The 72089-nt window shown below is 33.0% G+C and overlaps 1 protein-coding gene and 1 non-coding gene across 2 annotated transcripts; one reads left to right on the top strand and one right to left on the bottom strand.

Moving 5' to 3' along the window:
* Nucleotides 1-42862: 42862 nt before the first annotated feature.
* Nucleotides 42863-42968, bottom strand: LOC128036358 (small nucleolar RNA R71). Its single transcript, XR_008193155.1, has one exon. It is a non-coding gene; the product is annotated as a small nucleolar RNA R71 (small nucleolar RNA).
* A 9149-nt stretch (nucleotides 42969-52117) lies between these two features.
* On the top strand, nucleotides 52118-53809 carry LOC105771572 (transcription factor MYB35). The gene is made up of 3 exons (XM_012593002.2): nucleotides 52118-52269; nucleotides 52388-52517; nucleotides 52793-53809. The coding sequence occupies exons 1-3, from the start codon at nucleotides 52137-52139 to the stop codon at nucleotides 53691-53693; spliced, it is 1164 nt and encodes a 387-aa protein (XP_012448456.1). The 5' UTR covers nucleotides 52118-52136; the 3' UTR covers nucleotides 53694-53809.
* Nucleotides 53810-72089: the final 18280 nt, after the last annotated feature.

Below are 72089 nucleotides of genomic sequence, written 5' to 3'. Positions count from 1 at the left end.
ATCACCACCCGTTCGTGACAGTGTGCGATTTGATCACACCATTGTGTAAGTATTGTCGAATCACCACTATTTTCTTATTAAGGGTCGTTATTTATTCACTAGATCGATACTAACATGTATATATGATCAAACATAGTGACTCAAGAGATCAGATTCATCTCTTTCGACGTGGAATCAAGATCTATTCTATCAAGATCTAAGGTGTGGGGACTTAATTGCTAATAATCGATATTAATGATTAAATAATAATGAAGATATTTTTAAGTGTAATATTTATGGATATTGATTCTTGAAATATGTGTATATACGAATACAAGTGTGTTCATAGAGATTAGTAAAAAATCGATAAACGCGGGTAACAAGTAAGTAAATCCCGAAACTCTGAGATCTGTGATGTGATTGGTTTATTGGATGATTTTGCGATATATGTTAATATGTGATTTTCATTACTCATGTCATGTGATTTATGGCTTATAAAAAAATATGATATTCTGATTTATATGAAAATAATATATGTTACTAAATCTGATCTATGGATTTGCATGTTGAGCATGCCTTACTATGATATTTTGATTTGCATGGTAAATCATGCCATTGTGAAATTATGTGTAAATATATGAGATTTGATTCACTTGTTAAGCATGCCATATTATGATTTTCTGATTGCATGCAAAGCATGCTACTGAAAAATTTGTTCTGCTGCCATAACACATGCATGGGGTGGGAAAAATGTATGGAGGAAGTATCTAGTAGTAAATCTGCATTTTCTAGTGGCATGTCCACATTATTCTGTACCTGGCAGTAAAACTACACTATCTGGTGGTTCGACCACACTTATCTGATTTTGGCAGCACAACTGCACTATTTAGTGGCTAGTCCACAATTATTGGTGTGATATTGGATGGACGAGTTCCGAGGGAACTCTTATCGGTGTGTAGCAGAGTTGGGTAGGAACTGTTTTTAAAAACCTACAGTATTTTTTGAAAAGCATTGCATTGACATCATCATTACGCATTCTTCCATATTTGATTTTGTGATTGAATAATTTATATGCTATGATATGTTTAAATTAATGTTGGTATTAGTTTATTCTGTGAATATTATTATTGAAGACCCATACTGGGCTTTTTGAGCTCACCCCTTTAAATTTAATATTTCAGATAATAGAGATTAGGATGGGCTTGACTAAGGAGGTACTTTCAGTCATTATTCAGTTAACTCAATTGTTATTGGTATTTGATATTTTGGGGTTTGTTTACTTACTATAGACTTTAATTTTGGGACTTTGGTTTGGTTTTTGGTTTTGAGACTCGAATTTGATTTGGGAATTTTTTTTTGCATAATTTGGATTTAAAAACTATCATTTAAATGGTTTGTGAAAATAATAATTTATGATGGATTTTCATAATTATGACAAAACCGAAGCTCAATAAGGACGATTTTCATTACTCAATATTATGTTTTCAAAATTCGACATATCTATTTACGAGGCTACTTTTTTTATAAGTTGTATGATTAATTTACATTTCCAAAATAAATAATGAAATCTTTTATTTATAAATTTGTCCACTACGGTGTCTTAGATAAATTACAACATTCTCAATAAACAATCACAATACTTAAGTTTTTCCAAAGATAAGATATTAACTAAATTTGGTTTTACTTAAAATAACTATTAAAAAATCATTTTACACAGAAATTTTAAAGAGAAATCTTCTAAACGATTTACTGTGTCATTTTCATGGCCAATGTGATCTTCGAGATTAGGCCATAACATCTAGGCCGGGTCTAGGGGGTTACACATGCAACCATGTTCTTGAGCCACATGAGCTAAACTTTGTCACACGGTTTGGCGACACAGCCGTGTGACCCCAATTTCACACAACATCAAGTTGCGACATGGTTTACTCACAAGAACATGTGACCCATCTAGACGGTCTTAACCCTTACACACGGCCTCAGGACAAAGTTATGTGTCACTTGTTTTCATATTTTTCTCAATTTTTAAAATTAGTTTCAAATTGATCCAAAATGATTACTTGCTTAGTTTTAACCTTCTGTAAGCTTGATATTAACATGTAACTAATTGAAACACATGTTAATTTAGTTAATTATGATTTGTTTGGTATTTAATTGAAATTTTAAATTATAATTTACTTGTAATTATTTTGTATTTAGTTGTAGCATCGTATTGCATGGGTCGAACGATCAGACTGGGTGATGGGTGTTACATTTATTGGTATCAGAGCTATAGGTTTAGCCAATTCTTGAAATAAATCGAGCCCAAAATTAAGTCTAGAGGTACATGCCAAAGTTGAGTCGAGTCTGAGTTGACATTCGGATGCTTATTAGAATTGTTTATATTTTATAATTAAAAATGTCGGGAGAATCACATAATGAAGTTGATCATAAGATTCATAGTAGTGATTATTTCACTGGAAATGTAAATAGACCTGAGTCAGTAGCACCGAATGTTCATTCAGCTGGTGCACAACAACCTAACGTTGATAGAGGTAATATAACAAGGGTGATAGAGGGTTGCGCGCAGACCAAGATCGAGTTGCCAAGTCACGAGAAAACTCCTACGAGGCTCTAAACGAACAGATCTAAAACAAAATAGAAATTAAAAGATTAGAACTTTGAATTTCCAGATATGGAATAAAAATCCCCAAACCAGCAAAGAATGAAATTGAGAATAGGAATAAGTGTTAATAAAGGTTCTTGGGGAATCAAGAACATGTAATTGAACCCCAAAGAATACTCCAATATGTCGAATCTGAAAAGAAAGACACAAACAGCAAGTTAAATTTCCCTAAAATTCCAGCAATCAAAACAACCCAAATCTGAAAAGAAGAAATCGGCAAGAACAAGGAATTTAGGGATTTTGAACAAATTTAGCTGCCAAGAACAAAGGGGTGATCCGATCTTTAGTAAAGAAGAGGGCGAATCAGATTTGGAATGCTTTGGAACGCCTGAAACGCAACAAGAACAGCAAACAAAGTGATTAAATAAAATCGACACAAGCAGAATTTAAAAGAAAAAAATTGACAGCAAGAAATTAAAAGATAAGTCCTAAGAAGCCTTGAAATCCCGAAAGATATCACAACTCCCTTCAAATAGCTCTAATCTCCCCTCTAAAGGAATATCAATGGCAAGAAAAAGGCTGAAGATGGCTCCCACAATCAAAAGCTTGTTAAAACAACTTCTAAAAAAAACTCAAGAGAGAATTCTTGGAGAAAACTCAAGGAGAATTCGCACTTAAACAAATCAAATTTTAATATATTTGATAAGTGAATAACAAGGTGGTGGCCAAGCCTTTATATAGGCCTCTCAAGTGTTTTCCTAATCTAATTAGAAAACTAAAATAAAAAACTCCTAATTATTTTAATATTTAAATGGAAATTCGCCAAGGGCTTTTAATTGGGCTTCTTGGACTGAATATCTACATAAAAATTTAAACTAAGTATTTAAAAAATAAAACTTTACAAATTGGGCCACTTTGACAATTTGGCCTGATTTTCAAGTAAGTATGGTTTGTCTTCTTGTTTGGGCTTGGAATCATCTTATTGGGCCTTGCCTTCAAGAACTTGGGCTTGTATTCCATCTTCTACCGAAATTGGTTTGTTGATGCTCATAACGGAGATCCAATGCGTTTTGGCTGCAAGATTTGGCTTCTTGGACCAAGATTTCCAAGATTTGAAATCTTGATTTTCTTGATTCTTGAAATCACTCCAAACAGCAAGATTGGACCAAGATTCGGTTTCTTGATTTTCTTGAAAACAAGAAAGTAAATCTTGATTTTCTCTTTCTTTCATGTATGCATCTAAGGCCTTGCTAACAAACTCCTGAATGGTCTCATTTAGTTTGGAACGCATTTGTCGGGCCTTTGATCTCGTTATTGGGCCTTTTGGTAATTTGAGCCCATCACGTTCTTGGGCTTGGGTTCAGCCTTTGTGACTCGTATCATTCCTAGTCCCATTTAGTTTGGAACACATTTGTCGGGCCTTTGATCTCGTTATTGGGCCTTGTGGTAATTTGAGCCCATCACGTTCTTGGGCTTGGGTTGGGCCTTTGTGACTCGTATCAAAGGGTTAAGGTGATTCAAATTTACTTTGTGCTATAGCTGAAACTCCTCAAAGAGTGTCAGGAGTACTCCTACTGTTGTACCTCTCCTATTGTTCGACGGGCACTAATTAAACAACTACGAAGATATGGTGCACATGAGTTTTTGGGTTTGAAAGGGGTTGATCCCTCAGCTACTAAAGTTTAGTTGGAATCGACTAAATGTGTTTTGCAATAACTCGATTACACCACCCATGAATGTGTAATTTGTGTTGTTTCTTTACTACAAGGGGAAGCTCACACTTGGTGGAAGATGGTAACACGCCACGTACCTCATAAGCGAGTAGACTGGGAGTTCTTTCAGAAAGAATTTCAGAAGAAGTACGTAGGAGAGTTTTATATTGAAGATAAAAAATAAGAGTTTTTGCTATTGAAACAGAGTGATATGTCAGTGCCTGATTACAAATGTGAGTTTTTACGACTCATTAAATATACTATAAAAATTGTGCCATCTGGTGTTGAAAATTGCAAATGTTTCCTGCATGGCTTATGCGATGAACTCAGAGTACCGCTTGTATCACATTGAATTTCAAATTTTTCTAATTTATTAGAGCGAGTGAAAATGGTGGAGCAAGCTTTGGGTCTTGATAAGAAGGTTGAATCTACATGAGCTATTGGAAAACAGACATAAACTGTTAGTTCGCATCCGCAACCAAAGTGAACTAAGGATTCTCGTGGTAATTGGAGATTGACTTTTAAGTCTAATAGATCTGACAGAAATTGATATCGATAACCAATCATATCTGTGAGTAGTGTACGAGGTCCATCTCGAGATGTTGAGATATCGAATTACGAGCATTGTGGAAAGAATCATTGAGGTGAATCTTAGAAATTGACACAAGCCTACTTTTGTTGTGGATCGTTGGAGCATTTCACTTAAGACTGCTCGAGAAGTGTTAATGCTACTCTCGTTTCTGCTCAAAGTCCGCACCTGAAGCTAGGGGTTGTGGTATTAGTCGTGGTGGTTCTATTTCTAGAGGTTGTGGAAGAAAAGGGAGTGATGCTATTACTCATTAGTTAGAGGCTAGAGCCCCAGCTCGTGCATACGTCGTACGGACTCGTGAGGAGGGCGACGATATTGATATCATAACAAAAATCTTTTTATTATATTTTGCATCTGTTTATGCTTTGGTAGACCCTGATCTTCACATTCTTAAATTAATTCTGAATTGGTCAAATTAGGAGTTTAAAATCTGAGATGTCTAAAGTATCCATGGTTGTATCAAGTCCATTAGGACAATCTGTGTTGGTTGACTGAGTGCGTAGGCTGTGCCTATTAGAATTTTAGAATGTATATTTTCCTGTTGATTTGTTGAGTATGTCATTCGTTGATTTTAATTTGATTTTGGGCTTAGATTGGCTCCTTAAACACAGGGTGATTTTGGATTGCCCTAAAAAGAAGTTTGTGGTTTAAAGTGTCAACGGTAACTTGATTGAGGTGAATGGTGTCTGAACAAGTGGCTCAACTCGTATCATTTTAGCAATTCAAGCTAATAAACTGATACGGCCATGCCTCAAGTCCTACCTAGATCGAACAAGGAGCCGTTGGAGTTGCCCCAAGGTCCCATCACCCGATCACGAGCTAAACAATTCAATGAGGCTGTTTCGGCTTTAGTTGACAAAGTTTGGGGTGAGATCTTGGTTGGTCACATCGAGGAAGCTTGGACCAACTCGAAAAGCAATCCGTGCACTTTAATACGAAATGAATTAACTTCCATTTCACTCAATAAGCTCGAATTAGCTCAACTTCACTCAAACATTTTCAATTCAACTCAATATCAACTAGACATTAATTTAATAGTGAATATTTATTTAAGTCGATTTAATTAGTTTATTACGCTTTTTAATATGTTTGTTGCATGTTTTAATATATCAAGTTTTATTACATGATTTAAAGTTGCTTTAAAGTCTGCCGAATTTAATGAGTGATTTTAGTGTCATTGTTGACCGAATTAATGTGTCTTGTTTTTATTCTTAATTTAGTTCATTAAATACCACATTAATCTTAGTTCTTCCTATTTATGTAGGTTGGCGAATGTGGGGTTCATTTAGCAAGGTGAGCCGAATGTGGAGATTTATTTAGCTTGGTGCATGCACAATAGATTCAATGAACCTGAGATACATGCATCAAATTGGTGAGCTGAATTTGGCATTCCTAGGTGACTATTCGGTCAAGAGAGCTAATGTTTCCAACTCCAAAGCTGTCAATTAATCCTTTCACATTTGCTGGATGCATCTTGGCTTTTCGGTTCCATGTGTTCACACTCCATGACTCTTCAATGTTGAGCTTTCACACTTGAATTGGCTGCTCATTACCCTCTTAATTGCTGGTCACTTTTCAGCCAAAAGTTGCAACATAAATGAGCTAATTTATGCCCATTGGCCGAACCTAGCTATCCATGCATCATCCAAGTTTTTTCCAAGTCCAATGCTTCATCTAGAAGGTGTCTAATGGAGCTCAATGTTCAGCCGAATCTAGCTAGTTCATTTAAGTGATTCATTTGCTTAATTTTTAAGGAATGTAAGTGACCATTCGGCTAGCTTAGGTGTTGCTTATAAATAGCTGAAATTTTACTTTGTAAAGGACATTTTGACATTTTAAGTAACGAATTGCTGCCAAATTTGTGAGGCATTTTCTCTCAAATTTCGTTTGAGACCCGTAAGACTTATCTAGCTTCTAGTGGCGTCTTTTCGAGTCTTTCTTTCGAACTTATCACTCCCTAAACCCGAGTGTGGCATTCACCTTTGATACCTTTGGTTCATACTTTCCTAAGTATCGGGTCAAGGTCCTTATCAACCATTCCCAACTCATTTAGGTCCTATAAGTTTTGGGTCGACACTTTTCTTTAGTGTTGGTTCACTCTTAACCTTTTTGAACCATTACCATTTCGTACCAAATCCCTTACCATTTCGTACCAATTCCCAAATACCAAAACGTACCAAAACCAAATACCATTTCTTAATTAATCCTAAACCGAACTCGACCATTCTAGTCATACCATTTCGACTTAAACCAAATCCACAGCCAACTTTGCACGGACTTACTTTACTTCTTTGAACTCAAATATATTCTATCTTCTTCTTGTCTAATATACTTCTTTGTTTACGATCGGGAACTAAACTACTCGGGTTCAACTATTAAACCGAGGTCGTATCATAAACTCCTCAATTGAGGCTGTGAAGCTTTTCTAGCCTACTTTATTAAGTCAAATGCTAGAGATAGTCAGGTCGATAAGGTTCAAACTGTTTCTGAATTCTCTGATGTGTTTCCAAAGGAATTATTGAGATTACCACCAGATTGGGAGGTTGATTTCGCAATTGAGGTGTTTTCTATTATGGCTCCAATATCAAAATCCTTTTATCGTATGGCATCAACAGAGTTGAAGGAATTGAAAGTTTAGTTGCAAGAGTTACTAGACCACGACTTTATATGCTCTAGTATATTGCCCTAGTGAGCTCCAGTATTATTCGTAAAAAGGAAATATGGTTCAATGTAGCTTTGTTTAGATTACCAGGAAATAAATAAATTGAAAATCAAGAATTAGTACCCTCTACCTCATATCGATGACTTGTTTGATCAATTGAAAGAAGCTTTTGTCTTTTCCAAGATTGACCTGAGATCGGGTTACTACTAGTTGAAAGTAAAAGATAGCGATGTACCTAAAATGTCTTTCTGTACGCATTACGACCATTACAAATTCTTGGTGATGCCTTTCGGTTTGACAAATGCTCTGACACATTCATGGATCTCTTGAATCGTATTTTTCTGCCATATCTAGATAATTTTGTGCTAGTGTTCATCGACGATATCTTGATCTATTCAAAGTCTAAAATAGAGCACGAACAACATCTTCAGATAGTTTTGCAAGTGTTACAAGAAAATAGTTATATGGGAAGCTTATCAAGTGCAAATTCTAGTTATCTGAAGTCGTGGTTCTTGGGCATGCTATTTCAACTGATGGGATTATAGTTGATCCAAAAAAGATCGAAGCCATTGTTCAATGGAAATCACTAAGGAATGTGTTAGAAGTTTGTAGTTTTCTTGGTTTAGCTGGTTACTATCAAATATTTGTAAATGGGTTTTTGAAATTAGCTATGCCAATGAAGAAACTTTTGCAAAAGAATATTCATTTTGTTTGGAGCGACCAGTGCTGAGAAAGTTTTGAGAAATTGAAACAGATGTTGACTGAAGCACCAGTTCTAAGCTTGCCTAAATTGAGGAAAGACTTTGTGGTATATAGTGATGCTTCTTTAAATGGTCTGGGTTGCATTTTTTTGCAAGAAGGGAAGGTGATTGCGTATGCGCCTCACTAGCTAAAACTGCATGAATGCAACTATCTGACACACGATTTAGAGCTAGCCACTATGGGTTTTGCTCTAAAGATTTGGAGGCACTATCTATATGGGGAAAAGTTTCATATTTACTCCAATCATAAAAGTGTTAAATACCTCTTAACCCAAAAGGAATTTAATTTGAGACAGCTTCGCTGGGTTGAACTTTTGAAAGATTATGATTGCGTTATCGATTATCACCCTAGTAAAGCTAATGTCGTAGTTGACGCGTTGAGCAGAAAGATAGTAGTTGAGCTGTGGGAAATGTTCGCTCAACTCAGTGTTATTAGTGATGGAAGTTTGTTGGCTGAGTTGACAGTTAAACCAGTGTTGTTTGATCAAATCAAGGAAGCGCAGTTTGTTGATTCTAAATTGTCAGGAAAAGAGAAATGGTTTGGAATGGTTCAATAGAAAACTTTAGCATTGATGATTTTGATTGTCTGAGGTTCCATAATTGAATATGTGCTATAGATATTGCTGAATTAAAAGAATTAATACTTTGCGAAGCCCATGATAGCCCTTTTGCTTTGTACCTTGGTGGAACGAAATTTATCGTGACTTACGGGAATTTTATTGGTGGCCCGAAATGAAAAGGGAGATAGTCGAGTTTGTCGCTAAATGCTTAACTTGCCAATAGGTTAAGGCAGAACATCATGTTCCCATTGGATTATTTCAGCCTATTTCGATTCTCGAATGGAAATGGGAGCACATTATGATGGATTTTGTAATAGGATTATCGTTGTCTCTTAGCAAGAAAAATTTTGTTTGGGTGACAGTTGATCGACTTACGAAAAAGCCCACTTTATTGCAGTCAAAATTGATTGGTCAGTTTCGAAACTTGCAAAAGTTTACATTCAGGAAATTGTTAGATTACACAGTGTACCTATGTTAATTATCTCTAATTGGGATTCCCGATTCACTTCGAAATTCTGGAAACAAGTACATGAACCTCTAAGCACGAGACTTAAATTCAGCAAAACTTTTCACCCATAAACGGATGGACAATCTGAGCATGTTATTCAAATTTTGGAATATACGCTTCGAGCCTGTGTAATTGATTTTGAATCAGGTTGGGAACGTTATTTACCTTTAACCAAATTCGTGTAGAATAGCAATTTCCAGTCAAGTGTTCAAATGGCTCCATATGATGCATTGTATTGTCGTAGGTATTGAACACTTATTTGTTGGCCGGATTTGTGTGAAAGAAAATTTGTTGGTCCAGAATTGATTAAATAAATAGATGATATAGTTAAGGTGATCCAAGATAGATTGAAAGCAACCTCTGATAGACAAAAATCGTATGCAGACTTGAAACATTGAGACATCAATTTTGCTATGGGTGATAACGTATTTTTAAAGGTATCTCCATGGAAGAAAATTTGCGATTTGACAAAAAAGGGAAGTTGAGTCCTCATTTTATCGGATCTATTGAAATCACCAAAAGAGTGGGACCAGTTGCATACCAGTTGGCATTGCTGGTAGAGTTGCAGAAAATGCGTAATTTTTTTCATGCTTCGATGCTCAGGAGATATCGTTAAGATCCGTCTTACATTATTTTAACGGAAGAATTTGAAATTCAATCTGATTTGTCATATGATGTGGAACCGGTTGAAATTTTAGCTCTTGAAGTGAAAGAATTGCAAAATAAACATGTTCCACTCATGAAAGTTCTATAGCGTAGCCATAATTTTGAAGAAGCCACTTGAGAGTAGGAAGAGATGATGAGATCACAATATCCCCACATCTTTTCAGGTAAATTTTGGGGATGAAATTTTTTAAGAGGGCAGAGCTGTAACGACCCGAAAGTTAGTGTTGGAAAATGTGGTTTTAGAACCCTATTTTCATAAATTGCACTCATAAATATTTTTATTAAATATTTTTGCAAATTTATATTAGAAGTGAATTGAATTTTGGTTAGGTAATTTCGTTGAATTAATGCTTAAATTAAGTACAAGGACTAAATCGAGTAAGTTTCAAAAGTCGAGTTATAATTAAATCATAATGTAGAACTTAATTAAAGGACTTATAAGGTAATTTATCCTATGTAATATGGATACTAGATGGTAATATATAGGTTGCGTGTTAAAAAAAGATATAATTATAATAATTAATAAATAAAATAAAACATAATTAGTAATAAAATGAAGAAAATGGAAGAATTAAAATTTTTTTGCCCATTTTATCTTCATCAAAGCTGAAACCAAAGAAGCAAATAAACCTCAACGCACGACACAGGTTTTCCAAGTTTCAATCTCAATCCGGTTAGTTCAATTTAGTCATTTTCTTGTAAGTTTTATGTTTTTGGAATCACAGTAGTTCAAGCTATCTAGCCAATGTCCTATCTTCCGGTACTGTTAAATATTGAAAATGTTACCATTGTTGAATAGTTAAAGTTTTAGGGACCAATTTGATAGATTTTTAGGTTAAAACTGAAAAATGACTAAGTTGTAAAGTCAACTGTTGATTTTGTGTACTAAGACCAAATGGTGAAAATTTCAAAATTTTGGGGTAAAAATCAAAAATAAGGAGTTAAATAAGGAGTTATGTAAGTCAAAATTTTAGGGACTAAACTAAATAAATTACAAAATTCAATTTTATTAGTAATTGAATGTGAATGTAACAACCCGATTTTGGGCCTAGTCAAAACAGTGGTTTCGGGGCCACTAATCTGACAAGGAAAATTTAATATTCTTATATTTTTATGATCTACAGATGTACGGAGTGATTTCGTGGAAATTTTGTTCGAAAATTTTGACGTTTGAGCACTCAATTTAGTTGAAAGGACTAAATTGTAAAAAAGTGCAAAACTTGATTTCTAGAAGCTAGAGGTGTCTAATTGCTATGAAATTTTAAACTGGAGGTCCTTAAAAGGTAATTAGACCATTGGTTAATTTTTTGGACAAAAATGGACATGAAATAGGTGAAATATAATATTTTTAAGTTAAGGGCATTTTAGTAATTTAGTGATTAAATGATTAAAAAGCCAATTTTTGCTCATCTTCAACCCCTTGGCCGAATTTCACATGAGGAAGACATAGCTAGGGTTGTCAAGCTTCGAAACTCGATTGTAAGTCCATTTTAGCCCCGTTTTTAATGTTATTTACATTTTTGATATCCTCGTAGCTCGGTTTAGCTATTTCTACCATTATTTTGAGCTAGGGTTTGTGTTTAAAAATTTACCCATGGAAAACTTGCATGTGTTTTGATGTTTTGTGGTAGAATATGAAACTTTAAATTGTAATAAACAACTTTTACTAAGTGATTTTTAGTGAAGTTGCATAAAAGGACTTATTTGTAAAAGTTGTAAAATATGTGTAAAAAGAAAAAAATGTGATTTAGTGAAAATTGTGGGCTACTATAAGAGGGAATATGAATCGGCTAGGCTTGAGTAATGAGAAAAATGAGTACCTTTCGTTTTACGAGTCTAGGGGAAAAATTGTAAATATGTGAAAACTTAAGGGCAATAATAAAATTTTTGCCATAAGGTGTTTTTGGGGCTGAATTGAAAATGTGTGTATTAAATGAGTTAAATGTGTTATTATAGATCAAGAAAGACGAGGAATTGACCTTGACCGGGGAAAAGGAAAGGTTGTGGACTAAGACGCAAACATTTGATATTTTGGACCGAGGTAAGTTTGTATGTAAATAATGCATCGTTTTACTTACGCTTTCATATTTTGATATATTTTGTGAAATGTGGTTGAATATTTGATGTATTTGAGAAAATATCGACAAGTGAGAAATTTCCCGGTTGAACCTTAAGAATAGAATAGGATACAAGTGACATGTCACTAGGAACCTATGTGAAAACCATGTGAAATTGTGACTAAGTGAATCCGGGTGCTGGTCTTATAAATTCTACCAGTGATTGGGTAATCTGGCATGTGTTGCGGATACCTAACAGCTTGTGTGAGCAGCACTGAGTAGTTACGAATGACCGACAACTTGTGTGAGCAGACCCGCGAATGTGAATAGCTTGAGAACGAGCCTATGTGTGATAACTGATGTGAAGTAGCTTTGGCTACAAGTGTGGCACTATGTGCAATATTCTGGTGTATCCATTAATTTTCTGATGTGTTCAACAGGAAATGAGTAAGTGTAAATGATTGTGATTATGTGCTGAATGAGTGCAGGTACATGTGTATATATATATTCATGAGCAATGTGCTCGATATGTGATCAAATTTTGATAAGATTGATGTGGAGTAAGTATGACTATGAAGACTTGTAAATATTTGATAATGACCAGCTATTGGAATTACTAGCTACGGACATGCTTGGTGTTATGTGTGTGTAAATGAAAGTTAATACAAAGAAAACATGAAAGAGTGAAATTAGTAATAAAACAGTTTTGGATAGCAGCCATTGTATAACTTTGAAAAATCACCAAAAATTGTAAAAATCAACTTAGAGGTTGAATAAGATATAAAATTAAATCTTAATTAGTCTATTTTTACATAAAAGAAACAGTGTGAGCAAGAGAATTTCATATTATGAGATATTTTAATTTTTATGAGACAGGGTCAGAGTGATTTTGGAATCCCCTATTCTGACTTTGGAAAAACATTAAAAATTATATAAAAATAATTATGGGTTATAATTTATATGTTTAAAATAATTAATGAGTCTTTTTTTAATAGAAACAAACGAAAACATCATCCGAATCCTGTACAAGGAGCTAATTAATTTTTAGTGAAGAAGGGTCGAAACTGTTAGACAGCAGAACAGGGATGACTTTAAAGAATAAACTGTACTTATTGGCTAAATCATAAATTATGAAAATTTTATGATAAGAAGATATCAGATTCTAGTTTCAGAGAAATTAAGCAGATCTTAATTCAGAGTTCTATAGCTCAAGATATAAATAATTTAATGACTATGATTCGCATAAACAGCTTGATATGAACATGAGTGAATAGTGAAACTATGATCAAATATGATTGTATTATCTTGAGAACACATTATGAGGATTGATAAAATCATGTAAATAAATTGTTTAGTATTTACATACCAACTTACTAAGCTATATGCTTACTCCATTTTCTTTCCCTTGTCTTATAGTGTCACCAAGCTAGCTTGGGGTACAGAGATCGTCGGAGATCCATCCACACTATCAACACTCTTTTGGTATTTTGAAAGTAATATTATGAATTATGGCATGTATAGAGGACTTGATTATTTTTTTATCTGTCATAATTGATTTGGCCTAAAATGTTGGCCTATGTTATTTGATAGTTCATTTTGTATAAGGCCATTGATGTTGGCTATTATTGGTTAAGTTGTACGTTAATGATAATTCCATGTTGTGTGTTGAATAATTTGGTATAAGTGTTTAAATGTTTGGATGGAAAAAGGCTTGGTAAATAGCCTAACTTTCATCCACACGGCTAGCCACATGGCCATGTGCTCAGGGCATGTGCTCCTATTTTTCAAGAATTTTTTCAAAGTTTTCAAAAGTTATCGATTTGGTCCCGAACCACTTTCAAAGTATGTATTGGGTCTCGTAAACCCATATTAGGGACTTTATGATGAAATATGAAAATTTTTAATTTGGATAAAATTTCATGACTCGATTTTGTATGATTGCTTATGTTTCAGTCCGGTAATGCCTCGTACCTTGTCCTGGCGTCTGACACGGGTAAGGGGTGTTACAATGAAATTGTTTGTGTTTTGATGAAATGTGCTGTTTGTTTTAGTTCGTAGCTAACGTTGACTTGGATTCTTCGAAAAAGAAAGGAAAAGTCAAAGTCATCGACGAATAACTTGGAGTTTACGTTTGTGTTTCTATAATTTGAATTACTCATAAATTACTGTATTTGAATTGTGTTTGTATAGTAAGAATATAAAGCGAGCCCATTTGTGAAATTGAGTTGTATTTGAATTGGAAAAAATTGATTGGTGTTCTTGTGGATTTATTTGAGAAGATGTGAAAGATGTGTGTATTCATGTAAATGTGGAATTGAATGTATAATGAAATGTTTAATGTTATTATATGATTGCATAAATGAGTTAATGGTGTAATTGGTGTGAATCGGTACATGGATTGAGAATGAAATAAGTAATGGAAACCCTATTAACTATTTGGGCAGAGTAGGATATAGTTGGCATGCCATAGGATAGGAAGAATTCAGAGATTTCTTCAACTACAAGTCAATGAGGCACTGGCTGCCAATTTGCTTTAGATTTATATGATGAGGCACTGGGTGCCAAACTGGTGTGTTAGTTGGATCCGTGTATTCGTCTGAGTTCGACTTGTGTTAATTGGGATATAAAGGATGAAATGAATTATATGATTTTGCTATGGCAAAAAGAATAAGAAATGAATTTGGAAATGGAAAATGAAAGGTCAATTGTGTATTGAATTGGGAACATTAATATGTTATGTTTCATGAAATAATGAAATTGGATTTGGAGATGAAATGTGTCTTATATGAGTTGTATGATTATTAACTTGCAAAATGTGATAGACTTAAGTTGATATAAGAGAAATGATATGGTTTTGAGTACATGATTATGTGAAATAGCATATTTGGCTTGATGATTTGTATGTTATTTTAATTCTAAATTTATGCCCATTTATGTTTCATATTATACTTATTGTTTTGATTATAGAAATATCAATGAGTTATACTCAATGTACGGCTTTGTTTTCTGTGCGTAGGTTAGGTACTATTCGGTTCGTCCATTGATTCAGCATCCAGTGAGAATCCTGAACTCAAGCGCTGGTGATTCTCTTATTTTGGTTTTGGCATGTACCTAGGAAGTCTTTTGGTTATAGAGTTCATTTTGTATCTTAATGGTCTTGCTTATTATGTTTATAAGTGTATATGTATATATATATATGAATATATGAGAAGGTAATGGTATTTGATTAATGACTTGTTAGATTGCTTGAATTGTATGCTTAATATCCTTAGTGTTTAGAGAAATGTCTTGTTATGCTATATGTTTTTGGTTGATGCTTAGATGTGGAAGAATGTTTGATATGGTTTGATATATTTTATGTTGAAACATGAAATCGATTTAAAGGTTAGCTATGCTTAAGTAAATGATTGAGAAAATCTCATATAATGTTAATGAATTGGTATGCTTGAGCATATTCATTTTGGTTTTCTGAATTGTAAATTGAGGTGCCTTTGTGGGCATATTGGTGAGGCACTTAGGTTGAATGGTATATGGCATGTTTTGACATGATTTGGTGTGTTTCGAAATGGGTATTTATAGGTGCTATTGGTATGGCTTGGTAAAAAAGCACTGGTAGGTGAAAATGGCTTGATTTTGAAGTTATTTTAGGTGCACACAGCCAGATGGCCTATTTAATTGTACACGGTTTGGCCATACGGCCATATAACAGCCCATAATTTTTCTCATTTCACACAATTTATATTGAATTTTATTATTTCAACAGTTTAATCCCTAATCATTAAATTCATCAAAAATCACTTAACAAAATACTTATAAATAATAACTAATACTTCACATTCCTCACTTAACATCTAAAATCACAAGGATTCATCAATGGCAAACTTTAAAATCTTTAACAGTTTCAAAAACGAAGGTACGAGTTAGCTGGACCTAGTTACAACGAACTGAAAAACATAAAAATTACGAGAAAGATGTTCAAAATGGAATTACATGCAAGAACCTTTCAATGGTCGAACCTTGAAAGCATTCCATGGAGGTTTTTCTTTCTACATTCGGTGGAGAACCTTGTTAAAGAAGATGATAGTGATTTATTTTTATTTTACTTTAATTTTATTACTTATTATTAATTATTTTAACCTTTACACATGAGTAAAACAAAATTTTAAAAGCTCTATTGTCGTCCCACTAATTAAAAATGTATATTTACCATCTTAATCCTTCCACTTATATTCATTAAGCTATTTAATCATTCAAATCTAATAGTGATCAAGTTTTACATCGTGTATGATTTAGTCCTTTTAATTAATTAACTATCTAAACATTAAAATTTCTTCACTAAATTTTAATACAACCTTAATAACACTCCATATATATTTTAATAAATATTTATGGCTCAACTTATAGAAGTGAGGTCATGATACCTCATTTTCTAAATGCACTTGACTTTAAGGTCATACACTTCAACCTAATTATTCTTTCAAATAGTATAAATTACCAATTCAAAATTTATTTTAATACCATAATTGACTCATAAATATTAAATAATAACATGTACAAACTTACTCATCGAATTTGTGGCCCCGAAGCCACTGTTTCCGACACCATTGAAAAATAGGCTGTTACAACTCTCCCCCTTACGAAAATTTCATACTCGAAACTTCTCACCTGATAATAGCTATTCATAAAGAATGAGACGGATGAATGCAAAAGCAGGTTGTAAAGTTTTTCAAATTCGTGGATTTATCCTAGATTGTAGAAAAATGTAAACTGAAACGTGAAATAACAAAAATAGATTAGTTGTCACAAAGGAGAGTCAAACAAAATTAAAACAAAAGAAACATGAACCGGCTGGTAAAGAGTCCAAAAGAGAATGAATTAGGGCTTGGATAGTCCCGTTTAATCTTACTCGAATTTGCTTGGCCTTTAACCTTGTTATTGGGCCTTGAGGAAATTTGAGCCCATCACATTCATGAGCCTGATTTTGGGTCTTGAGACTCGCATCAGCTATTCAGATCAAGTTTTTCTTTCTCAACCTTAAAGGTAGTCCATATATAAAATCCATCAACTCAATCCCAATCATAACTCATACCAGTGCGTAATACTACAAACAGTACTTGATGCTTTCTCTTGACTTATAAACATAATAGGAATCTCAGAATAACTCTAAAATTTCACGTTCAAGTCCTGAATGTCATTATCTTTATCTCAAGCCATTATACATTTTTGTCGCTGTCTGATGCAAACCAAATAAACAATTCCATTAACTTCATACAAGATGTTCTATTAAGTCTTAGATTTGTTCAGTGGATCAATTTGAATTTTTCTCTTTGCATTTCAAAATTCTTTAAAGAATTAACGGTTTAACCCTCGACTTCATAATACTCAAACCATCATGATTCTTCTCTGGTTAAGGTTGAAGTAAATACTTGACTTGACTGAACAAATTTGATGTTTTCCTGTAATAGCTTCACCATTAGTAGTACAACTATCGAGAAATTCCTAATAAATCGCCTGTCGAATATGAATTAGTTAATTCTTAGTGTTTAGCTAAAATTCATAATTTTCATAACAGACTCTAAACTCATAAACATTCCATTTCATGAAAAGCTTCAAACAGTATCATTTTAAATAAAAGTGTAATAGCTGCTACTATCAAGACGATTTTAACCTGTAATAACATTTCCCGATTATCACTGATATGGTTGATATATCCCTATATCATGTCTTCTAAAATATGAATTTCCCATTCTGACTGCCCATCTGTTTACCCATGAATTCGCAAAATTTATTCCTAAATCTTGAGATGAACTTAAATACATACAACTCAACTAACTCTTCAAGTGAATAATCCATTCTATCTAAAACAAATGAGTCGATCTTGTCAACCTGGTAGTAACAATTCAAAATAATTCTTTCTCCTGGTCGTCAAGATAATCCAAACAAAGATACCAATCAAAATTCCCTCAGAATACCAATCAAAGATCATCACAAACTGTAATAACTCTTACAAAATATGACTACCTAAGTAATGAGAACTAATATACGAAGCTAAGCTCGATCTTGTACCATCTATACTTTTTTCGTTATCTATCCCCTTCATGAAAGCTAGAAATGGAATACATAATGAAACTATTTCAATTATTAGCATCGAAGCTTTGAACCATACTAGAGCCACAACCATCATATAAATTAGAAGGATTATTTTTCTCCTTCCACGAATACCTTCCCTTAGACGGACCACAGTGCTCTAATAAGATAAACGATGCAAAAGAGGAAAAACCCAATATAGTTCCAGCAACAACAAGTGCATCAACATGACCTCTATAAACCTAAGACCTCTATCTACATGCTCTCATGATCCAACCAAGAATTATAATCATAACAGATATAATTATCTCAAGCCAATATATATCCTTTACAGATGAACCATATTTGATAGAATAGACAATAAGAACAATAAGAAAGCAGAGATAAAGAAGTACAAGATGTAAAGCTCTATTGAATTTTTGAGAATATAATTCCTTTCTATACTATCAGAATATACAAATTATGAGCCTTCCGTACATACTCATCCATATCCAAACTATTTCTTTTGAAGACCATGCGGCATAATAAGAACATAATGATTTCTAAAGGAATTTATGATACCCCAAAAAAATCCAGAAGAAGAATATCGCTCAGGTGCACAAGAACCAGCTATGATATAAACAACATAAATTTCACATACATGAAGGAGAACAACAACCAGTAGAAGCAGAAAAATAACAACACATGAGTTTTTCCGTCAAATCTTCAACTAATATATAATTGACTAGAATGCCAAAAAAATAGAGCAATGCCGATCATCAATCAGTCAGACTAACAATACCTTTTCTTAATATCAAAACTATCCAACATCCCCACACAATAAGAACCACATCTAAAGATAAAACAACTACATATGTCGTTAAAGATAAAAAAAATACATAGAATATCCATATGAGATGATTATAAGATACTCGACCATAATGACTGCATTCAAATCTATTTATATTTCAAACACTACCCCATTGACTAATAAAGTCATGGATGATCTCATATCATTCTGTTCCATTAAAGTAATTAATTCAGAAGAAACCCTGGTTAACCCATTCTTTAGATACCATACTTGATAAAGTCGATTACCAGTGAATAACTTCTTCTTTAAACAGTGACGTTGCACATCCCAGATAGTCTTCAGAAAGATCTATTATTTCATCTATAAATCTCTATATTTGTCAACCAACTCGACTCTACCCTACATTATAACTCACTCAACCACTTAACTCTTCAGCTCCTCTTATGTAGACTTAATCATCATCAATCTTGTAAATATTTCGTTGTATAAGACTTTATGAATGTAAGGGTGAAGATCGTAAAGCCATTAAATTTGATTCTCATATATACATCAAACATAACGTTCATTATCAATATAACATTATAAACCTATATTCTAACCTTTATGAGTTTTTTATCATCATTAGTAACTTTTTAATTAGATACTTGAGTATCACTTTCAGCATTATCAGAATTAGCTCAGTTGGAAAACATCTCTGTCTATAAGTGAAACAAATCCCATTAGAGATAGAAGGCATCACACTATTATAGGTTATATAATGGCATGTATCTCTAGACTCCATACATGCTACGTTCAGTTCGAGAATAGACTAAACCGTAGCTCTGATAGCACTAAATGTAACACCCCTAACTTGTATCCATCGCTAGATTAGGGTTACGGAGCATTATCGTACAAACGAAACATTAAAACATACATTTCATACATTATTGAAAACATATCATAATACATCCATTCTTATACATATCATCCCTAAAACGAGCCCTTGAGGCCATAACAACACATTAGAAACAATTTGAGACTAAATTGGAAACATTTGGAAATTCTAAGAATAAGTTAGAAAAATTTATCTACAGGGGTCACAAGGCCATGTGGCCAAGCCATGTAACCTTCGAATTAGGGACACATGGTCATGTCCCAGCCCAAGTCCTTACCCGTGTAACTCTCTGAGTAGGGCCACACGACCGTGTCACACACTCATGTGTCACGCCGTGTAACTTTCAAAATAGCCCCACATTCCCGTGTGCCAGGCCTTGTGCTAGGTCGTGTACTAACTGACTTGCATGCAAAGGAACCTACATGAGACACATGGCTGTGTTGCCAGGCTGTGTGTCGCAAATGGCTGAGTCGTACGCCCGTGTCTCAAGTCGTGTGTACATAAATTTGCCCAAAACCAAGTCATTTTCAAAACCAATTCATGCATACACCTATAGACATTTTTGTGCGCATAATCAAGGCATCAAATCCATATCAAAACATACCAATAATGACCAAATTAAGCATTCTAAATCAACCAACCAATATGCCATTCAAGGCACCTCAAATGCAAATATCAACTTACCTAAACATGCATATTTGGTCACATTTTATTCACCAACTACTAGTTCAAATGATTTCGAAACATGCCATAACTTTACCATATTCAAACTACCTCAAAACATACTACATAAGCCATTCCAAAACATGCAACATGAAATAGCACAATGACACAAACCATCGAGGCATTAAGGGTACCAATCCAACCTAGTTTTCTAAAGCTTATTCATGCAAAAATACTATTAACATATACACCATAATATCATCACAAAGCACCCTATACATGCCATTATAAACCTTAACCAAATAATTCGGAACTACCAAATTGTCCACTGGATAGTGTGATAAATCTCCGCCAAACTTCCAACCAATTAAGCTTCCGATAATCTATAAAGTAAAGGAAAATAACTACGTAAGCAATGATCGCTTAGTAAGCTCGTATAAACATTAAATATAATATTCCATTTCAATAATAAACTTTATAGGATAAGAATAAACCTATACCAATGCCATAAGATCTATATAACCTATATAACCATCAACTTACCAATGAGTAAGTCCATCAACATCACATATAATTTCATTCATAACATAATAGGATTTTATAAGACATATTACATAATCATCAACCTTTTCATAAAATTACAAGTCATTCCATTTACTTACTTACCAATCCACTCAAAATGCTTAGCACAAGCCTAAACACATTATCAATTCACGAGTTAGTGTATTTATCCATGATATAGGTGAATTCATCCATAGCATAAGTAGATTTCTCATATATAAGTACATCATTTAACTCATCAGTCCTTTTATATCATCATATTACATCCCAATTATGAACTTACCATTTCATTCCCTTTTCTTACCTATTTCATTTGCATAGTATAATGCATAAGCATATAAATCAACCATAACCACAAGCTTGGCACAAGCCTATACATAATTATCAATACACAAGTTAGTGCATTTATACATAACTCATTTGAATTAACCATGTGATAAGTCATTTCCATATGAGATTACATAATTTGAATCATTTATCCTTTCCATGAACATATGAATAATACCATTTGGAAACTTACCATTTCAATCCTTTTTCTTGCCCGTTGAACCAACTAGAATATCATCGGATACTCGGGACAGCTCACATGAAGTGTGCTTAAACATATAACCGTAACCTTTCTTTTACATCATTGCTCACATGAGCTATGAAATGGGCCTACTCACATGAGCTGTGGCTCGGAATGTAAGCTACACGATGCTACTTACATGAGCTGTGAAGTATCCACAATAATTATAGGACCTCAGCCATCGGTACGACATTCAAGACCAGCACCCAAAACATGAAATCCCTAATGACATGTCAATTGTATCGTAAGAATTCCTAAGGTTCAACCGGGACTTGATAGTTGTCAATTCATCATAATGTGGATACATTCCCTTTATATATTGATTCATTTATATTAAAAACAACATAGCAAACATTTAATTTAAATAACATTATAATGATTATAGTTCATACGAACTTACTTGACTAAATTGCGCAATATTTAAGTTTAGGGGTTATTTGTTAATTTTCTCTTCTCCTCGATTTTCCACACGTTCTTGATCTAAATTAATAATTCCATTTAGTTCATTAATTCTAACAGAAAAAATAATTCATTTTATGCAATTAAATCTTTCTTGAAATTTTACAAAATTACCCCTAATATTTTACTTTTATACAATGTAGTCCCTAAGCCCAAAACATGCAAATTTACCATTTTTAGCTGAAATTCATGTTAGCTGGTTTTCCTTTAATCGTATGACAGCCCATATTTTTCCTTATTTCACACAATTTATTTTGAATTTTACTATTTCAATAGTTTAATCCTTAATCATTAAATTCATCAAAAATCACTTAACAAAATACTTATAAATAACACTAATACTTCAAATTCATCATTTAACATTTAAAATCACAAATATTCATTAATGGAAAATTTGAAAATCTTTAATAGTTTCAAAAATGAAGGTACGAGCTAGCTGGACCTAGTTGCAACGATCTTAAAAACATAAAAAATTACAAGAAATGAGTTCAAAACGGACTTATATGCAAGAACCTTTCAATGGCCGAACCTTGAAAATATTTCCATGGAGTTTTTTATTTCTACATTAAGTGGAGAACCTTGTTAAAGAAGATGATAGTGATTTATTTTTTATTTTACTTTAATTTTATTACTTATTATTAATTATTTTAACCTTTACACATGAATAAAAAAAATTAAAAACTCTCTTGTCGTCCCACTAATTAAAAAAGGTATATTTATCATATTAATCCTTCTACTTATATTCATTAAGCCATTTAATCATTCAGATCTAATAGTGATCAAGTTTTAAGTCCTTTACGATTTCGGCCTTTTTAATTAATTAACTATCTAAACATTAAAATTTCTTAACGAAACAGTAATACATCCTTAATAACACTCCGTAAATATTTATTAAAATGTTTACGGCTTGGTTTATAGAAGCGAGGTCCCAATACCTCATTTTCTAAAAGCACTTGACTTTAAGGTCAAGCCACTTGAACCTAATTATTCTTTCAAATAGTATAAATTACCAATTCAAAATTTATTTTAATACCATAATTGAGTCGTAAATATTAAATAATAACATTTACAAACTTACTTGTCAGATTTGTGGCCTCGAAACCACTATTTTCGACACCACTAAAAAATGAGTTATTACATACCATAATCCATGTAATGGGATATGGTTGATCAAGAAAGGATTTATCCCTCCTACATAATGGGAACAATATCTTAGGCCTCTTGAAGGAGTGAGACTAGAAATGCATGACCATGCTCGAATAAGTTGATATGAGATATCACAATTATTTGTTTATTGTAGTCTACTCTGAAAATTAAGAAATATGAGATTGGACAATACAAATGTGACTATTCCATAACTTGTGTCCAATGTAGATATTAAGGATAAAAGGATATAATACATGAAAAGATTATCACATTAAGGTTATGTGGAATCATGACTTCTTCTAACTTGGGTGGCAATGATGCATTGTTGGATGTCACTCATTGCATGTAACGTTAGAAATGTTCTAGTATTACTACCAACATTACAAGAGCCTACAAGGTCATACCTTATAGTTGAAACGAACATAATTCAAATACATTTGGTATTGTATTTCGTTGTCACATATATTAAATTAATTGTTGAATTAGTTTAATTTGATAGTTAAATATTTAACACATTATATTTACCAACTTGTTGTGCACAAATAGAGAACATAGATAAAATTAATATATGAATTTGATTCATACAAAATATTAATTGTATATATTTTATCGAATTTATTAATATAAATAGTTATATTAATTAATTTTGATCAAAATATAAAAGACATGAAAATTAATATTCTTTTGGAAAGAATATAATTCATTTTCTAACTTTCCATTTATCTTCTCTATTAATAAGGGAATAATCATAGTTTCCTTTTTAATATGTGATATCAAAGACGATAAAAAGGATGATAATCCCTTAGTGTGAAAAAGGTTACTAACTTAATAATTTAAAAGACCTAGCAACCATTTTTAATTCTCTCTGAAAAGTTCAAGAGAATGTGGTTGTTCATTTTTTACAGGTTGGCCTACGTAGACGCCGAGAAGTTTTCGTTATGGCTTGGAATTGACATCGAATCAGCAACATCCTTTCAACGGTTTCAGTAAAGAAGGTATATTTTTAACCCTATTTCAACTTGATTCGTTCCTCGTACATGGATCATTGGCTGTGGATTGCCCGAATAATTTTTTTGCTACACCACAAGGCGTATCGATGATCCTAACAAGTGGTATCAGAGCCACTTGTGCAATACGAGTTTGGGATTAAATTTATTGTTTGATACAATTGTATGAGATACATGTTGTATACTATATTTGATTTGCATGGTGTTTGGAAATGCATGGTTATAGCCCTATAACCTATTTAATTTATTATTTGCAAAAATTGGAATTTTGTAAATACGACCTTTGTGTCATTCCTTCCTATATTTCTCTTGTATATCTTTTCTCATCTTACTCCCTCTTATGTAAAACGAGTTTCTATAATTGTAAATTGTACGAGTTGATACGAACTAGATGAAAAGAAGGTTGGGTTTCATAAAGTAGAAAAGATGCTTGAGAAGCGGCATAAACCCTTAGGATTCCCTACGATTTTCCCATTGGCTTGGGAGGAACCACCTTGATTTTATGGGCTATAACCATTGCATTTATTTATTGCTTTATGTTTTTCTTGTATATGATATAATTGATGATATGTTAGCATGCATCTTATAGGATATTGATAAGACCAATTAAAGGATTAAATGGACAATTGTTAACCATTAATGGTGAGATTAATTTAATTTAAAAACCCCTCAATAAAATATTACGTTAATATTGCATTCCAATGTTTACTCTCGTTATAGCCTCAATCGATACAATATGGGTTCTGCTAAAGCTGTAACACCCCTAACCCATGTCTGTAGCCAGAATAGGGTTACGAAACATTATCAAAAAATCAAAGCTTAAAATATTTGACTTCAAACATTTCATAAATTATGGCAATTATCAATTGAACTCATACCTAATGTCCCTTATTCGAGTCATCGAGACCCTAGAAACACATTAGAAATTATTCAGGACTGAATCAAAAACATATAAAATTTTAAGGAAAAAGTTAGAATTTTTCACACTGCGGGGCCACACGCCCGTGTGACTTACACGGCTAAAACATACGCCCGTGTCTCAGGCCGTGTGGACATTCAAAGTAGGGACACACAGCCGTGTTCCAGCCTGTGTCCGTGCCCGTGTAACTCTCTGACTTGGGTCACACACGGCCAGGCCACACGCCCGTATGCCAGATCGTGTAACTCTTGAATTGACCTCACACACCCGTGTGCCAGGCTATGTGCTACGACATGTAACTATCTGACTTGTAACCCGTTGAAACCTATAGGGGACACACGGCCGTGTCACATGGCCATGTGTCACACACAAATGAGACACACGCTTGTGTCTTAGGTCATGTGTACAAGAATAGGTCATTTTCAAGCCATTTCTTTCACCCAAACCAAGCTTACACCTACAAGCAATTTGCACATATATTCAAGCATTCAAGATGTACCTAAAACATGTATAATCATGCTAAATCAATATGGTATTTGTCCAAACAACCAATATGCCCAAAAGGCACCTCAATCACAACAAAACATGTCTAAATTGTAACACCTCTTACCCGTGTTCATCGCCGAAACAGGGTAAAAAGTATTATCAAACATAAAATACAAATTTTCATATAATCGAAGTTTTTTTATAAAATTTTTGACATAATCCGTTTTACAAATGTCTAATCACTCCGGCAAATTTTCAAAATGCAATCTCAAACCAATTCAATATTTCAACTAATACAGCTATATACTTAAACATAATTAAATCATTCACGACATTCAAAGTAACCTCGCTAGCATTTTAAAAAAAAAACAACCTATCAATTAATATACATTAACTCCTTAAGCTAAGTAGTAATTAGTATATATATACATCACATTAACATTAAGTCTTTTATACATGCCATAATTCAGAAATATTGGTTTCAAAATACCAAAAGATGTAGATAGTGTGGATGATCCCTGACTCTGTCCGAATTCCGAGATGATTTATAACACTATAAAACAAGAAAAAAGAAACAGAAGTAAGTATATAGCTTAGTAAGTACGTATGTAATTGATAAAAAAAATTTAAAACATGTTTCCATAGATAACATAATTTTAATCAACCATAAATTTGATATTTATTCAAATTCCAGCAAACTGTTTTTCTGCAGCGCAGTTACTAAATTATTTTTATCCGGAGCTACGGAACTCCAAATTAAGTTATGTAAATTTTCCATAAAAATAGGCTCATATACCGTCTTATCATAAAAGTTTCAGAATTTTTTACTCAGCCAATTAGTACATTTTATTCTTTAAAGTCACCTTTATTTCATTGCCCAACATCTCTGTCCTCTCTTCACTAAAACTGAATTATCTCACTATACAAAATTTGGATAATATTTTCGTTTGTTTATTTTGAAAATAAACTCATTAAGGATTCTAATCATATAAATTATATCTCATAATTATTTTTTTAAAATTTTTAATTATTTTTCCAATTTAGAACAGGGGATTCCGAAATCAATCCGACCCTACCTCACTAAAATCCGAATATCTCAAAATATACAACTCTTTTGCTTGATCTACTTCTTTTATATGAAAGTAGACTCATTAATCTTTAATTTCATATCTCATTCCACCAATAACTCAATTTCTAAAATTATTTCTGATTTTTCAAAATAACATCACTTCCACTATTTGAATCTGTTCTGTTTCAATTTCACTCATTTTCATAACATTACAACAATTTATTTTGTAAGCACAGTACGAAACTTCATCACTCCAGTTGCTTTTTAGAAAATTTTCACACTTTAATCACATACTTATATTTGGTTATCAATACTCATATCTCGTTGAACATGTCGGTATAATAGCGAATATTCGGTGGTTTGCACATAGTACCACCCGTGTAATTATTATCATTCGATACACGTAGTAGCCTTCACATAGTACTACACACGTGATCAAACTTTCCGGTTCACGTAGTAGCCTGCACATAGTACTACACACGTGACCAAAGCCTTCCGGTACACATAGTAGCCTGCACATAGTACTACACATGTGACCATTATCTATCGATACACGTAGTAGCCTGCACTTAGTACAACACACGTGTTTATAGGCACTTTATTCAAGCCTTTCTTATTCCGACAGCCCCATAGAGATTCTTACTTTTCAAGGATTTATAATTTATCCGTACACAAATCACAATTTTAATATTTCAGTCCAATCCCATAACAAATTTAATAATTCAATTCAACTACTTCACTTATTACTTGTCAATGATATTTCCACAATTCAATCAGATTTTAATCGATTCAACTATAAATTCTAAATTTCTAATTATTATATAACTATTTCATATTCAACCATTTCTCATATTACTTATAGTTATAAACAATGTATTAATTACATATTACTTCCCTCGGTGCAAAATATAGGAATTTTGCAATTCAATCCACAATCTTTTCCTTTCCCTTATCGAGGTTGATTCCACGTCTTTCTTGATCTATAATAGCAAATTTAGCTTGTTTAATATTCATATTTATCAAAATAATCCTTGACTCAACTTTTGACAAAATTACAATTTTGTCCCTAAACTTTTGCATATTTACATTTTTGCCCCAAAGTTCGGAAATTAAATTTTACTCCTTATTCTTATGTTTCATAACATGCTGAACACTTTTCTCTTCTATGGCAACATCAAATTCTCACTCTAACTCTTACTTATGAACATTAAATATTTTTAACGATTTTGTTATTTTGCTCGGTTTCAGTTAAAATCGACTAGCAAAAGTTGTTTAACATAAAGTCTAGCTTCATATTCTTCCATAAAACATCAAAATACATACATTTCACACATGGGTAATTTTTCAAATTTCAACCCTAGCTCAAAATAACAGTAGAAATAGATAAACCAAGCTATGGGTAATCTCAAAAATGCAAAGAACATTAAAAACGGGGATAAAATGCACTTACAATCAAGCTTCAAAGTGACCAAAATCCTAGCTATAGAGTCCTTCAAGTTTCAGCAGCAAGCAAATATGATAACACCTTTTTTTACATCTTTTTCCCATTTTAATTCTATTTATTTACTAAATTACCAAAATGCCCTTAAAAAATCCTATTTCACTTATTTCTTTTCCATTTTTGTCCATCACTAACTAATGGTCTAATTACCACATAAGGACCCCTCATTTATAATTCCATAACAATTAAATACCTTTCACAAATAAAACTCAACTTTTGCACTTTTTACAATTTAGTCCTTTTGACTAAATTGAGTGCCCAAATGTCACGAAATTTTCACGAAATATTTTTGTGAAATTGTACACCATAAAAATATAGTAAAAATAAAATTTTCCTCTTCAAATTTGTGGTCTCAAAACTACTGTTCCGACTAAGCCCTAAATCGGGCTATTACAAATCTCCCTTCTTTAGAGATTTTCGTCCACGAAAATCTTACCGGAAAAGTGGTTTGGATATTATTTTCTCATAACTTCCTCCGGTTCCCATGTAGCTTCTTCCATTCCATGTTTTTGCCACAACACTTTCACTAAAGCTATACTTTTATTCCTCAACTGTTTGACTTCCCGAGCCAGAATCTTTATCGGTTCCTCATCATAAGTCATATCCGATCGAATTTCAATTTCTATCAGAGAAATTATATGTGAAGGATCAGAACGACATGGTCGTAACATTGACACATAAAATACATTATGTATCATTTCCAACTCTGCTGGCAAAGCTAACCGATAAGCCACGGGTCCAATCCTTCCAATAACTTCATATGGCCCAATAAAACGTGAACTCAATTTACCTTTACGGCCAAATCTCAAAATCTTCTTCCACAGAGATACTTTTAAAAATACTTTATCGCCCACTTGAAACTCAATTTCTTTTCTCTTTAAATCCGCATATGACTTTTGTCGGTCTGAAGCAGCTTTCAAATAATCACGGATTACTTTCACTTTTTCTCAGTTTCTTTCACCAAGTCAACCCTGTGAATCCGTTTCTCACTGAGCTCAGTCCAATACAAAGGGGTTCTACACTTAGGCCCATATAATTCTTCATACGGTGCCATTTGTATACTCGACTGATAGCTATTGTTGTAGGCAAATTCAACCAATGGTAGATATTTCTCCCAACTACCTTCAAATTCTAAGACACAACATCGGAGCACGTCTTTAAGAACTTGGATTACTCTTTCAGATTGTCCGTCAGTTTGCGGATGGAATGCAGTACTAAAGCTCAATTTTGTACCCAAGGCTTCTTATAACATTTTCCAAAACCTCGAAGTAAACCTCGGACCTCTATCCAAAATAATGGACTTAGGCACCCCATGCAACCTCACAATTTCAGCAACATATAACTCTGTCAACTTGTCAAGTGAGTAATCAATACGTAACGGTATAAAATGGGTTGATTTCGTCAATCTATCAACGATTACCCAAATAGCATCTTTCTTCCTAGGAGTCAGAGGCAAACCCGTCACAAAATCCATCGTGATTCTGTCCCATTTCCAGTTAGGAATCATTAATGGTTGAAGTAGACCCGAAGGTACTTGATGTTCAGATTTTACTTGTTGACAAATCAAACACTTTGATACAAGTTCAGAAATATCCTTTTTCATGCCCGGCCACCAATACAATTTCTTCAAATCATTATACATTTTCTTACTACCTGGGTGAACTGATAAACTACCATTGTGTGCCTCATGTAAAATTGTCCGAATCAACTCATCATCTTTCGGTACACATATCCTATCTTGGAACATTAGACAATCATCTGATCTAATTCGAAAATCTAAATCACAACCTGATTCACACTGAGATCTCTTGACTTGTAATTCACTATCATTCTTCTGAGCTTCACAAATTTGCTGCAAAAATAATGGTCTAGCTTTCAACTCAGCCAAAATTGAACCATCCTCAGACAAAGCTAAACTCGTATCCATGGTTCTCAAAGCAAACAAGGATTTTCTGCTCAAAGCATCAATAACTAACTCATAATCTTTTATTAATTCGAACCATCTTCATTGTCGCAAATTCAAATCCTTTTGATTCATCAGATACTTCAAACTTTTATCATCAGTAAAGATTCAGCATTTCTCACCATACAAATAATGACGCCAAATTTTTAAAGCAAAAACGATAGCAGCTAATTCCAAGTCATGCGTCGGATAATTCTTCTCATGTGGTTTCAGCTGTCTCGAAGCATAAGCTATTACTCTACCTTCTTGCATTAGCACACATCCAAGGCCATTCAATGATGCATCATTGTAAATTATAAACTCTTTCCCTATCTCAGGTTGCACCAACACCGGTGCTTTAGTCAATAACGACTTCAATTTCTCAAAACTTTGTTGACATTTATCAGTCCATTCAAATTTGACATTCTTTTGCAATAACTTAGTCATAGGAGAAGCAATCATTGAGAATCTTTTAACAAAACGTCTATAATACCTGGCTAAGCCCAGAAAACTTCTAACCTCGGATACATTCTTTGGCGGCTCCCGATTAACAATTGTTGAAATTTTACTCGGGTCAACCGAATACCATCACTTGAAACTATGTGTCCCAAAAATCTGACTTTATGAAGCCAAAACTCACTTTTACTAAATTTAGCAAATAACTTCTTCTCTCTCAAAATCTACAACATAGTTCTCAAATGCTCGGCGTGCTCGGATTCATCTCGAGAATAGATTAAAATATCATCTATGAACACCACCACAAACTTATCCGAAGACGGTCAGAAAAATCGGTTCATCAAGTCCATAAAATAGCCGGAGCATTAGTTAAACCAAAAGGCATCACTAGAAATTCGTAATGTCCATATCTCGTTCTGAAAGCAGTTTTTGGCACATCTGACTCTTTAACTCTCAATTGATAGTAACCTGATCTCAAATCAATCTTTGAAAACAATGTTGCTCCCTTTAACTGGTCGAACAAGTCATTAATTCTTGGCAATGGATACTTGTTCTTTATAGTCATTTTGTTGAGCTAACGATAGTGAATACAAAGTCTCATAGAACTATCTTTCTTTTTCACAAATAATACAGGAGTACCCTAGGGAGAAAAAATCGGTCTCACAAATCCCTTATCTGTCAACTCTTGTAACTGAGATTTTAGTTTTTTTAATTCAGTTGGAGCCATTCTATACAGAGCAATAGAGATCGGTGCAGTCCCAGGTAACAAATCAATAGCAAACTCAACTTCTCTAATTGGAGGTAATCCAAGCAATTCCTCTAGAAACACATCCGAAAATTCACAGACTATTGCTACTGATTCAAGCTTCGACTCAGTCATCTCAGTGTTTAACACATAAGCAAGATAAGCTTCACACCCTTTTCTAGAATATTTCTGGGCAGACATGTGCGAAATCACCATAGGCAATTTATTTGATTCATTTGTTTCAACCCGAAGAATTTCTCCAGTTTCACATTTCAATTCAAGAGTTTTCTGTCTACAGTTCACCTTGACATCATGCAAAGTCAACCAACCATCCCCAAAGTAACATCAAACTCATCAAATGGTAACAACATCAAATTTGCCGGAAAACAATGACCTTGAATCATTAAAGGGCAATTCTTGCAAACCTTATCGACTAACACATATTTGCCTAAAGGGTTTGACACTTTAATCACGAATTCAGTAAATTCAACAGGCAAATTCTTATTAGATGCTAAATTCACACAAACATAAGAATGAGTAGACCCGGGATCAATCAATGCAATAACATCAGTGTCATAGAGAGAAAATGTACCAGTAATCACATCAGGAGATGATGCACCTCTCGAGTACGTATAGCATAAGCTCTAGCAGGTGTTCTACTTTTGTTCTCACAGTTGTATCTTTCATTTCACTTTTACTGCTAGCTCTGTTTCCGGTATTTCTCAGTGGTCTACCTCTGCTAACAGTATCACCTGATCTAACATTCTGAAATTTTTCTTCTTCAACTTTCTCAGGGCAATCTTTAATGTAGTGTTGTCGAGAACCACACTTGAAACAAGCTCGGCTAATTAACCAGCACTCACCAGGATGTTGTCTTCCACAATGTTGACACTCAGGTTTATTAGACTTCACACTACCCACACTTGCTATTGAAGTAGCTTGAGCTTTCGGATTCAAATATGATCTCCCACGATCTCAGTAAGAATACCCAATTGAAGCAGTCGATCGAGAATTCACTTCTTTGAACTTCTTTGACCGAGTTTGGAATGACTTACTCATTGGTCTTTTTCTTGCATTCCAAGCCTCAATCACAACTTTTCTCTTTTCTTTATTCAATTCTTCAGCCTTGCAAGCTCGATCAACTAGTACCACAAATTTTTTCAGTTCCAACATCCTAACAAACATTCTGATATCTTCATTTAACCCGTCTTCAAACCTTTTACACATAATAGCTTCTGTGGGCACACATCTTGAGCATATTTACTAAGTCTAACAAACTCTCTTTCATATTCTGCCACAGACATTCGGCCTTGCTTTAATTCGAGAAATTCCTTACATTTTTTATTGATGAACTATTGACTTATTTATTTCTTTCTGAATTCCTCTTGGAAGAAATCTCATGTAACCCTTTCTTTCAGAACCACAGATACTAATGTTTTCCACCAACGATATGCTGAATCTTTCAGTAAAGATATGGCACATTTTAAACATTCTTCAGGAGTACACGATAATTCATCAAATACCCGGATAGAATTTTCAAGCCAAAATTCTGCCTTCTCGGGATCATCATCTATGTTAGCCTTGAAATCTTTCGCCCCTTATTTTCAGATTTTATCAACTGGGGGTTTACTCGGTTTTACTAAGTCAACACCTTGTGAAGCTATAGGAATCTGTTGAGGAATAGGAGGGGGTGGAGGAGGTTGAACATTCGGATTTGCTCGAATAAACTTTATGTACCAATTATTCATCATATGAATGAAGGCTTCTCGAGCCTAATCCTTACTATGTGTTTCAGTTCCATGTCTACTTTCCTCAGGCGCGGTCCCTTGAGCGGGAGCCGGCGCATTGCTTTTTACATCATCCGCTACAGCTCGATCGGGATTCATTTACTATATAAAAACACAATTTTAAATTGTCAGAATCATCACACTATCACAATATATTTATGGCATGTATAGATAGACTTTCACACATATTTTGTTAGTCCGAGAACCGGCTAAATCGTAGCTCTGATACCACTAAAATGTAACACCTCTTACCTGTGTTCATCGCCGAAACAGGGTAAAAAGTATTATCAAACATAAAATACATATTTTTATACAATCGGAGTTTTTTTATATAAAATTTTTGACATAATCCATTTTACAAATGTCTAATCCCTCCTGCAAATTTTCAAAATGCAATCTCAAACCAATTCAATATTTCAACTAATACAGCTATATACTTAAACATAATTCAATCATTCGCGACATTCAAAGTAACCTCGCTAGCATTTAAAAGAAAACAACCTATCAATTAATATACATTAACATCTTAAGCTAAGTAGTAATTAGTATATATATACATCACAAAAACACTAAGTCTTCTATACATGCCATAATTCAGAAATATTGGTTTCAAAATACCAAAAGATGTAGATAGTGTGGATGATCCCCGACTCTGTCCGAATTCCGAGATGATTTATAACACTATAAAACAAGAAAAGAGAAAAAGAAGTAAGTATATAGCTTAGTAAGTATGTATGTAATGGATAAACAAATTTAAAACATGTTTCCATAGATAACATAATTTTAATCAACCATAAATTTGATATTTATTCAAATTCAAGCAAATTGTTTTTCTGCACCATTGTCACTAAATTATTTTTATCCAGAGATACGAAACTCCAAATTAAGTTCCGTAAATTTTTCCTGAAACTAGACTCATATATCGTCTTATTATAAAATTTTCAAAATTTTTGAATTGGCCAATTAGTACATTTTATTCTTTAAATTCACCCCTGTTTCACCGCCTAACATTTCTGACCTCTCTTCACTAAAAATGAATTATCTCACTGTACAGAATTCAGACAATATTTTTGTTTTTTTTTTTTTGAAAATAGACTCATTTAGGATTCTAAACATATAAATTATATCTCGTAATTATTTTTTATAATTTTTAATGATTTTTCCAATTCAAAACAGAGGATTCCAAAATCAATCCGACCCTGCCTCACTAAAATTTAAATCTCAAAATATACAACTCTTTTGTTTGATCTGCTTCTTTTATATGAAATAGCCTCATTAAGCTTTAATTCCATATCTTATTCAACCAATAATTCAATTTCTACAATTTTTGATGATTTTTCAAACTAACATCACTTCCACTGTTTGAATCTGTTCTGTTTCAATTTCACTCATTTACGTAACATTACAACAATTTATTTTGTAAGCACAGTACGAAACTTCATCACTCCAGTTATCCTTTAGCAAATTTTCACACGTCAATCACATACTCATATTTGTTTATCAATACTCATATCCCATTGAACACGTCGATATAATAGTGAATATTCGGTGGTTTGCACATAATACCACCCGTGTAATTATTATCATTCGATACACGTAGTAGCCTTCACACAGTACTACACACGTGACCCAAGCCTTCCGGTACACATAGTAGCCTACACATAGTACTACACATGTGACCATTATCTATCGATACACGTAGTAGCCTGCACTTAGTACTACACACGTGTTTATAGGCACTTTATTCAAGCCTTTTTTATTCCGACAGTCCCACAAAGATTCTTACTTTTCAAGGACTTACAATTTATCCGTACATAAATCACAATTTCAATATTTCAGTCCAATCCCATAACAAATTTAATAATTCAATTCAACTACTTCACTTATTACTTGTCAATGATATATCCACAATTCAAGCAGATTTTAATCAATTCAACTATAAATTCTAAATTTCTAATTGTTATATAATTATTTCATAGTCAACCATTTCTTATATATTATAACAAAATATCGAAATAGTTATAAGCAATGTATTAATTACATATTACTTACCTCGATTGCAAAATATAGGAATTTTGCAATTCAATCAACAATATTTTCCTTTCCCTTATCGAGGTTGATTTCACATCTTTCTTGATCTATAATAGCAAATTTAGCTTGTTTAATATTCACATTTATCAAAATAATCCTCGACTCAACTTTTGACAAAATTACAATTTTGTCCCTAAACTTTTGCATATTTACATTTTTTTCCCAAAGTTCGGAAATTAAATTTTCTTCCTTATTCTTATGTTTTATAACATGCTGAACACTTTTCCCTTCTATGGCAACATCAAATTCTCACTCTAACTCTTACTTATGAACATTAAATATTTTTACCCATTATGTTATTTTGCTCGATTTCACTTAAAATCGACTAGCAAAAGTTGTTTAATATAAATTCTAGCTTCATATTCTTCCATAAAACATCAAAATACATAAATTTCACACATGGGTAATTTTTCAAATTTGAACCCTAGCTCAAAATAACAGTAGAAATACATAAACTGCGCTACGAGAATCTCAAAAATGCAAAGAACATTAAAAACGGGGCTAAAATGCACTTACAATCAAGCTTCAAAGTGGCCAAAACCCTAGCTATGGAGTCGTTCAAGTTTCAGCAGCAAGCAAATATGATAACACCATTTTTTACATATTTTTCCCATTTTAATTCTATTTATTTACTAAATGACCAAAATGCCTTTACTTAAAAAAAATCCTATTTCACTTATTTCTTGTCCAGTTTTGTCCATCACTAACTAATGGTCTAATTACCACATAAGGACCCCTAATTTATAATTCCATAACAATTAAATACCTTTAACAAATAAAACACAACTTTTTCACTTTTTATAATTTAGTCCTTTTGACTAAATTGAGTGCCCAAACGTAAAAATTTTCGAACGAAATTTTCACGAAATCTTTCTGTGAAATTGTAGACCATAAAAATATAGTAAAAATAAATTTACCTCTTCGGATTTGTGGTCTCAGAACCATTGTTCCTAGTAAGCCCTAAATCGGGTTGTTACATAAACATTTGCATAATCTAGCCATTAACAAACCATACAGTTCTCATCTTATTTCCTTACCAAACTTACCACCATGACCACATGCCAAAATCATACTCAAACATACCAAAATGGTCACTAAAACATACATCAAGTTGACCAATCCAACATTTACCATAAAAGCATTATAACGTAAAAATATTATCAATCATAAAACCACATATATACATGCCAACATGATAACTAGTTCATCAACCAAAATACCATAATTACAAGCAAAACATAATGGCTACTTCATCAAGCACAAAACACCTATACATGCAAATATAACCAAAACTCAAAAACATCAAAATCTACCGATATAGCCAGTGGATAGTGTGATAGGTCTCTAACAAACTTCCTACCCGAATGAGCTTTCGATTACTATAAAACATAAAAAAAGAACACAAAGTAAGCATATAATGCTTAGTAAGTTCATAAATCATAAACAATGTTTACCAATTCAATGCATAAGCTTATAAATAATTATGAATTAATCCAACATAACTTGGCACAAGCCTAAGCATCATTAACAACACAAGTTAGTGATTAAACACATAACTTAACAAAAGTCACCACATGGTAAAATAGCTTTCATGAATATAGCATATAAGCATTCATACTTTTCATGAGCATAGCTATACACACTTTGATCATCAACACCTCATACCTTTCCTTACCTTCATAACATTGCTAATCGGAACACGTATCGTTCCTTCTCTTTATATGCCCGTTGGATCACTTAGAATAATATCAGATACACAGGAACCTCACACAATGTGTGCTAACATAAGTGGGTCTGCTCACACAAGTTGTAGGTCGGAACATAGCTACACGGTGCTACTCACACAAGCTATCAAGTATCCACAACACATGTCAGAACTCAACCATCGGTAGGACATTTAGGACTAACACCCAAAATATGGTAACCTTAATGGGTGTTTTAGGTTCTGGAATGGAAGAAAAAGAAGAAAAACCAGTAGAGGAGAAGTGGTGTACGACAAAGAGAGGAGGGAGACAAAATTGGAAAAATAAAAATGAAATGGTAGGGTTTTGGGGTGCTATGGCTGACCAAGGGTTAGCCAAAGGTGAAAAATGGCATGTTTGGGGACAAAGGGAGTAAAATGTGGATCATAAGGAAAAAGGAGAGTGAAAAGGGGGTTTTGGATGATAAGTTGACTCAAAACAAAAAGAAATAAATCTCCCCTTTTATGATAATATGCTTGGACGGCAAGAAGGGTTTGACCTTCTTGAACAATCAACAATTTTGGCTAAAAATAAATGGGAGTGTGGGGGTTTAAACATGGGACCTTTAAGATTTAATTAACACTCTTAACCACTATGCTACTAACTCCGTTGTGACATAAACTTGCATATACAAATAAATAAAAATTATGGTGTATATTGGAGAAGTATGGGCACTTGTTTGAGATGCGGGTCTACAGACCATAAGATCAAGGACTATCCGCATCGTACTGAGTAGATGCAAGCTCCCATATAGAATAGAGTTCAAAATTAGAGGGCTAGGCAGTAGCCTCAGAGGGGTCAGGGTTAGAACATAGGAGGTAATTCTGGGTAAAGACAACGAGCACCAGGTTAGGGTGTTAATCAGACTAATGCAAGACAACCTGAACTTGTTTATGTGGCCAGACGTAGAGATGATCGTGATGCAGCTGACATCATAGCAGGTACTTTTATAATTAATTTTGTTCAGTACTTCACTTTGATAGATATTGGTTCAACAGACATGTATGTTTCTTGTTTGATGGTTGATAAATTGGGAATTGGGGTAGAAGAAACTGTTAGTGACGTAACTATAGTTAGCTGCTTAGGACATTCTGTTACTGTGAATAAAATCTATAGGAGATGCCCATTGGAAGTTCAAGGAGAAATATTTCCGGCAGATTTGATGGAGCTCCCCTTCATGGAATTTGAACTCATTCTGGGAATGGACTGGCTAGTGGAACACCAAGTTAGCTTAGACTGCACTTCAAAGAAGGTCACTTTGAAAACTTTTGTTGGTAAGGAAATTGTGATGGTTGGAGGGTGTAGAAATTACTTATCCACTATGATCTCCGCTTTAGTGGCTAAGAAGTTGGTTTGTAAGGGATGCAAGGTCTATCTGGCTTACGTTCTGGACACAAGTTTCAGTGGAACACCTGTAAAGAGTATCCGAACCATGAGAGAGTTTCCCAATCTCTTCTCGAAAGAGTTACTTCGATTACCTCCGGAGCGTGAGGTTAAGTTTGGGATAGATTTGCTGCCTAGAACTGCTCTGGTGTCCATTGCTCCCTATCGCATAACACCTAAGGAGAATAAGGTGCAACTACAAGAGCTTTTCGACCGTGGGTTCATAAGACCGAGTGTTTCACCTTGGAGAGATCTGTTCTTATTTGGAAAGAAGAAGGATTGATCTATGAGGCTTTGCATCAATTATCAGCAACTGAACAAGTTGGTTGTAAAGAACAAGTACCCCTTGCCTAGGATAGATGATTTATTTAATTGGCTCAGAGGTGCTACGGTATTGTCCAAGATCGACTTAAGATTCAGATACTATTAGTTGAAGAGGAAAAAATCTAATGTACATAATACCATATTCAGGACTCGATATGGTCACTACGAGTTCCTAGTGATGCCCTTTGCTCTTATGAATACTCTAGTTACTTTTATAGACTTAATGAATCGAGTATTTTAGCCTTACATTTTTCAATTTTTTGTGGTCTTCATTGACGACATTTTCATATATTATAAGTCTGAATCAGAGCATGATGAACACTTGAGGGTTGTTATGCAAATCCCTTACGGGAAAAAGCTTTATGCTAAGCTGAGTAAGTGCAAATTCTGGCTTTGAGGAGTGATGTTTTGGGGACGCGTGGTATCTGCTAAGAGTATTTGTGTTGATCTAAAGAAGATTAAGGCTATTTTGGACTGGAAGCAGCCTAAGAATGTTAGTGAAATTTGGAGTTCCCTTGGTATAACTGGTTATTATAGGAGGTTTGTGGAAGGATTTTCTCTGATTACGGCTCATATGACTAGGCTATTAAGGAAGGGTTCTCCTTTTAAGTGGACCAAGGATCAACGCCAATTTTGAGAAGCTTAAGTTCATGTTGACTCAAGCAATTGTTCGAATTCAGCTCGAGTTTGGAAAGGATTATGTGGTTTATAGTAATGTGTCTCATACCGATCTTGGTTGTGTGCTGATGCAAGATGTTAAGGTTGTGCCTTATGTATCAAGGCAACTTAAATCCCACGAGTGAAATTACCCGACTCATGTCCTTGAACTGGTAGCTCTGGTTTGTTCCTTTAAGATTTTGAAACACTATTTGTATGGTGAGAAGTGTATCATTTACGTAGATTACAAGAGCCTTAAATACCTTCTCTCCCAAAAGAAGTTAAACTTAAGGCAACGAAGATGGATAGAGCTGCTTAAGGACTATGATTGTACTATTGTGTACCATCTGGGGAAAGCTAATGTCACAATAGATGCATTTAGTAGGAGGTCAATGATCGACTTGAGAGTGATGTTCACTAATTTGAGCTTCTCTGAAGACGAAGGTTTTCTTGCGGAGTTGTAAATAAAACCTACTTTGGTGGATGAGATTAAGATGAAGCAACCTTTAGATACGTCTCTTGTGCTCGGATTAAACAGGCTGAAGAGGGTAAGAGTACAAACTTTAGGCTTAAATCTGATGGAGTCTTGTGTTATCATTGGAGATATTGTGTGAATGATGATAAAGATCTGATGGAGTCTAATTCGTACATACGAACTTACATCAACGACTAGGTCGTAGAAACGAGATCGACTAACCCAAGGATTTAGTTTTTCCCTGATCTAAATTTGTACGTGGTCTATCTTGATATAAATAGACAAATTCAATCCATTTAATACTTCTATTATTCAATTCAGTGTATATTTCATATTCTTACAAAATTACTATTTTTCCCCTAACATTTTAACTTTTAACAATTTAATCCTTAAGCTCATAAATTGAAATTTAACCATTTTCATCCCTTATTCAAGCTAGCTGATTTCATTAGGGACCCTTATCAACTCATACAGACAATAATTTCATGAATTTAACTTGAAATTTTACTAATTTTATAAATAAGTCCCTAAATGTCATTTTCATCAAAAATCACTTTACAAAACTTATTTGTCTATCAACAAGGATTTATAATCTACCATTAAAAATAAAGAATCAAGCAATAGCATTCATGGCACAACAATAAATCTTTAACAGTTTTGCAAATTGATTCCTGGGCTAGCTAGATTAAGCTACGACTTCAGAAACATAGAAATCATTAAAAACAGGCTCAAAACCACTTACATGCAAGCACTTGAAGTTGTCGAACCAAGAAACCCTAGATATGGCCTTTCTCCCTTCTAATTTTGGTGGAAAAGCAACATGAAGAAGATGATACATCTTTTCTTTCCTTTAATTTTTAGTTTATTTATTAATTTACTATTTTAACCTTAGCTTTTATCTTAAAAATCACCTAATTAGTGTCCATAAAAGTCCACTAACTATTTGAATGGTCTAACTACCATCTAAGTCCTCTCACTTTAAAGTTTCATAGCCATTTGACCCTTTTTACTAATAGAACTCCACTTTTGCACCTTTTTTGATTTAGTCCTTTTCACTTAATTAAGCTTGCAAACATCGAAATTTCTTAACAAAATTTTAATACGAGCCTTCTAACATCCCGTAAACATTAAAATAATAATAAAATAATAATTTACTCGTCAAATTTATGGTCTTGAAACCACTATTTTGATTTCACTGAAAACGGGCTGTTACAAATACCACCCTTATTCACCTCTCAAATCATCCATCAATTGATCATTCACTCATTCAAAACATTCACTCCATTTTCCTTTCTCCTCCATGCCTGAGCCTTCCATTTTCTTTCATTTTTCTCATCCTCTTTTTGAGAGTTCCCCTAGTAAGAAATTCCTGAGAGAAAAGCTCCCTTGGTCAGTCACCTTGAAGAGAAATTTGCATCAGAGAAACAACGGATATCAGAGGAAGCCACCATAGATTGTTATCAGGAAACCACTGAATTTATCTTAGAGTTTCTTCTTCCTTTCTCTTTAAATTGTTCTTAAATTATAAACACGTTGGTAAATTATTTTATTTATTTTTCTTTAATGATAATGACTTAAATTGTTTCAACTAGAATGGTTGCAATTCCTTGGTTTGATTCATACAATTTATGTTGATATTATTCTATGCCTCAATTATTCATGCTTCCAATTAAAATCATTCATGTTGTTCATGCATTAAAATATGTTTGACTACATTAGAATTAACCGCTTAATCCGAACGAAATGGTGATTAATGGGCATAATAATTGGAAGATGCATGCTTAACTTATATCCGAATAAGAATAAATTAAATGTTCCTAATGATTCAAAAAGAACACTAGTACATTGCATAACTTTAAATTTATGTGATTAAATTGTTTCAAAATGACTTGTACCTATTGCTTTGAATAAATTCTAAGCAATCCTTAGTTAAATGTTGACCTAGAAATATGTATTTTTTCTAAGTGACAAATCTAAGATCTCAAAAATCTAAGATTTTAGATTCCAAGTTCATAAATGATCGAGTTGCCATGGAATTTTTCCAAAACATTTGTTAAGCAAGATTATGAATGAATTAAATCAAGAGTTGTAATTGTTCTACTTATTCATGTTATTGTTGTTAAATCTTGTGAATTGCTGCTAAACATTCATTGCATTTTATTTTATCTCATTTGCATATTAGTTGTTAATTTAAATTTAACATCCATCACCTTCAATTATTTTATTTTCTTAACCAACTTGTAAATTATTAATTTTCCAATTACTGAGTATCAACACAATCCCTGTGTAAACGATACACTTTTTACTTATTACTTGATAACGACTATGTATACTTGCGCATTCTGTCGCCAACCAAGTTTTTAGTGTCGTTGTCGAGGACTGTTAATTTAATCATTATTTGTGAAATTATTTCTTACAATTTGGTTTATTTATTCTTAACTAATCTTTCATATTTTGTGATTTTCTTTTCAGGTGTTTATAAGCATTGATCGAACTATCGACTTATTTCTTATAAACCATGAATTCGAGTGGGCATTTAGACAAAAGATATAAGAAGGACTAGCCTAAAGACAAGTCGTTGAAATGGAGCATGAAAATCAAAATGAAGTTTAAGGGAATGGAGCTGCTAAAGGTAATCCAATCCTTGTTGCTAATGACAGGGATCGAGCTATAAGGCACTATGTTGTGCCACTTTTTAATGAGCTCAATTTGAGAATTAGGGGACCGAAGATTGAGGCACTACAATTTGAATTGAAGCTCGTGATGTTTCAGATGCTTCAAACAGTGGGCCAGTTTAGTGGAATACTTACAGAAGATCCATAGCTTCACCTTCGACTGTTCATAGAGGTGTGTGATTCCTTCAAGATAGCCGGTGTAATCGAAGATGCATTGAGATTGAAGTTTTTCCCATACTTATTTCTAGATAGAGCACAAGCATGGCTTAATTCATTTCTACCCAGTTCAATTTCTACATGGCAAGAATTAACATAACGCTTTTTGGTTAAGTATTTCCCACCTAGCAAAAATGCTAAGTTGTGGAAATAGATCACTAATTTTCAGAAAATAGATGATGAATCCTTATACGAGGCATGGGAAAGATTTAAAAACTTACAACGCAAATACCCTCACTACGAGATTTCGTATTGCAACCAACTAGAGACATTTTATAATGGTCTCAACGCACACACTAGGATGGTGGTAAATGCTTCTATAAATGGTGCTCTCATTTCTAAGTCTTATAATAAGGCTTATGAAATTATTTTGAGACTTGCTAGTAACAACTATCAATGGCTAACCAATCGTGCAACTTCAAGAAGATGAGTAGCAGGAATGCATGAAGTGGATGCTTTCACTTCACTTGCAGCTCAGGTATCTTCAATTTCTTCAATGCTTAAATTTTTTTCTACTAACGAACTACACAATGTTGTAGCTCAGCCACCAAGTCAATTTAACAATATTTCCTACATATAATATGGGATGGACATTCATTTGAGAATTGTCCATCAAATCTCGAGTCTGTCTATTATGTAGGAAATCAAAACTAGAATAGAAATAGACAAGGACTATATTCCAACTTCTATAACCTTCGTGGTGAAACCATCCAAACTTCTTTCTGAGTAACCAAGGAGTTGGACCAAACAATACCTATATGCGGCACAGATCAAATCAACCTCTAAGTTTCAATCAACAAGTTCAAAAATCACCACAAGCTGAACCGTCAAACAATTTGGAGAATTTGTTGAACCTATACATGGCTAAGAATAACACCTAAATCTAAAGCCAAGCAAAAACACTGAAAAATTTGAGGAACCAAATGGGTCAGTTAGCTACGGATCTTCGTAATAGAACTCGAGGAGCCTTGTCGAGTGACACAAAAAATCCAAGGAATACGGGTACAAAACATTAAAAAGTAGTTGCTTTACGAAGTAGAAGGACTTTGGAACCTAAGGAAATTGAGGTTGAAGATGAACTTGCCAGGAGAAATGAAAATCAATTGACAGTTGAAATTCTACACCACAGATGCTAGATTTTGAACCTAAAGAGGTAAAATCTAAACTAGTCAATTCTTACAAGCTAACACCTTTGTCAAATGCAGGTACAATACCTCAAAAAAGTTGTCTGATCGAAGCCAAGGTTCCATCACCTCTGTATCCAAAAAGACTCAAGCAACAGAAGTAGGAGGTGTAGTTCAAGAATTTCTTGGATGTTCTTAAGCAACTTCACATCAATATCCTATTGGTAGAATCCTTAGAACAGATGCCGAACTATCTCAAGTTTAAAAAGGATATTCTATCCAAGAACAAAAGGCTTAGCGAGTTCGAGACTATAGCTTTAACAAAAGGAGTGTAGTGCATTCCTGTAGAACAAGCTACCTCCAAAAATAAAGGACCCTGGGAGCTTTACTATACCCTATAACATTGGAGAATCTTACTATAGTAAATCTCTATGTGATTTAGGAACAAGCATTAACCTAATGCCAATGTCTGTTTTTAAGATGTTGGGTATAGGTGATGTTAGACCAACAACTGTGACACTTCAACTAGCAGATCAATCTTTAGCACACCTGAAAGAAAAGATCGAGGATGTTTTGGTATGTATAGATAAGTTTATTTTTCCTACTAATTTTATCGTTTTAGATCTTGAAGTAAATAAGGAAGTGTCGATCATCCTAGTGAGACTTTTTTTCTAGCAATGGGGAGAACATTAATAGATGTGCAGAAAGGTGAACTCACAATGTGAGTTCAAGATGACCAGGTAAAATTTAATTTTCTTAAAGACATGAAAGTTCCTAATCCGGTGGAAGAACACTCAACAATGGAAGAGTTAAAATCCTTAGAATGGGAATGTAATTTTGTGGAAGACACATTGGAAAACACCTTAGGGTCTGACCCATTAGAAGATGAACAAGCTAAAGAAAATATGCTTTGATAGAAGGCAATCTAAAGGGCTATGTTCGACCAGCACGACTCGAATCATTGGAGTTGGAAGCTCAGGAATACAAACAACCCTAGTTGTCAATTGAGGAACTGCCCAAACATGAACTAAAGGTACTACCTTCTCATTTGAAATACGTTTATTTGGGTAACTATTCTACCTTGCCTGTGATTATTTCAATAGAACTAACAGAACACCAAGAGGAGCAGATTATTGAAGTTTTGAAGAAATTTAAAAAGGCGATCGATTAGAATTTAGCTGATATTCGAGGAATAAGCCCTTCCTTTTGTACGCACAAGATTATATTAGATGAGGGCGAGAAAGTGAGAATTAATGGGTAAAGGAGACTCAATTCTATTATTAAAGAGTTAGTTTGAAAGGAAGTTATCAAATGGTTAAATGCGGGAATTATTTAACCCATCTTAGAGAATAGTGTATGTTGAAGAAGGTTGGAATCACAATTGTAGAGAATGAGCGTAACGAATTAATCCCAATGAGGATAGCCAAAGGTTGAAGAATCTATATAGATTATAGAAAGCTGAACAAGCCAACCCGGAAGGATCACTTTCCACTGCCTTTCATGGACCAAATGTTGGACCGACTGGTAAGTAAAAGATATTACTGTTTCTTATATGGGTATTCGGGGTACAACTAGATAGTTGTAGCCCTAGAAGACCAACACAAAACAACTTTTACTTGCCCATACGGTACGTTCGCTTTTAGATGAATGCCTTTTGGTTTATGTATTGCACCTGCAACATTTTGACGATGCATGATGGCAATATTTACTGATATGGTTGAAAATTTTGTTGAGGTATTCGTGGATGATTTTTTGATTTTTGGTGATTCTTATTATATTTGTTCAAGTGATTTTGCTAAGGTACTAAAGAGATATGTTAAGTGACAAACATTGCCCTTAAGTAGGAGAAATGCCACTTTATGGTTAAGAAAGGAATTGTCTTAGGACATAAAATATTCAGAAGAGGGATCGAAGTGGACAAAGAAAAGGTGGATGTAATTGAAAAATTGTCACCCCAATCACTATTAAAGGAGTTATAAGTTTCTTAGGGCATGTTGGTTTTTACCGAAGTTTTATCAAGGATTTCTCAAAGATTTCCAAGCCTTTGTGTATGCTATTAGAGAAAGACACAACTTTTAAGTTTAATAAAGCATGCTTGGAGGCCTTTGAAGAATTGAAAAATCAATAAATCTCAACACTAATAATCATTACACCAGATTGGAACTCTCATTTTTAGTTGATGTGTGATGCTAGTGATTTTGTTGTGGGAGTTGTGATGGGGAAAAGAAGTAGAAAAGTATTCCATCCGATCTTCTATGCAAGCAGAACTTTGACAAGAGCCCAACTTAACTATACAGTAACTGAACAAGAACTTTCTTCTATAGTTTTTTCTTTTGGCAAGTTCCATTCATATCTTATAGTTACAAAAGTCACAGTCTCTACGGATCATTCAACCATTAAATACTTACTCACAAAGAAAGATGCTAGACAAAGGTTGATTTGGTGCATACTCTTACTCTAAGAATCTGACCTTGAGATCCAAGACAAAAAAGGAGTTGAGAATCAAGTAGCAGACCATTTGTCGATATTGGAACAACACGAGATAACTCACTTGTTACTATTAATGAAAATTTCCCAAATGAGCATATTTTTTAGGTAAGTCGAATCCATGAAACCCCTTGGTTTGCTGATTTTGCAAATTATTTAGCATATGGAATAATGCCTCCTGGAATGACATGCCAACAAAGGAAGAAATTCCTTCATGATAGTAGGTATTACTTCTAGGAGGAGCCATTTCTGTTTAAGCAATGTGCACCAAATATTTTGGTGGTTCCCGTACTGCAACAAAGATTTTGCAAGTTGGATTTTTCTGGCCTACGATGTTCAAGGATGCATATGCATAATTGAAGAATTGTAATCGATGCCAAAGGACTGAAAACATATCAAAGAGGAATGATATGCCCTTAACAAACATCCTTGAGGTAGAATGGTTTGACGTTTGGGGTGTTGATTTTTAGGCTCGTTTCCTTCTTCTTATGGTAACAGGTACATCCTAATGGCTATTGACTATGTATCCAAGTGGGTGGAAACCAAGGCATACCCAAAAAATGATGTTAAGGTAGTAATGTGATTCCTACATAGTCATGTATTTACAAGGTTTGAGACTCCTAGAGCTATAATAAGCGTTGAAGAATCTCATTTTGTAAATCAATAGCTTAAGTGGTTGCTTGACAAATATGATGTGAAATATAAAATAACTATTGTCTATCATCCACAAATGAATGGGTATGTTGAGCTTGCAAACCATGAGCTCAAAGGAATTCTTGAGAATGTGGTTTGACCTAACAGAAAAGATTGGTCTTAAAGACTCGATGATGCTCTATGGGATTATCAAAAACTTTTAAAACATCGTTAGGAATGACTCTTTACCGGTTGGTCTTCGAGAAAGTTTGTCATTTGTCCCTTTTACTAGAGAATAGAGCTCACTAGGCCCTAAAACAATTAAATATGGACCTAAATCAAGCTAGTGAAAGAAGGACAACTTGATGAGCTGGAAGAATTGAGGTTATTTTCATACGAGAATGGCAATATGTAAAAAGGAAAGACCAAGAGATTGCTCGACAATCTTATACAACCTCGGGAACTCAAAGATGGTCAAAAGGTCTTGTTGTTCAATTCAAGATTAAGGTTATTCCCTAGAAAGCTCAAATATGGACTGGACCATTCATCATTCATAAAGTCTATCTTTATGGAGTAGTGGAACTACAGAATAAAAAAGGGAGATACATTTAAATTTAATAGTTAACGTCTCAAACACTATTAGTATGATGAAGTTGAGTGAATTAATACCTCGTTCAATTTATAGACCCTTGATTTTTATTTAATTTGAATAAAAGGCATGATTAGAAAAAATTCTTGAATTAGTACATTAAATTAATTACATCTAAGGAGATTGAAACTTAAGCGGGATCATTTGTGACCCTTCTAACATTTCTTGAAATTTAATTTAATGTAATTTCTAGAAAAATTTCTAATTAGCTTAAAAGGAAATCCTATTTTAATTTATTTTAAGTTTATCTTTAATTTTATTTGAATAAGAGGATCAAGTTGGCCCAATTTTTAATCAATTTATTTCTATTTAGTTTTATTTTAGTATAGATAATAAAATTTTATAGTTTAGGCTAAAGGCCTAGAACAGTGATGAGGAGAAAAATACCCATTTTTTGTTGCCCCTAAGTTTTCCCCAAACCCTAAACTTGTCACCATTTTATTTCCCTACTTCCTTGCCATCTAAGTCTTTTGAATAACAGAACTTTTACTATCAAATTACCATAATCCACTACTATAAAAACCCTTTACCAACATCATATTTCCCACATCACCTAAGCAATTAGCTTTAACCCTTAACCCTAGATTTTTCTTTTCTTAGTCGTCGACCTTCAAAGCCTAAAATTCTCTACACAAATTTTCTTTTTAGTCACCGAACCCTGTCATCGCCGCAACATCTCTTTCAATCTACTGCAACATCTCTTCTCCACCATAGCAACCACATCCCATAGTCCAACTTTGCCGCAACATTTCACCCAACATTCTCCTTTTCCACTGCAAATTCCTTGCCACAACTCCATCACCGCCACACCATCTTTGTCGTCACCCTCTAACTCTTTACCAATTTTCCATGACTCGAAAGAGAACTAGATCTTTGAAAATTTCTACTGAAAACCCGATTTTGATTCAATATAAGGAAGTAAGGAAGAGATTTGCTTTTATCTTCAATAATCAACCTATGTTCCCAGAAAAAGGCTTCAATTTGGAAAGTACTGATAAGATGATTGTGCCAGTATCAATTTGGAAAACAATAGATGCTTTAAAGTGGAATCAATTTTGTGATGAACAATAACTGCCTAAAGAAGAATTAGTACGAGAATTTTATGCCAATTTAACCACGTCAGATGCCACTAAAGTTCTTGTTCGTAAAAAGAAGGTACTTCTTACATCTAAATCCATTAACGATTTGTTTAATCTACCTGATGTTGAAGAAGATAAATACTCTACCATGATGACAAATATCAATTGGGATTTTATGCAACAATTACTTTAACATTGTTGTAAATCCGGGATCCCAATGGATAATAAGAAAATATGGTAGTCACTCTTGTCAAAAAGAGTACTTAAAACTAGTGGCTAAGGTATGGTTCTACTTTGTACGACATAGCTTCATGCTTATCTCACATAGTTCCACCATCTCGATGGAACGTATTTTTTTGTATAAAATTATGATATAAAATTCCATCAATGTGGGGAAAAATTATTCTCAAGCATATCCAAGATTGAAGGTAGGAAGTGCTTACATTCCATAATTGATTACTTCAATTTGTTTGTGAGCACAAGTTCGATCAAAAACAAACCTGAAAGGTCTATATGTTCAAGGTTGCATAACAAAACACGACCTTGAAAGGTTAGTAGAGAATGTTGAACAGTTGAATCAAACCGAACCAAACGAACCAAAACCTAAAGAGTCGTCAATCAATTCTGAACCAGATGTTAACTCAATAAATGAACTAGAAACAGAAGAATCAGAAGGAGAACCGAACAACCTTGAACCAGGAATGGAACCAAATGTTGTTGAACCAGTTGAGATAAATGTTAATCCTAAGTTGACTATTCCAATGACCACTCCTTCAAACATCAATGGTAAGTCAGAATTTTCAGCTATGATGGATATGTGAAAATTTATGCATAACCAACAACAGGCTTATTGGAAATATGCAAGAATTAGAGATGACTCCATAAGGAATGTTGTTAAGAATCCCTCTAATAATTTGTTTACTTTCATTCCTGAGTTTCCAAATCATATCTTCGAGTCATGGGAGCAAGATTCAAGGCAAGAAGAGTTCATGAATTCAAGTGAGAACGAGAAAGCAATGGAACAAGACAAAAAGGGATTATACAAATTAATAAAAGGGGGAATTTGTGTTTCTTAGTATTTCTTTTAAGACAATTTTATATTTACATTGGTAGTATTTTTCTTTCGCATAATAAAATTGAATCAATTGAAAGTTATGAATAAATTAAGCCAATGCCTTTCCATTAATTTTGTTCTCTAGTAAAGAGCAAAGTAGTGTTGTAATGTGAATGTACATGTCTAGGATTGGATTTTTCAAAGAAAGACTTGGTACTTAAGCAGTCTTCATGATTCGCCTCTCTTTCTTGAAATCCTACCTAGTGTACAGTTTTCAATGATAACGTAAGTGCTTTTATTTAATTTTTTTCTGTTTTCCCTCTTTTTTTCTATTTTTTTCATTTTTTTTTCAAAATAATGTAAACAAAGAAAATAAAATAAAGACATAAGGAAACAAAAAAAAATATGTTTTACCGTCTCTCTCTCACCGAAAATATCCACCTCGATGTCTATACATATTCCAATCGATACTTTAAGCTAAAACGATGTATCCATTAAGCACTAGTATTTAAACTAAACAAACAAAGGACTAAGAAGGGCTAAGCACTAAGACTTAATTTCAGCTAGACTAAGTCAAACAATTAATCATAATGGGTGAAAAAAAACAAAGAAAATAGTCTATATAAGCTAAAATCAAGGGTACTAGGGATATGTATATATGCACAGTTAGCTTGAAAGACACAAATGATCCAAATAATGCTTAAATCATTCCTTTAACTAAGTTCGCCTTTGATTTTGCCTCAAAAAGAGATCAAGCAGATTCTAAGATCAATTTCAATGACATTTACATCCACATGTAATTAGTCATTAGCAAAATACTAGATCAAAATATGTGCTCAAATTTATAAAGTACTTAATTGCAAGAAAAAATAACACCAAATATGCATCATGAAAAACTATATTTTAATATTAAAGGATTATGACATGGTGTATCATCATCAAACTAAAACTAACCAATTTTTTTAAATTAAAAAAAACTCACTAAATGTCAAACCACACAACTAAACAATAAAAATTATATTCATAAAATGGCGACTATCTCTCCCCAAACTTAAATAACATATTGTCCTCACTATGAGAAAGAGACTATACACACAATAACCACAAAAAGAAAAATTAACAATAAATATTACGAACAAAAGTACAAAAGAGAAGGAAAAGAAACTTAATGACCTTATAATATATAATATATTAGATTACGTATATTGTATATATATAATATAGATAGATTATCTAGAAAATTCCGTATCTATAACAGCATGAACAGGATAACGTGGACAACATGTTAATGGATGATAAGTAGTGGATAGTTGTTTTCAGTTTCTAGCGAACCTGTAATCTACCTTGAATTACAACTAGATATGTTTCTAGTTTGTCTGCAAGATATGGACATGTTCTAGTTGTGTCTATCTCTGGTGTTGTTTAATCTGTTCTGAAGCAAATTGGGTGGAAAAAACTTTCAGAATTTGAACATTGTTGCCTATTTTAATTTTCTTTTTCTGACAGGAATTGTCTTGTTAGTTACAATATGGGGATTTTGAGGCTTGCAGTCTTGGAATATGGAGAGAAACTCTAGTGAGTTCGATGTCGTATTACGATTTTGGATTTCACGCACCAACCATTCATGACCTTCCATTACGATTTTCTTGTTCGGGGACATTAAGGACAACTGAACAGTTTCAAGGTAGCAGCAATTTGCTTCTTTGGATAATATAAATTTACTCAATAATCCAAAAAATAAAGAACAAGTGAATCACAGCTCTTAAGAGTTTGCAGATTTAGACAGTTTTTAGTAGTGTTTGTATTCACACAGAAATGGTGTTGACAACTTGGCAAGTACACTTGATTAGAGGTTCTTTTATCATTTCTTCAATTAGTTGGACCTCTTGTTTAAAATAGTTGGTCTCATCAAACTTGTGATTATCAGAAAAAACTTAAACAAAACTCATTTCCTTTCCCACACAAGTAATGGATTAATGTAAACAAATGATAAATTTTATGTTATTTTACTGAGATATATTCTAAATTTAACCAGAAAATACACCCAAATCAAACCTGACTCTATTTGTTTTGGAAGCAAAGCATATGTATGACCATACAGAGAGAGAAAGAATGAATTGTCCTTATATCATCAATTCACTTCTAATGCAAAGATGCCATTCATCATGCAAAATTGATTATAATGGATCCAACTCTCATGCTTTCCATGCCTTCTCATTTATACCTTAAAACCTTTCTCTCCTTCTTTCTTCTCAAATAGCAGCTTAGTTTTCAGGAGCTATTGTAAGTGCATCACTATTATCTCTTTTATCATCAGTATTTTTTTTTTTTTTTTTGCAGCTTGATGCCTTGTAGATTTCGTGTTTTATTCTAAAATCAACAGATAAGATGGTCAGACCTCCTTGTTGTGACAAGCTAAATGTGAAGAAAGGCCTATGGACTGAAGAAGAAGATGCAAAGATACTTGCATATGTATCAAAACATGGAACTGGCAACTGGACTGCTGTTCCAAAAAAAGCAGGTTAATTTATTGGATGTTTTTATATCTTTTACATTAATGCTTAATTTGTTAGTCTAAGAAACTAACCACTTTATTCCTTCCATATGGACCTCATGCCATATCTGAGTATGGTCTCCAGGGCTTAGAAGATGTGGGAAAAGTTGCAGACTTCGTTGGACTAATTACTTGAGACCTGATCTTAAACGCGAAAGCTTCACACCGCAAGAAGAAGAGTTGATCATTCGCCTCCATGCAGCTCTTGGAAGCAGGTTATATTGTTCTTGGTTTATTCTTAGTAGGCAGCCAGACTCATGCAACTTTTTGTTTAAGTTGTACAATGAAAATTTATCACACTTTCATGCAACTTCAATTTTCTCCTCTTTTGTTTTTTTTTTTTTTTTTTGGTGACATGGGAATGGGATCATAACAAACATTAACTGTAAATGATGCATGAAAGCTAACGGTTTTAACAACCGGTTACAATTACTGGTGCAAGATGTATGACACTCTCATTATGCATGACTGGTTTGTTTGTGTGGTTCAGGTGGTCTATCATAGCCCAACAGCTTCCTGGCAGAACTGACAATGATGTAAAAAATTATTGGAACACTAAGTTGAGAAAGAAGCTTTCTGAAATGGGGATTGATCCTGTTACTCACAAACCTTTTTCTCAAGTCCTAGCTGATTACGGGAACATCGGTGGCCTCCTAAAATCTAGAACCCGAATCGGATCTTTGAATCGAGACATGAAGAACTCATTTATGATCAAACCAGAGCCACATCCACCCCAACCAGCAATAGCAACAGAAGGATTTTCTAACATCAACAACAGACGAGTGATGAAAACAATGGCATCCCCTGGAATTGAACCAATCCAGGAAAACTTCTTCCCAAGCAGCAACATTAACCAGCATGCTGCTACCTGTGGCTCCCTAGATCTGCTTTCTCAGCTTCAAGCTATAAAACTAGTGACAGAAGCCTCCAACTATGGCGGTTACCAAATCATCTCACCTCAGTTCCCTAATCAATACACATTATCATTATCATCACCATCCTCTTCTTCTTCTACTTCTTCTACTTGCTCCACTACAGCACAAGAAAAAGCTGGTCTTGCTTTCAGCTGGCGTGATTTCCTTCTCGAAGACGCATTTTTACCATATGATCATCATCCCCAAGGACAAGATCACATCCCGGAATTCGAATCCAAGGACATTGCACCACAAAATCACAGTGGCAATGAGACTAGTGCTGAACACATAGATGATGATAAAAACATCATCATCAACAACAATAGTAGAGTACTCTCAGGAATGGACAGTGAGCTGCTAAGCTATGGTATTCAAGCTTCATCATCAACTGAAAGTTCATTTGTGGCAGCAATGCTTGATCAAGAAAATGAGATGTTCTCAGAATTTGCAAATCTTTTGGAAGATCCTTGTTATTAACTTTAGAAGGTCCACCATATAGACTATAAGTAAGAATAATTGACATCAGAATAAAAACTTCTGGTAATGTGTAATCATTTTTAGTATGGGATTGAACTGAGTATTTGTTTCCATGTTAAGGCTGCTGAAGAATATCCTTTGTTTTAAAGAAAAAACAAAGTGATCTGATCTCATATTATATAACAACTCAAAGTTAGAGGGATTATTTTGGATGAAAATTAATCATAAAACCACAAGCCAGTTAATCAAAATTTACATCAATACTAAAAGAGCTCAATCTACTTTTCCTTATTTTCGTTTTTTATGTTTTAGTTTATTATTTTTATTAAGTTGTTTGTAATTGGTGCAATACATTGAAAGCTTTATTTGTATTAATTTATGTTAACTTGTAACATACTTAATAATATTTAAATAATAAGTTCAATTTATATGGATGTTATTTAAGAATTCTAAAGCATTATGAGTTTGAATTGATTTATGCACGTAATATCCTCCTTAAGTGAGTACTATTGGTTAAGGGTTAGAATGTATAAAAAAAATAACACAATAAAATTTAATTTCAAGGAAATATATGATATATGTTTGAAGTTATAGAAAATACTTCATTGCTAATACACTTTTGAATCAAGATTTTAGAAGATGGCTCAATCTGCAAGAAAGATGAACTATAAGAGCGTTGGAGTTAGCAGTCTGATTGTTCTTCGATGCTTAAGTCGTTGAAGGATTCAAGTTTAGTGAGAGAATAATCATGTAAAAACTTGGTCAAGAAGATGAAGAAAATATAGATGAGAGATTGATAATACCTCATGCCCCTATGTTTGGCCTCCAAGCTTGGCTCTAATTGGTTGTTGGTGTAAAGAGTGGTCCCATGTTATACCAAGTAGTGTTGGTAGTGTTTGACAACTAGCCTATTTTGTCATTTTTCACATTGTGGATTAATAATAGCCCCGTCAAGTAAGTGACCAGGTAAGACCAAAGCAAACAAAATATACTCTTAAATGAGCAAATTAAGGATGTTGAGGATGTCATAGGTTTAGTTGCATCTCGTGAAAGATTTGTACTCAATTAATTGTGTGGAAGAAAAATTTTGTGATCAAGTTTGTAGGTAGCATCGGAAGAGCTGGCAAGCGGGTGGGCCTAGGTGACCTCATTTTTGGCTTACTTCTAACGTGGATTTTCTCAAATTCAGATTAAATTTGGCTTGGGTTTTCTCTGACTCGGATCTATTATGAGCTCAAAATTTCTCGGGCTTGAGCCATTTCAAACTCAAATTTTTCGAGGTCGGAACGAGCCAAGCAGGCTCTGTCATATTCAAATAATTTTAAATTTTATAAGTTATAAATATTTTAATTTCGAATGTAATAACTCATTTATATGATGACACCACAATTTAAGTTTACCTTATCAAAAGCATAAATTATATATATTTAATATAGTTCTTTTATATAACACTGTTAAATTGCTTATTGTATTTAAAATTTATTATTCTATGATATTATATGAATTAACAAAAATATATTTTATTATTTATTATTTTATTATATAATTAGTTTTCTTATACGAGTTTGGTTGTGTATATCAATTAAAATATGTTAACATTATTTCATAATTGTATATAAATTTAGGCTGTGTTTGTTTACCTGTAAAACATTTTACGGAAAATATTTTCCTCCTTTTCCACTATTTGTTTGGTGGAAAATGAACTCCCATTGTAAAAGCTTTTCCAAAACACGGGAAAAGAACTCTTCATTTTAGGAAAATGTCTTACTGCTTATCATTTGGTAAGACATTTTCCAAGTTTTTCTTCAGCAGTAAATGTAACCCAAAGCCTCTTCCCTTCCCCTTCCTTCCCACCTCGATTTAGTGCTTGCCACCAAAGAATGGTTCCCAACACCAACCGCGGCATTCATTTTTGATTTTCCTCCTTTCGCCTTTCGTTGTTGAAATCTACATCGCACTAATCGACGATGGCGTTCATCTTCCTCTCTCAAGGTATGAATGAAAAGGAAGAAATATGTGGTTGTTTTTAGAAGCAACATGTTGTTTTGGCCCAATTGGTTGCTGGTTAATCCTCTTTTAATTTTTATGGTTTTGTTATTTACGTTTCATCTTCCTTGAACTGCAAGTTGGATTTTGTTGGTGGTAATGAAATAATTCAGATATGGTAATGGTGGTGGTGGCCGAGACACAACTAATGAGCAAAAATTCAAAGTCTTTAAGTTCACACATTATTTGTTCAAATGGGATTAGTGGGAATGTCTTGTAGCCATTCCCATTCTGTTAAACCTCAATCTAGAACATTTGATTCTGCATCTATGGAGTGGTTCAAAGAGACTATATCAATCTATTTGGTATATTTGGATATTAATCCTCATGTGTCATAATAATTTTCATTTTCTTCCTCGTGGAAAGATAACTTCGCCTCATTCATGTCGACTAATTCTCGATCTCGCTTACATGTCGCTTAGCTCAGGTACACTGCCTCCTGTGTACTTCTTGTGGTAGGTGATTTTTTCATTAGAATCGTTTGGGGAATTGCATCATTGCATTTTATCTTTCTAGAGTATTATTGTGTTGCCTCATTGTAGCACTTTTAGGCATTTTTATTAGTTTTTAAATGTGTTGGCATGAACCTATGTAATCATTATCATCTTTGTGGGGTGCGACATTATGTTGGCGCTTTACTTGCATAAGTTTTGCTGCAAACTGCTGTTGAACTTGTCGTATAAAACTTGGCATTGTATCTGTAGCATTCATATCATAGAAATATTTTGTGAACAATTGCATTTTCTCAACTTTAGCCCTTGGGTTTGCTTGTGTTTTCTCCTATCTTACTGGATATCCTTTTGATTTCTTTGTTTTCTTGATCTGAGCTTTGTCCTAAATTGATGGTAAATACACAATTTTGTCACGTTGAGGTAAATTTGATTGCAAAATTTGGTTTGTATTCTTTTGAGTTAGTTTCGTCATCTTTACTAAGGATTGTGTTTATCCTTCTGGTTCTTCACAGGCTGCGAACATCCTAAATATTCATTATGTTCCCAACATTTGGCATATTCCTCTCTTACTTAGAGTATGTTCTATAGCAGTTCTTCCATTTGTCTGGAACTTAAAGATTCCTAGTTTCATTCTTTTATTTTCTTTTTGATGATGTTACATATTGTATATTGCTTCAGAACCAAAATGCATCATTCAATTTCAAAACACTCAATTTGCTTAATTTAGATTTTGGTTCAATATTTCATCATCCCTCTTTCTCTAAGTATCATCAGATAACTAAGTTTGTTATAAATTTTACTTTGTTATGGCTTAACTCTTTACTGCACAATGCGGCTGGCCTAGGCAATCAATTTGGATTGAGGTACTAACTACAGGAAGTTTTGATCGGTTTACTAAGAGCTATAAAGTTCGTTTCAAAGATTGCCACACCTCCGATTTAGAAGCTTGGACCAGGAGGGCAGAAATAATGAAGTGTTGTGATAAGGTTAAGAAATATGATAAGGTTAATAACTCATGGAGTGTTGTGAAGAGACTACCTGTGAGGGCGGACTCTTCTTACGGTTGAAATGGCATTTAAAGCATGCGGAAAGCAGTTTACTAGTAATAGGAGTCGGAGGTCATGGAGGGCATGATGATGGAGTAATTGTTCGCATTCTTGGAATCCAGATGAGGGAAACAGGATGGACAAGAGTGGAATGTGCTTCTTTGTCAAGGCACGGCAGTACTTTTGTGTATAATTGTGCGGTAATGGGCTGTTAATGAGAGTTGCCGCATCTTTAGTGCAAACATCGACATCTGGAAGACCAAGATAAACGATCATCTATTATAATTTTTATTGTCTCAGTATCATTAATTTTATTATTCTTTTTCCCATTTTATGATTCAGAAGAATAATTGACCTCGAATCAATTTCTTAAAGTTATCAACTGATTGTGTTGATCCCTCTATTGCAAGCATTAACCTCATACCAAGTAATGACTGGTTCCATTTATCTTGTACTTTGGCATTGGATTCATTTCTCGTAATTGTTTTTATGCTGAGCGTAATTTCATCAGGAGATCACTACAATTGATTCACTACTAATTAGTAAATTTCAGAAGTAGTTTACAATGCTTTTATATTTTAATAATTGAGTATTATTATATATTTAATTTTCTTTATTTATAAATAAATAAATAATTGCAATATATGTAAAAACAATTTAAAATATAAAATTTATTAATATATATTAATATATGTAAAACAACTTTTCCGAAAATATTTTGAAATCGCCAAACAATGAGAAAATATTTTACATGATTCAATCAAACATCGAAAATATTTTATAGTAATTAATTTTAGAGAAAAGTAAAACATTTTCCAGAAATTAATTTACGGAAAACATTTTCTTGGCAATTAAACGGACCCTTAATTTTATGATTGATATTACAAATAAGTTTATATATTTTAATTCAATGTTTTATTTTATAAAATAATATCTTAAATTATTATATGCTATATACAATTTCCTAGATTAAACATAGATGAAAATGTAGTTATGGAATCTATTAAATTTATTTTGTCTAAGTAATATATTAAGAAACTATAAATGATTTAAAAGTTTAAACTTTATTCATTATTAATTTATTTAATTTAAATTTTATGATTTATAAATGATTTTAAAACATATATATATATATATTAAAAATTAGATAATATTTCTCTCATGAATTTAATACATGTAAACCTACTGTACGAGTTTGATTGAATATATTAATTATAATATACTAAATCATTTTATTGAAAATATTATTATTTTCTATAATTTTATTAAAATATACATTATCTTAGGATTAATTGTTTAATGTTGACCACTCTCGTACCCTTTGTAAAAAATCTTGATAAAAATTATATCTCAATTGGACATTTGTAATAGTTTTACAAAACTCTATTTTAAAATTTAAATAATGTACAGATAATAGAATAAAAATAAATAAATAATCAAAACAAATTAATGAGCCAAAAGAACATGTGTTCATCAAAACCTTTGCCCAATAAATGAAAGTTATAAAGCAAATATCTTTAAAAAACCCTAAAATCAAATCATGAATTAGATTTATTAATTAAAAATTGAACCTTCGAGATATTTATAAAAATTAAGGGTTAGGATCTAGTAGTGATTTCATCTATATTATGTACTTGTAATTTTTAAATAAATTAACTTAATAAAATATTCATCAATATCTTCATATATTATCCTCAATGGCTTTTGGACGTAAAGAAAAATGAAAGCAAATGTTAGGAAAATGGCTTGTAACAACATTTCATGATAGATGAAAAGTAATGTGGTCACGAGTCATTTTTCTTAGTGATAAATAATTTAATTATTATTTGATGATAATTGACTTTTCATGAAGGAAAATGTAATAGTATTGTGAGATAAAATAGTATCATATTAGGAGAACGAGTTTATCCCAAAGAGATTAAGGATATCTTATGAGGGTAATACAATTATGAAAAGGTCATTGACGAACACTTAAAAAGTAGCTTTCATAATGATATATAATAAAGGAGAGCTCAATTGATACTTTAATGGAATGACTTCATGACTATATAATGTTTTAATTAATAGATGAAGTGCCAAATTTTAATTACAAATTATTTGAGCCTTATATATGTCCAATCGGTCCCTCCAATAGCTCGAGATAACTAGAAATGAATTGCATGTAGAACCAATAATATGAAATGAATGAAAACAATGAAGAGAAATAGATCGCATGTACCACTATCAACAGTGAATGCTTTTCTCGCTAAGTGCAAAAGATGACCTAGAAATTAATTTAAGTTCTTCGAAATATTATATAATTAATTGTAATGAAATAATTAAAGTTTGAAGTAATAATTAAATTAATTAGTCATCATAGATTTGTTGACTAAGACAATTAGATATATTTTCCTCATAGATTTTAATACAAGAAAGTTGACATGACTTTAATGAAATTAGAATTGGTTAAGAAATTAATTTAGTTAATTTAATTTACTAAATTAACTAAATAAATAAATAATATTTTGAGAAATAGAAAATAAACATTAAGTTGGATAAATTATAAGTGTTGGATGAAAGTTCAAATAACACATATAAGTAGACTCAATACATGAAATGCCTAACTAGGTCGTATTACATGCAAGACGTGGCAACCCTAGTATTTCCCTAAGGGTGCCACCACCCTTAGTACTTCTATTAAAATATTATTATTTAGTTAGATCTTATTCAAACAAAACTTTTATATTGATTCTCTATAAATAGGAATTTTGTGTTAAACTTTACACAACACATTATTTACATTGTTATTCTATTAGAAAATAGCGAAAATTTATTTTATAGAATAAATTTTATTTTCTAGGAAAAACACATAGTTTTCGATTAAAGTGAGAATTAACTTCCCATTGAAAGCTAATAAAAATTTTCATTTTGTGTGACTTGTTCATAATTTTTTGAGCCCACACTCAAAGCAATTTGTGGTTCAAGAATAGCAGAGAAGATCGTTAGTTAGAAAGCTAAGTTCAACTTGACCACCTTGTACAAAACACATGTATAATTTCAGTTAAAGTTTATTATTATAAATATCACAATGACCCGATTTAAAAAAAATTAAAGCTTCCGTTATGCCTAAAACATTGTTTTCTAAGTTGATTTTTCCAAAAATTAGTATCAGATCCAGGTTCTGTTATGTTTATAGTATAAACTAAGACCAAATTTTCTCTCTTTCTCTCATTGTTTGATTAAATTGTATGCATGTTTTTGGATTACTATGTATATGGATGAATGTATGGATTATTTAATATTTTTATAAAGTAATTTTGTCGAAGGTTGTGAATCCTAGAAATCAAATCAGTTGTATTTTAGGTTTTCATAAATTTTGGGTTTGTAATTAGGTCAAGCACTATCATCTCCACACAAGTTTATTTTGTTTTTTTTCTTTTAGAATTAGAAATTTTGTATGAGACATTCCTAACCTGATGGAATCGACGGCGGACGAGACCGACTAACGGTGAATAGCAGTTGCTGGCGATGGCCGATGGAGGTTGTCAGTGGTGTTGGCCTGACAATGGATTCCTCTTTCGGTTACATGTACAAGTTTTCAAGTTTTTGGATCTTTTTGGACAAAAAGGTTAATTTCAGGTTTTGGGAACTTTTTGGGAAACCCGAAGGAAATTTGACTTTCACTTAGAAGACTCAAAGAATGCTTTGAGAAAAATATTGTAATTTTTATTATTTTATTTTTCCTTTGGATGGAATCATGGAAACCTTTAGCTAGTTAAAGTCATTTTAATTTTTGCAAATTTATAGCATGCTACATGAATGTGATGAGATTAAATTGACAAGCATGTTCATGCATATATAATATAAGCATGTCGTATAGTTTAGGAAATAATGCCACTTGTACTTTTCATTGCATATTTAATGTTGGATCTAGTGCCCTATGTATAGTATATTTTTCTATGTATACTTGTATTTTTGAAGAAATTGATTTAATAAAATATTCATTAATTACATTAATTCTCTTTGTATATTGTCCTCAATGTTTTTGCACGAAAAGCAAAATGGAAGAAAATATTTTCTCACTAGTTATTTAATGTTTAACTAATACTAAGCGATATTACATGGCTAGATCGTAATACAGAAAGATACCTTCTACTAGTAGATAAACCTAAACATGTCCTTAGTTTAATCAAAAATAAGGAAATCAATTGAAAGACTAATATTTTGTCTATAAAGTCCAAATGGGGAGAAGTTTTTTTTCTTAAGCATCGAAGCGGATGACTCCTAGGAGATAGAGACATAAATGTGACTAACTAGACTAACAATACATCGGACAGGACTAAAGTAGAATAGATCCTAGATTCGTTTATGGATCTATTCGCTTGTGACATTTATAGTATGACATACATTAATCCTAAGTGGATGATGTTAGTAAAATCTTGAGTTCAAATAAATAAGGAGTCGAAAACTGGTGTGTTGGGTATACGACTTCTACAATATGTAGCATCATTTACAATAGAGGAGTTCATAGCCCAACTAATGGGTAAATGATATCCTCTCATCGGCATTACATGATAGATGAAAACTAAACGTGGTCACGTGTTGTTTATCTTTGTGATAAATGACTTGATTACTATTTGATAATTGAATTTTTACAAAGGAAGATGTAATGATTACCATGAGATAAAATAGAATCATATTGGGAGAACAAATTTATCCCAAAAAGATTAAGTATATCTAATGATGGTAATACACTTATGACAAGGTCATTAGATGAGTAGTTATTAAATAGCTTTCATAATGATCTGTAATTAATGAGAGCTTAGTGTAGTTATGGTGGATTGACTTCATGACTAAATAAGCTTATAATTAACAGACAAAAAGCTATAATTTAATTATAAATTATTTGAGTCATAACTAGATACGCTCAATCGGTCACTCCTCTAGCTCATTGAAACCATAAATGAATTGCATGTAGAACCAAATGAACAAAATGAATAGAAATGATGAAGTTAGAGAAATGAACTCACATTCACAAATGAATATGTTTTCTTACTAAGTGTAGAAATGAATTGAGAATCAATTTAAAGTTTTAAATTATTATTTAATTAATTATAATTAAATAATTTAAGTTCAAAATGGACTAGGGAGTGTTTTCTATTAAGATAAATATTATTTGTGTTATTCTTATTCAATCAGATTCTCATATCTCACTGTAAATAAATAACACTGGTAGAGTTATTTACACACACAATTTTCATATATTGTTATTCGCTAGAAAGTAGTGAGAATTTATTTTCTGGAAATTAATATTTCTAGCGGTTTTTATTGAGAGAATTACTTTTCTATTGCAAGTAATAATTTTTTTTCTTATTCTATGTTTGGTTCATGTTGCTCGAGCCCACACTCAACACAATTTGAGGTACAAGGATAGTAGAAAAGGTTGTTCGATTGAAAGTCAAGAACGATTGAAATTTGTCTCGCTCAAAGCACAAGTACTCTTCGGTAAAAGTTTATTTCTATAAATATCACAAACCAGCTTGATTTTAAATATTTTAATTTTCATTGTAAGTGAAAATCATTTTCTTAACTAGATTTTCCAAAATTTGGTATCAAAGCTAGGTTGTGTTATGTTTATAGTATAAACTGATATCGAATTTTCTCTCTTCTTCATGTTTTCTTATTTTTTTATAAAATGTGGAATTCTTATAGTTATATGCATATTTTGGGATATGTATGCGAATGAATATATTTTAATTATATTATTATATGTATGATAAAGTAATTTTTCCAAAGTTATGATTCCTAGAAATTAGATCGAGTGTAATTTTTAGGTCTTATTAATTTTGGGATATGTAATTAGATTGTGGACTATATTTTCATATAGGTTTTAATTTTAATTTTTTAGAATAATTCATGTGAGTTAGAAATGAACATATGTTTTAATTTTATTTTTTTAAATAATTTATGATGATTTTTTGCTAGTTCAAAAATGACACCTACTCATTTACTAAACATACTCACTGAGAACAAACTGAATGAAAATAACTATGAGGAATGGAGGAAAAGGAGCCTCATGATTGTCTTTATCTACGAGAAACTCCAGACTTTTCTTTATAATAAATTTCCTTTGTTCAATCAAGCTAAGGCTAGAAATCGCTAGGAGGAGTCTGATGAGATAGCTTGTTGCTACATGCTAGCAAGCGTGACCAACACCCTTTATAAGCAACCAGAGAACTGTAAGAATGCTAAAGTATTCTAGAAAAACTAGAAGACATGATTGGAGGCTAAGCTGCCTTGGCTCGACAATCAGTTATAACTAGTTTGATGAATGTCTGACAAAAAACTAGTACTTTGATCAAAGGTCATATGATTACTCTTATGTGGTACTTTGTCGAGAATTTGGATAATTAGGCGAAACTGAACAAGAACACACAAATTGAGATGGTGTTCAAAGCTTTTCCAAATGATTTGTAAGCTTTAAGGTCACATATAACCTTGAAAACAAGAAACTACTGCCTACACAACTTATGAAGAATTACAATCCTATGAGTTGATGTTGAATGGTGGTCAACCGGTCTGAAAAGCATAAGCAAATTTAGTGGTTGGTTTTTCCTGTAAAGGGAAGGGAAACCATGCTAAGAGGAACAAGGCTAACTCTTTTGGGCCACATAAAGTGGAAAGGAAGAGAACTAAGAAACCTAAAGACTTATCTAAGTCTAAGTATTTCTTCTGTAATAAGAACGGGCACTTCAAGGCAAACTGCAAAGAGTGGAAGGATTACCCAAGCACTAAGGGTAAAGGTATAAATATTTTTATGATAGAAATTTTCTTAATGGAAGATTGAAAAGACCACTGGATTATTGATTCAAGAGCCACCAACCATGTGTGTACTTCTCTACAAGGGTGATCGCCTCCAAATATACGAATGTTTAAAGTAAAAATCATGTAAATAAAAATATAAATATTTAAGTGTGGTATTTGCAAGTGAATAGATCAAATTGTAATATAGTTTGGTTTATAAGGAAACACTTGGTAAGTATTCCAAGGATCATACCCAAGGAATTGCAAATTGGAGAAATTATTATTAAAATAATTACATAAAATAATTACTAATCTAATTGAGTCACAAATTAGTAGTATTAATCCAAATTAAAATATTAATCAAACTAATTAAATTAATTAACCTAGCTAACCTAATGGAATTTCATATTCTTAGTGTCAACGATGCGAGCCTCTAGCCTATAATCGATTAAATCCCTAATTATCTAATTAGATAATTAATTATCCTCGATTGAGTTATTTATCAAGTTTAGCCAAGAATACCCTTTTGGTCTCATTTTCACTAAGGATTACCACCTAAGTCACCCTTTTGATCGCTTCCTAGGAATACAAATACCCTCACAGCCTCAACGCTTGGCACAAGTTATACATGATAGGAAACCCTTTCGGTCTCACATGTCTATATATTCTATTAGGGGCATCACTCCCTAATATACTAAAAGAATATAAGATATAAATAAAGCACAGTAGTAAATCCTAATATTCATACAATCATTAATTGGCCAGATTAATGAAAGATAACTAAAAGAATATAAGAGAAGAGGTAAGAGAATGCTCATGAATAAATATATTGAAGCACGAGTTCTGAATAATCTCTGCTCACAAACGTCTTCACATCGGATTAGGATCTTCCAAATATGAAAGAATAAAATAAAACAAAAACTAAAGAATTGAAGAAAGAAAACTGTCTATAGAAATCTCTGTGTTTGATGGATGGATGCCCTAATTTATATACAAAAGCCTCTTATTTAAATGCTAAAATATGTGCACTTTATGCCGATATGCCTCGGATACTAATAAACATGAGATATCAAATAGTGATGATCACTAAACTAACATAAATACAACTAAGGCAAGCGTACCTATCGAAAAATAATATAGTTATGGTGAGTAGGGAATATCATATCCACGATGACTAAAAGTATTAGTAATTACCGTTTTTCTATTATTTAGCCGACAAATTGGATTGATTGTTTTTAATCTAAAATTACTAAACTAATCTAACTAAGAACGCAACAGAGAAGGAAATAGGAAAATAATCAAAGATAAACAATGAGATAGACAATATCCAAGAGAGAATCCACCTAGACTTCACCTATGATTATGAATCAGAATTAAACAGTTTATTCACTTATGTCTTGATCCGTAGAAGTCCCTAAATTATGTTAATATCTCCTTCGAGAGTAAGAACAACTGACTCTAGGTTGATTAATTGAAATCTCTTTCTAATTAAAACCCCTATTGTCCCATTAACTCGATCTATGGATTCCCCTATTATATTTGACTCTAATCTAGTAGATTTATGTCGTCCTATTTCTAGGATTGCATGCAACTCAACTCAATTATGCTAGATCTACTCTTAAATAGAGACTTTTGCTCCACTGAAATAAACAAATTAAACATGAATTAATATTCCAAAAATATTAAAACAAAAAATAAGCATACATAATTGAGAACAAGAATCAAGTATTTATCATGTAAATCAGAAATTAAATAATAAGATTCATCATAGGTTTCATCTTCCCTAGGTATTTAGGGAATTTAGTTCATAATCTTGAATAGAAACATCTCAAAGTTAGGATAACACAAGACATAAAGAAACCTAATAAAACTTTGAAAGAAATTAAATGGAGATCTTCGATCTTGAGGGAGATCCGCTTCCTAGTCGATTCCGATGGCATTCTTCGAGTGTTTTCTTCAATCTTCTCTGAGTGCCCCCTTAGGTCTTCTTATAATTGGTATTTATAGACTTTAGAATACTCAGAAAGCCTAAAAATTGGGTTTTTCCACGTATCTGAGAAGCAAGGTATGAAATTGACACGGGCTAGCACATGGGCATGTGGCCAGCCCATGTGGAAATGCCCAGGCCGTGTGGATCCTGAAAGCAGCTCTATTTGTTCGATTTTTGCTCATTTTTTGCTCCTTTCACTCCCAAAGGCTCTCCTAAGTATAAAAACATGAATTTAAAGGATTAGAAGGATCAAATTCACTAATTTACATAACTAATCATCCAAAAACACAACAAGAATGAGATTAAAATATGTTACTTTTGTAATGGTAGTTCATGCATGTGTAAATGATTGATTTAGTATGCTTATGCCTTTGAAGTTTGTGTTGGGTTTAATGGACTGGTAATACTTTGGTAAGTTAGGTCTTTTTGACCACTTTTAGGTAATTGAAATGCAAGGTCTTTTGGTATGTTTGAAATGGCTTGAAAATGGTCATTTGTGATATGATTTGGTAGATAATTGAATTTGGCTATATACTTGAAAAGTAGCTATGTTGCTTTGGTTTGATCCATAATGTTTTGATACAATTGTTGTGCCTTTGAATGGCATATTGGTTAGATGAATTAGGGTGTTTGAAATGGTGTGTTTAGGTGTGTTTTAATGATGTTTATATCCCTTGATTATGTGCTCAAATGGAATGGTTGGTTAGGTATGGTTTGGCCTTGAAATGGATTGAAATTAAAGTCAATTTTTGGATCACACGGCCTTGGACACAAGCTGTCACACGACTGTGTCACATACATGGCCTGGCTACATGGTCGTGTGTCATTTGTAAATTCTAGGTGTTTTAAGTGAGTGAGTTACACGGCCTAGCACACAGCTGTGTGTGGCAACTAAGAGAGTTACACGGTCTTGCACACGGCTTGAGACACAGCCGTGTAACCCAAGTCAGTGAGTTATACGGGTGAGGACACGGGCTGGGACATAACCGTGTGCCTCTTATTTGATTGTACATGGCCTGGGCTATGTCACACGGCTTGGCCATACGGTCGTGTGACCCCTTTTTCCAATTTTTGCAACTTTTTCTTAAATCTTCATTTTTGTTTCAAATTAGTCTCAAATTTCTCCTAAGCTATTTTTAGGGCCTCGAAGGCTTGTTTTAGGGGAAAATGTATATGATTGATTGGTTTTTAATGAGATTAATTTCTTTAATTCTATGATGATAAATGTTTTTTGATTGTGCAGTAATGCTTTGTAACCCTAATTCGACGACAGAGACGGGTTAGGGGTGTTACAGTTTTAAGAACCATCTTGTTGATTTTCTTCTTCATTGAGTCTCTAACAAAAGTTACCCCATTTCCATCTCTTTATTCACGTTCATTATCATACCTTACTTTGAGCCCATGTCCTCCTTTTCATTTCCTTTGAGACCTTACCTTCATTCTCCGTTAACCAAGCCATAACTTCCTCAAACTTCAAGAAGAGATTCATACACAGGTGATCGATATTTCTTTTCAGGCGCATGATATTTACGTTCATTTCCAGAATATATTCTTATTACCTCATTATATCTCTTAATATTTCCAACTTTGCACCAATCTTAATCATATCAAGTACCTTGTCATAATACCCATAAATATGCTTTGTACTTATTGACCTTACTGTTTTCATTTAAAAATAATAAGAAATACACATATCACATAGTACAGAGTTCGCCACAAAGAACGTCCTTCATGGTTTATTCTTGGGGGCCTTTCCAAAACACTCCACAAGAGTAACCAATTCTGTGTGCGCCGTAAAAACTCTCTATAGGATCCGCCATACATGTTATTCCTTCGTAACCCACCGCAAGGGCATATCTTTTATTCTTTGTCAAGAAGGCTCTGAGTCTAGAATCTACCTTTCATATTGTTTCTTCTTTATTCATCAAGAATTTCACTCCTTCAGAACACATCATGGAAAAATTTTCTTTCTTTCAAGGTTCGCCATAAAGACATTTCCTTCAAAAGAATGACACAAGGGTCATTCTTTAAATTGCACCACAAGGGTTTCATTTACCAAATTTTCCATGAAGGCTTTCATCTCTTAGTTCGCCACAAAGGCTTCCATTTTTTGGATTGCCACAAAGGCTTCCATTTCCAATTTTTGGCATGATCATAATAGGGATTCGCTTAAACTCACATTTTGTGAGGTTTGCCCTTCATTGTCCTGGGTCACGTAGAAAACCCCATTAGGTAATAACTTCCTTTAGTTTGTTCATACGATGTCATAACCCACCAACTATGGTCTTACACGATACGGTCTTTCCATATGATGCCATATCTCAACTATGGTGTTATACGAAATGGTGTTATGGCCATGGTCTTTCATTTCAAAGATCATGTTTAAAGTCCCGACGGACCACTTTAGACTCCACCGCAGTGAACAGACATAAACTCACATAACAGACCTTTCATACACTTGCACCAAACTTAACATACATCTCAAACATTCTCTTACAATCATACTTTCGACTCCATATTTCTCATCATATACTCTATACTTATTAGGTTCATACAAACTATAAATGCAAATCTTGTCCAACATTCATATATCAGCATATTAATCATACCATCCCTTTTAGTTTCAAATCACAATTCATATGATCTTTCATCGAAGTATCTACAATTTACAACAAACAACATATAGGAGTCGACTTAGGGACTCACCTAGCCACTTCAAATATCAACATGGACTCTAGATCTAGCACTCAATCGGGGACTGCGGTAACCACTGCCTTATAAAATATAATATCATTATTAAAACCCTTACAAATAACCTTTATAATCATTTCAAACACCATAAATCCCCAAAGAGAGCATTATATCCTTTTTACGAATTTACTAAGTTAACATATTTTCTCTTTCACAACATAATATAGAGGGTCAAAAATCTTACCTTGACATGAAGCACTCACAGATAAAGATCTAGATCTACAACTTAGCTTAAGTGAAAGAAGAAAATGCTCTAGGTTCACTTAGATCTAGAAAAAAGGACTTCCTGAAGAAAGAAGAAGAAAAACTCCCCCTTGTTTCCAATCTTAATTATCTAGATATACAACATTTGTCCTTAAGGGAACTTGACAAGCATCATAATCTTGTTCAATCTGTTGTACAAGTGGTTTACAGCTGTAGAGAAATGTGTATGAAAACCCAACATATATATAGTAATTTCATCATTCGTTTCTAACCGCCTTGTTAGAATGTAACCATCATCTTGACTAACCAAGCTTGGCAGTGATAACCTGATTACCTGAAATTTCGTAATACATTACCAAGCTCCTTTCCTTAACAATTCATCCTTTCTAAAACAATTCATCGCAATAAATTAATGTATGCTACACACCCACTTTTACATGTCAAGAGCATTGGTTGGGTAGATAACACTACGCCACTCAGAGTACTACTCGATTTACCCATCAATTTCAGAACCTGGCAAAATCGAATGTTACAATCTGTCACAATGGAAAATTAATATGTTGAAAAACCGAGTCGGTTTGTGATATTTATAATAAAAAAACTTTTCTAGAAAGGTATTTGTGCTTTGAGCAAGATGGATCCTAGACATTCTTGGCTTTCAACCAAATGGCCTCCACTATCATCGTACCACGAATTGCTTCAAGTGTGGGCTTGAAGAATCATGAATCAAACACAGAACCAGAAACACTTTATTACTTTTAGTAAGAAAGTAATTCTCTCTCAATAGAAACTAACATAATTATTATTCCCATAAAATAGAATTTATACTTAATAAATTCTCTCTACTTTCTAGCAAGATAACAATATCTCAAAGTTATGTGAAACTTGTGTTTTGAAGCTCTACTAGTGCCATCTATTTATAGAAAGAGAAAGGAGAGTCTTGGTTGAATTAGTAAAATACAAATAATATTTATTTAATAGAAAACTAGTCTTATAGTTGAACTAAAAGAGGAGGCAACACACCCTAGTTAGATACACCAGGGTTGTCGCCCCTCATATGTAATATGAGGAGAATGTGGGTCTTTGTTATATTAGGTCCAATTACATGTGTTTCCTAGACTTTTAACCCAACACTTTATAATTTAATCTAACTCAAAATATGTTATTTTATTTCTCAAAATAAATATTATTAATTAATTTAATTAGACAAATTAAATTTGCCAATTAAATAATTTTCTCATCCAATTCTAATTTCATTAAATTTAGCACAACTTTATCATAAAAGAATCTATAAGAAAATATATTTAATTTTCATATTCAACTAATTCACAATGAGCAATTAATTTAATTTAATTTTTGAATTTCAATTATTTGATTAAATACTAATTTCAAAAACTTAAATTAATTCTCAACTCATTTCTATACCCAATGAGAAAACAATTTCATTTGGGAATGTGATCCATTTCTCTAACTTTATCATTTCTATCCATTTTTTTATTTCATTCTACAAGCAATTCATTTCTAGTCTCAATGAGCTAACAGATGGACCAATTAAACATATATAATTGGGCTCAAATGATTTATAATTAAGTTCCAGCTTTTCGCCTATTAATTCTAAACTCATTTAGTCATGAAGTCATCCCACTATAGTATCATAATTAAGCTCTCCCTTATTACTTGCCATTACGAAAGCTACTTACTCTGTGTTCATCCAATGACCTTATTATCAGTGTGTTACCATCATAGGATATCCTTAATCTCTTTCGGATAAATCTGTTCTCCCAATATGATCCTATTTTATCTCATGGTAACCATTACATCTTCCTTCATAAAAAGTCAAATACTATCCAATAGTAATCAAGTGATTATCATAAAGACAAATGATTCATGGCCATGTTTAATTTTCATCTATCATGTAATACTGATGAGAGGATATCATTTGCCTTTTAATCTAGCAATGAATTCTATGATCGCCGCAAAATGTGTGAATGTTTGACTGGAAATACTACAACAAAAAGATATAGAAATATAGCAGCGGTGTCCACAAGTATATGGGTAAAATTGTAATATAGTAAATGTATTGTACTAGAAGTAATCCGAGGATCGTACCCAAGGGAAGTTGAATTAAATCTAAAAATATCGTCTACAGTAGCAAGTTTAAATAGTAATCATTAAAAACTATTTAATGATAATTAAAGGTAAACATTAAAATCATAAAACAATGAAACTATGAAAACAAAGTTGACAAATGAAAAACTATCAAATAACAAAGAGAAGATGAACTCACTTCAGTTGTTGTAATTAAATTCAAAACTCGAGTTTTATTAGGGAATTAGTTATTAACTAGATAGTATTACCTTCCAACCTCTACTACCTAGCTAATCGACCAATACTCACTTATCTTCCGACCTCACTTTTTTTACCAGGATAAATTATGATTTATTCTGATAACTTATCTCCCGACCTCGTTTAACCTAGATTACTTTCTAAGGTTGTCAATCCTAGGGTTTAAGCAGACAATAATTTATACAACTAACTCATATAGGAAACCCTCATTATTCCATTAATCACTCTCATATCCGCTCATTAATCTCGTTAAAGAACTTAGCCACTAATCGATTCAATTGTCACCTTCATTAGAATTAAATTAATCATGCAAAACACAAAAATTTAATTCTAATGAGAGAATAATAGAAATTGATTCGTTTTATAAACTAGATGTGCTCAAATCTGCAGAATCTTTTAACAATTGTCGTGATGTCATCATTTGCAAGAGAAACGTAAAAGAAAATTATGAAAATACTTAATAATGAAGACTTTGACTCAAATTGAATCCAATTCAAATAAAAAGAAATATCTTTTAAATAAAATAAACTAAGTTTAAAACCTAAACTACTAAACTAAAACCCTAAAATGGCTTTGGCAAAAGCTCCCAAAGCTTGACCTATGCTTAACTATTTATAGGCAAAGTTAGCAACCCATTTTAGGTCAAATACAAGCCTTAATCACACTAAATATGGATTGTAAGGACGAAAATGCCTTTAATTAATTTTGCCCTCTGTTTGACCTGTGTCACAACATAGCCTAGTACGTGTTGTGACTCGGTTGCCCTTCCTAATGCTTT

This window comes from Gossypium raimondii, chromosome 13, assembly GCF_025698545.1.
Source record: "Gossypium raimondii isolate GPD5lz chromosome 13, ASM2569854v1, whole genome shotgun sequence".
In the NCBI taxonomy this organism is placed as follows: domain Eukaryota; kingdom Viridiplantae; phylum Streptophyta; class Magnoliopsida; order Malvales; family Malvaceae; genus Gossypium; species Gossypium raimondii.
This window is presented reverse-complemented; position numbering and strand designations above follow the sequence as displayed.

Bases quoted from the DNA above. Each gene is read 5' to 3' on its own strand.
- LOC105771572 (XM_012593002.2), top strand. From the start codon at position 52,137: ATGGTCAGACCTCCTTGTTGTGACAAGCTAAATGTGAAGAAAGGCCTA. The intron at 52,270-52,387 runs GTTAATTTATTG...TATGGTCTCCAG, and splicing joins TGCTGTTCCAAAAAAAGCAG to GGCTTAGAAGATGTGGGAAA. The intron at 52,518-52,792 runs GTTATATTGTTC...TGTGTGGTTCAG, and splicing joins CATGCAGCTCTTGGAAGCAG to GTGGTCTATCATAGCCCAAC.